We start from the raw sequence: 71,053 nt of genomic DNA on the forward strand, positions 1-71,053 counted from the left end.
CTTAGCTGGCAATTGAATCTTGGGAGTTTCCCGCTACTCCTCCGCCAATGCCATCATCTCATTGCTAAAACTCTTCCTTCTTTTTCGCCACCGTTTCAACCCTAGCTCCGCAGCTCACTCCTCTTTCCTCTTTCTCTAAGCTGCTTTCCTTTTTATTATTTCTATGTTTTCCTCATTGCTTCCCTCTCTCTCTCTCTCTACGGATTCTTAAGAGCTCCTTACGTTATTGTTGCTGCTTGATTTACAGTTACAGATCGTGGCAAGTATTTATCTCACTCTCCGCATTGATTATCACTCGCTCATGGTCTCATTGCTATGCATTTCGTCTTCGAACTGGCTGTCGGTGCCGATTGTAGCTCCATGAATTGCCATTTCTAGGTTTTGTATTGTTCTTAATCTGATTGAATTTTGCGATCAAGTAGTTGAATATTCTTCATGACTCAATCATCTGCTCTGTGATTTGTTAATTCGTGGCGCATTTGTTTGCTTTCTCACTTCCCATTCTCTTTTTGTGAGCGTCTGAGTTTGATTTGCTCTCTGTATTTCATACCAGTCTAGTGTGTAATATGTTGCATTCGTTTAAGATAATGCCGGTTTATTGTTTGGGTTTTTACTTTTTTTGTTTCCCATAAATGGCATAAGGCTGTCAAAGTAGAACCTTGATGCTTTATTGATAGCCTATCTACATGTTTCTATGGTAAAGTTCTTAGTTTTTCCTCTTTATAACTAGTACGTCACGTTCCTTCTTTTGTAAAGATTTGATGGATGTTTGTGGATGCCCTCCTGATTCTAAATGTTTTGTTAGTGAAAACTATTTTAATATTTTTTGTTGAATATTGGTAGTCTACTGACAAGGAAGTCATGATCCGAGCAAGAAAGGTAATATGTACACCAGAGTCAACAAAAGAAGTTGGATTTGCTTCATATTCATCATTTTCTGACAGCAGTTCTGATGCTGTGACTCCAAGATCTTCTTCTGATTCTGGGTAAGCATTTTTCCATTTTGTGTTACTGATGTACAGAATTTACATCATTGGCTCAAAATTATTCTTTAGTTATTACTACTTATTTGTGAATGGCAGAGAGTATTCTGCAATACGAAGGAGTATGATGATTTGAGAAGTGTCTTTTTTGTGTTCTCGTCTATGTAATTGGGTAGTTTATGGTGGGGGCAAAGATATCAGGAAGATGGTGAATGAATTTCAAAGAATGAAAACTTATGACAAGATTCTCTCTTTAATCTTTAATACGTTATATTTTGTTTCTTTGATTGTAGCTTAAGTGTCCGGGGATGTTCCCATCCAACCAAACGTTCATCCCAAGCAGGCTGGACGGATGATGAGGTAAGCATCTGCTTCATGATATGTGACTAACCCCTATTTTTGATGCGAACATAATCACCGGTTATAAAATCTTCCCTTCTTTTAACTTCTTGGTTCAGGTAAATTACATACAAATAGTAGTTTTGCCACATTACTGAATTACCTTGCTGATGTTTTGATTCAAATTGGATTGTGTCATAATTTGTTTGTTTTTCTCGGTGTGGGTTATAAATTTGTCTATATCACATCTGACAATTTGAGTAATTTTTCGCTAACTTATTGTTAGATTGTTGGAAAGATACGTATCTTTCATAAAACATATGTTTTGAATATGTTTAATTAGGGAAAGCGTTAATCTAGAATAAGGAACATTTGTGTTATTAAATGATGACTTGTTTTGAGTTATACTGGAATTTAGTGCTGACACCAGCAGAGTTCGTTTCTTATTTTTCTGAGATAATGATATATGCCTTTGCAGGATAAGAGGCTTACTGAAGTAGTGCAGAAGTTCAATGCCAAGAACTGGAAAAAAATATGTGAGTATGCAATGTAGTGTTTTTAAGCTAGTTACCTTGCAATAACTTTCTTAAACATATTTGGCCATCCTTTGATACCTCTGTACCGAATCTCGTTCTCTATTCGTTGGATTATATTGCTTTCTGGTAAACCTGTACCGTGTGAATATATCTTTGCCTTATGGACTGTCAATGTTCTCTGCTTCTTCTCCTTGTTAAGTTGTAAAGATCAATTTGGCCTGTGAAAGCTGTTATATATTCTAATAATACGACGTTATCTACTGCCTTGTCTTATCTGTTCAAGTTTAAATATGGAAACCAACAAAAAAGAGTTTTGAATCTGGTGCATGTTATGCTGCTATATTTGAGTTACAGCATCATCTCCTTATCTTTATTTAATATCATTGTCACTCCATGGTGTGCATGTGTCGTAGAGAATCTAGAGATTACAGTTTCTGATCAGCTGTCACTCTCGTATTGTTGACCAATTGATATTTTCTCGTGCAGCTGAATGCATGCCTGGAAGAACAGATGTTCAGTGCTTGCACCGTTGGCAGAAGGTTTTGAACCCAGACCTCAGAAAAAGCCCTTGGACAAAGGAGGTATGTTTTTTCCTCATTATTGCTTAACATAAATATCTAACTAAGCATCAGATTCTTAAAAAATATTGGTTTCTTTTCTCTCACTCTTCAGGAGGATGATCGTGTTACTGAGTTTGTTGTGAAGTATGGTACTAAGAAATGGTCATTTATTGCAAACTTTGTACATGGTCGAAATGGAAAGCAGTGTCGCGAAAGGTGATTTATCTGCAAATTCGTATTGATTTTTTATGGGTTATAATCTATAAACATCTTGTGTCTTATTTTTTGGGTCTATGTAAAGATTTCTTCAACTTAATAGGGTTTAAGTGTTGTACTCTTCTACAACGAAATGAACTTTTTGGAAGTATGTTTAATTAGATTGTCTTATATAAGTATAATTAGATCACTGGCATGCCTCTTCATCCTTTCTAGTCGATGCAACGGTCATCCTAAGGTTTTGGTTTGGAATAATACTTTATCTTGACAGCGATGCAGAATGAAAATTTTATGTATCGAGTTAATAGATAAGTGAACTTATGAACTTTCATATCGATAGCTGAGCTTCATGTTTTGATTTCTTAAATAGCGTCTTCAGGTCTTAGCATGTCCATTCCACACAAGCATCGGTTTTCTTCTAGGTTTTCATGGTTCTGATGTTTGATTCGACTATGTTTTTGCTAAACTTGGTCATATATGTGTATTGATGAATAGCTCGTAACAGGTTTATCCGATCAGTTAAGAATGCTTTTACTTTCTTGAAGTGTTTTTCTACAAGCATTACTGTGATCTGTTGTTTGTGTGCTTATTGTTGTAAAGGTTATTTCTTCGTCTTCTGATTTGCCCTACATAAGTATCCAGGTGGCATAATCACTTGGATCCTGCAATCAAGAAAGATGCATGGACGAAAGAGGAGGAAGAAACTTTAAGGCACTACCATCACCTACTTGGTAACAAATGGGCAGAAATCGCGAAGTTTCTCCCTGGAAGGTATCTGTTTCAAGGTTTCATATCTGCATAGTAGGAATTTAACACGTTATTGGCTCTTCATGAACTCTTAACAAATGGTTGGTACTGCAGGACTGACAATGCTATAAAAAATCACTGGAATTGCTCGGTTAAGAAGAGGCCTGATATTAATTCGCCTCCTATATTGGCAATGGAATCGCAGGGAAGTTCATATCTGAATATCTTCAATAATGAAGAAGAAAAACTGCGAGCTGAAAGTGGTACAATACCGCCTAATCCAGACCAGAAGGTCACTCAGAAGAGTGATGGTTACTGTTCTACAATCATGGCCTTTGGCGATACGAGATTTCCTGCTGATCATGTACAGGCAAAACCTGCACTGCTGGATTCATGCAGATCTTATGAGAATGTGAGTACAAACGGTGTTCATTTTGGTTCCCCGCCCACCAGTATAAGTGGCAGTTGTTTCAATGGCAGCTGCAATAAAGTCAGATCCTATAACCAGTCAACCAACTTGTTGAATAATGTTAGAGAAGATGCTCTGGATAGCCTCCCTACAAATGCAAACACGTTTACATCTACCCAGATGTCTAGAGACAGTACTTGTGTAACAGATGGCAGTTGTGATTTCTCACCTGTTGATACCGTTTTAAGTCTCTCAGTGCGTGGATACGCTGACAATAGTAAAAAGACCAGAAAAAGAAGCAGGATCTGTCAATCACCTCTATTGGCTGATGAGGGGAGTGGATTGTCATGTTATGATCTATCTCGGCCGAATGGTTCTGATATTAAAACTGAACATGCTGGTCATCAGCTCGTTAGTTCCTACCCCATTAACCTGTCACTGTCTATCTCTAGTCCAGAATCCATACTGAAGAGTTCGGCTATAAGTTACAGAAATGCGCCTTCAATCATACGGAGGAAAACATATCGAGAAGCAGCTAGTGGAATTTGCTCTAGCACTTTTAGCACTTCAATGGACGCTGCTGACTGCTCAAATTTGACGAGTGAGAGAGGTTGCTTGCCTTGTCATGACACCGGATGTGGTTCATCAGTCATAGGACAAGCTGTGGAAAGACGGCTCGAACATGCATTCGATTTAGAGTGGGATTTGAGCTCTGTTAAATGTTACACTCCAGGATCATCACAACTTAAATCTGATAAAAAGATAATCTTGGCTCCCTGAAAAAGAGTGAGTTATAAATCCAGCAATTTATTTTATTGATGCTATTGCTACATGACTTGTTGATTGTCTTAACATTACCAAAAGAGACTCAAGTTAGATCAGTAATTAGTGCTATTCTATTCTGTTAGATGTTGCAGGCTATCAGTGTACATCAAAGAAGCAATCTTGTGAGTAAGGCAGGTACAATGTGTAACCTTCTCTTGTATGCTTAATTCAAACATTATGCTCTAATACTATCAAATGGACATCTTTCTTAACAGGACCGGAACAAGACAAGTAATTCGAGGCGTGAGGTGGAAAGAATAAAGACTACACATACAATAAGTCCTATGAATTTTTTTTTTCAAATAGATCTTCTTTCAACGAACGTGTTGAAACATCTTTTCAATGATATATAACAAATTAATATGATGAATAATATAATTAATGTATTGATATGATTTAGGAGTATAAAAAAAATAATTACTAGTATTATTTTAATAGGTATAGCTCATAAAACAAATAAATTTATTGCTTGAATATATTTTGGATAAATAACAATGAATAATTAATAAATTGTATATTGATATATTATTATAATTTATATTCTGATAGATAAATATGATTTTTATAATAGCTATTGATAAATAAATTTATTCATTAAATATATTATTAAATACTAATGAATAGAAATAAACAATCAATATGATTGATAAATTCATATGATTTGTATATTGTCTTAATGTGTTCTGTTTTTGTACCAAGTGAAATCCTTTCTATCCCCTCTTAGCATCTCCAAGGAGAAAATGTATATAGAAAAGATATATCATGTATTTACCTCTTTAAAAAGTAAAATATACTCTTCTAAAAAGTAACATATTCCAAAGAGAAAAGATATATAGAAAGGTAAATTATTTTATAAAAATAAAATAATAGTACAAAATGCATTAAAAAACATAAAGTGTAATACCTTCTCAATATCTTTATCCTTGCATAATGATTTTTCATGAAAAGAAGACAAATATGGTAGTTATAAGAGCATCTCCAAGGGAAAAATGTATATTAAGAAGGTATATTTCTTATTTACCTTCTCAAAAAGATTATTATACATTCTTAAAAAGTAATGGACTCCAAGGAGAGAAGGTAAATTAAAAAGGTAAACAAAAATAACTAACTTTTTACATTTTCTATCAAGAAGAGCTAAAGATACCTTCTCAAAATGAAAGAACGTATAATACCTCCTCAAATACTCTTTTTATTGGAGCATGAAATTTTATGAAGAAGAGGTAAATATGGTAGTTATTTCTCTTTACCTCTTCATTTACCCTTTCCTTTGGAGATGCTCTAAGATTTTACCTTTCCATTGATGAGGAGGTAAAGATACCTTTTCAAAATGGAAAAAAGTATGATATTTTCTCAAATACTCCTCCCCTTGAAGAATAATTTTTCACAAAAAAAAGGTAAATTTGGTGATTATATTAGTTTGCCTCATCGTTTACCTCTCTCTCTCGTGAGGATGCTCTTATAATTCCTTCCTGACTGGATTTCTGGTTATATTTCGAGGGCAGTAGTTTTTTTATGGCTAGTATTATTATTATAATTTATAATTATATACTACTAAATGAGACGTACACCGAAATCTATTTAATTCGTATTCCTCAAATTTGGGCAACCTTATTTGGGATTGGAACAACATCCCAATCAACTATATATATACAACATAAGGTAAAAAAACAAATGAAGAACTAAAATATTAGGTAATATGATGCTAACCAATCAAAATTTAGCAAGATAGTTGCTATAGTGATACACATGATTATGTGTGTACTACCCAATTTTAATCAATTATAATATTACTTTTTAATTCATAATTATAAAATATAATGCAGGAGCTTGTCAACTTAATTAGACTATAAGAAAACCTTTTTTTTTTTATCAAAATCAACTTCATAGGCATTAATTGGCTAATACCAATAACCAGTAATATTGATTAATAAACTTATAAGTTGATTAACAATTAGCCATTAACTATTGATTAATATGCGTCTTAGATTTAAGGTGTTATAATATTCTTTAACTTGATATAAAATTATAAGTAATACAGTTGAATGAATAAAATATAAAGTCATCTGCAACGTCGTCTCTTAACCGTCCCTTAAATTACTATTCATGGGCTCCACTGTACTTTTTTACTCCATCTCTTAACAAAGGGATGAAACCTGCAACTCTCCGTCCCTTAAATTACTATTCATGGGCTCCACTGTACTTTTTTACTCCATCTCTTAACTAAGGGATGAAACCTGCAACTCTCCGTCTCTTAACCGTCCCTTAAATTACTATTCATTCAATTTCATTTTTTATTTTTATTTCCAACCAAATTAAATTAATAAAACACGCTTCATTAAATAAAATAAACTTACGACATAAAATTCGTAAAAAAACATAATTTAATAATTTCCTAAAAAATTTAAAATACATAATTTAATAATCTCCTCCGCCAAATTTTGTCCAAATGTGCTCCATTAGATCTTCTTGGAGTTAGGTGTGGGCGGAAGAGTCACGTGTCCTTGCTCGAATAGACAACCGTTCTTGTATAGACGGATGCACTCCACTGCGTGGCGGACTACTTGCGGTAGAGCTTCCGGGGGCTTCAGGGTCGAACCAATTTCCCGCCTCGGGTCCTTCGTCTTAGACAATCATGTTGTGCAAGATTATGCACGTATACATGATGTCGACCATGCTCTCCATGAACCACGTATGAGCCGGGGCTTTGATAATGTTGAAGCGCGCTTGGAGAACCCCGAACGCCCGCTCCACATCCTTCCGAGCAGCCTCCTGCTTCTGCGCAAAAAGCTTCTGCTTTGCGTTCATAGGCCTGGTGCACGTCTTTACGAAGGTTGGCCACTTCGGGTAGATGCCGTCGGCAAGATAATACCCCATTTTATAGCGCCGGTTGTTAGCGGTGAAGTTGATGGTCGGCGCTTTACCATCTAAAACTTCGGCGAAGAGGTCGGATTGGTGGAGCACGTTTATGTCGTTGTTTGAGCCGGGAACCCCGAAGTACGCATGCCAGATCCATAGCTGGTAGTCGGCAACGGCCTCAAGTATAACGGTGGGGTGGGTGCCTTTGTGGCCGCTCGTGTACGACCCACTCCACGCCACCGGGCAATTCTTACATTGCCAGTGCATGCAATCGACGCTGCCAAGCATCCCGGGGAATCCATGCACTTCTTCGTGAAGGCGGAGCAGGAACTGGCAATCTGTCGTGCTTGGCTTCCGGAGAAATTCGTCGGTGAAGGTTGTCCGGGCGCCTTTGCAGAATTGTAGCAAGCACATTCTCCCAGTGCTTTCTCCAATGTGGAGGTATTCGTCGAACACATCTGCCGTTTGTCCAGTCGCAAGCTGACGGATTGCTGCAGTACCTTTCTGCAACGTCGTGTGGCTGGGATGGCCGACAGCGTCGAACCTTTCTTGGAAGAACACTTCCCGGTCCGCCAATGTAATTGCGATGTGGAGAAATAGCGGTCGCCGCATGCGGAAACGACGACGGAAGTAGGTATCTCCCCACACCGGGTTATCGCTGAAGTAGTCGCGGACTAACCTTGCGGCGGCTTCCTCCCGGTTACTATGGATGTAAGTCCGGGAGCGTCTTTGGGGCGGCGCGGCTTCCTCCGCCTCCCGGCGTCGATCTTCTTCAAGTGGTTCTTCCATTATTCGACGCATTTGCTCATATAGATCCATTAGATCGATTAAATTTGGGGGAAGAATAAAAGAGATGATTTGAGATGAAAATTGGAGAGGAAAGAGAGAGGATTTGAGAGGTTTAGATGTGTGTTTGAGTGTGAAATGAGGATGAAATAAGAGTATTTATAGAGTAAAAAAAAAAGAAAACGGTCGAAAACGGTAATATTACCGTTTTCAAATTTGTAAATTTTTTTTATTTAATTCAATTTTTTTTTTAAAAAATGAATTATTGCGTCAGCGTGACCAAATCAATCGCGGGCCGGCGAGTGGGCGTCACGCATGGCCTGGGAGCGCGCCACGTCGCGGGAGCGCGTGGCGAGACGTCTCGCGCTGCGTCTCGGCGTGACGGGCGTTCCGGCGGGATGGTGATGGGACGGGACCCTGTAACGCGTCCCGCCACCGTTTCGTCACGGAGGAATGAAATTCGGGCCACCCGCGTAACGTGTTGCGGGTGGCCTAAGTAGTTAAATTTTTAAATTAATTTTTTTATTATGTATATTATCTTTCTTTTTTGTATTTTTACTTGTTTTCTTTCTTATTTTTGTTCCCTATTGCTTTTATTTATTTTTATATATAATTTTTTTATTTTACTTTTCATGTTATATTTTTTAAGAAATTTTAGCATATGGAGTATCGTACAATAATTTTATAATCAGAATACAATATAATTAGTATAATATGAAATTATAATTAAATCATTATAACACATTCCACCATCACATGTCGTGCTGCTTGGATAGGAAGTGGAAAGAATGAAAGTTGAACAATGGATCTTTAGCTATCAACATGACTCACATACGGACTGGCAGCTCGTCCTACCCAACGTCTGCTATTGGAGCCGGCGAGCAGGTGACGGGCATCCCAGGCGGATGAGAGGTTGCCCGTCGGACTAGCGGCTCGTCCTACCTGACGTCCTATTGCGCGGACAAGAGGTAGGACATCCCATTTTTTTTATTTTTAATTTTTTTTACTTTTTTATTTATACTCAATATTTACAACTCATTGCACTTCATTTTTTGTATATTTTATAATCACCAACAATTAAAATGATTTAATTGTATTTTTCAATTGATTTTATTAGCTAGGGCGTCGGCTAGTCCTAGTGTTTGTCCACTATTATGCAGTGGGTGTCCTAGTGATGTGGTAATGCAGTGGGATGTCTTAGGGATGTGGCAGAAGATATTTTTGGGATGTCCTAGTGGTAGTCCGTTGGGATATCCACACTATTGTGGATGCTTAATGTGTGTGAGTTGACCAAGCAGTAATGAAGTTAATAATGCTTGAGACCAAAGGTCTCAGGTTCGAGTCTTCCGTGGCGCGTCCTTTTAAATGTAACAAGTGTGTGCTAATTTGCAATAATAATGAATCTCAATCATTTATTTATATTATAAAATCGGTCTTAGTTCTGTTATAAGAGCATCCACAACGGTGGTGGGAGTGAAGGCCGCCGTCCGTGCCAGCGGCGAGGACGAGGACCGCCGGCGCTGCTCGATGCATCGAGCAGCGCCGTGCCAGCGAGCAGGCGACGTGGCGGCTTATGATTGCCGTTGCCTTTGAATTATTATTATTTTTATTTTAAAAATCGTTTTTAAATTATATAAAATGATTAAAAAAAAATTTCCAAATCCCAAAAATATGGCCATTTTTTCCCGTTTTTTCTGAATTTTTTTGAGTTTTTTTATATTTTTTTCCCCCAAAATCATCTATAAATACACACATTCATCATCCATTTATCAAATCAATTCATCTCCCATTCATCTCTCATTCTTAAAATTCTCATACAAACTATCAACACATTCATCCCTCATTCAAAACCTCAAATGGATTTCACCCATATTATGGCGGAAGCGGAACGCGAAGAACAAGAATACTACGAACAACATCGTGCCACTTACGAAGTATATGTCGCGGCGAATACCCCCGCTCCTCCTCCTCAACGAACCAGATCAAATCGGCGCTACATCCATCGTGAACGGGAGGGAGCCCACGAAAGGCTCGTTGCCGACTACTTTGCCCACCAGCCGCGGTTTCCGGCAGATTACTCCAGGCGCCGTTTTCGCATGTCAAAGCGCTTGTTCATGCGAATTGTCAACACATTGTCCGCACGTGTTGAATTCTTCCAAACAGGTCCAGATGCAGCTGGCCGGCAAAGTATCACGCCGTTGCAGAAGTGTACGTGTGCCATCCGACAACTCGCTACTGGGTAAACGGCCGACATCTTCGACGAGTATTTGCATATCGGTGAGTCCACTGGAATCCTTTGTCTAAAGAATTTTTGCGAGGGCGTTCGTTCAGCTTTCGGGGATGAATTCCTTCGGGCACCCAGCACCGATGATTGCCAACGGTTGCTGCGTCTTCCCGAATCAGTCCATGGCTTCCCCGGAATGCTTGGCAGCATTGACTGCATGCATTGGAGGTGGAAGAATTGTCCGAATGCTTGGAGGGGGCAACACTTAAGCGGTCACAAAGGCGGCGGCCCAACACTTATCCTTGAGGCGGTCGCCGACTACCGCCTATGGATTCGGCATGCATATTTCGGCGTTGCCGGAGCCAACAACGACTTGAACGTGCTCTATTCTTCACCACTCTTCAATGATGTGATGAATGGTGTAGCACCGGCGATCGACTTCACCATCAACGGAAATACATACCACATGGGTTACTATCTCGCCGATGGTATCTACCCAAGGTGGTCGACGTTCGTGAAGACGCTCCACAACTCGCACGACCCGAGGCGGGTTCTTTTTGCGCAGCGTCAAGAGTCCGCGCGGAAAGACGTTGAAAGAGCCTTCGGGGTCCTTCAAGCCCGATTTAACATTGTGAAGGCCCCGACTCGGCTGTGGTACGCGAATAATATCGCCGACATCATGTTCACGTGTATTATCTTACACAACATGATTATAGCCGACGAAGGACCAAGGGCGGCTAGCTTCTACGACGAGGATGAAGCCGGAAGCTCAACAGCGAGGTCTCCCCCACGCCGAGGTGAGCATACGACGGTTGGCCAGAGGATCGAGACAAGACACACAATGCGCGATACCCGAACCTACATTCAGCTACAAGAAGACCTAATCAAACACATGTGGGCGAAATTCGGCAACGAGTAGTGGTTTTTTTAATCTTTAGTATTTTAATTATGTAATTTTTAATTTTTAGGATTTTAATTATGTCGTTTTTTATTTTATTTGTCATTTGTAATATTATTTATGTTTTTTTAATGAATTTTAGTATTATGGAAATGTTTATGTTTAATTGAATATTAAATTAATTGTGCTCGTCCTTGCGGAAGAGCACAGTTGTGGGTGTTGTGCTCTTGCCAGAGAGCAGGCATGAATAGTACCGCCCGGGCCCACAACCGTGCCGCTGGCAAGAGCACGGTTGTGGATGCTCTAAAGGCTCTAATTTCAGCCTATTTATGTTATCGATTGAAATAACAATAAGTATTTATTTATTGTGATATATTAAATCCTCCATAAAATCGAAAATAAAGATAAAGAATAGAAAATACAATACAATATACAAATTAAAAATACATTTTGGTATATACAGCATTACCTATATACCAATAATGCGTGAAATAAATTCCTTTATTTCATGGAAATAAATGGACTATTGTTCTGAAATAAGAATTGAAAATGTTTGTTTCCTTAAATACCATGAAGACTGTATAGTAGTAGTCCATATGTTAAATAAAAATTCAATAAAAAATAAATTTATACAAATAATGCGTAATGCGTGTATCCATAATTTGGATGAAGTAAATCCACTTTCTCATTCCACAATTCGGCCGTTCCATTTTCAGCAGTCTAAAACGGTGCTTTCCATTTATCGCATATAATCGGCTACCAATCTTTCCATGTCGGTTTCAATCTCATCAATGGAAATAGCCGCGACTGTCCATGTCCATGTGCAATCTCACTCTACTGGTTTTATCTTGCTTGTTTATTTTCACACGAAACTCCCGCAACATTTCGTGTCTTTCTTGCTTCTTCTCATTTCCCTTTTCTCTTCCTCTTTTCTACTCCTATCTAAAACCATGGAAGGCCACTTCATTTTCCCATAGTTTTTCGGAATTTGCAGCTTCCCTTTCATGGCTTCAACTATGAATAGTTTTTCGCTGTCACCGCCTCATTTTGCTTCTAACTTGGAGAGAATTGCTCAATCTAGATATTCAATTAGGTGTTTATCTGTGAAAGTTAATGGTGCAGTGAAGGAGGAGAGGGGGAAGGTTGATTTGGCCAGTGTGATTGAGGGGAAGGGGAGCGAGAAGGAGGTAAAGTTGGAAGCTTTGTGGGATGATGGATATGGGACTGAAACTGTGCAAGATTACCTTGATTATGCCGGAGATATAATCAAGCCGGACGGTGGGCCGGTGCGGTGGTTCACCCCAATCTCTTGTGAGCCCCATTTGAGAGGCTCACCTCTGTTACTTTTCTTGCCTGGTAAAATCATTGATTCTTGATTGCTGTTTCATTAATTTCTGATATATTTCTCCTTAAAAAGAATATATTTTGAAGTTCGACTTTTGATGCAGGAATAGATGGTCTCGGACTCGGCCTTATCCTGCACCACAAATCCCTTGGAAAGTAAGTATTTTAGTAAGAGTTTTTGTGTTATTCAAATGCATAATTGCTATGCTTTTTGTGTCGGGAGATAGTGTATAGAGTTCATTTGACGTTCAATTTTCATGATCCTTAACATTGAAGAATTGGTGTTAGTAATTTATATGCATCTATTCCAAGCAACAGAGTCTATCTTGATTGGAAATCGGAATATAAAAGCATATGTGGTAGCAGTATGTATCTTGTTCCTTTAGTTTGTTCATTATAATGGTTTTTTTCCTTGGTCTCAGGGTCTTTGATGTTCGGTGTATGCATATCCCAGTGCAAGATCGAACCCCATTTGCAGGTATCTGTGTTTATGAGAGCGTATTCAAAGTTAAACAATGTATTATTCTTCGATTTATTGCTCTGTCATGCTTCCCGTGACCTGAAAATTTTCTTGGTTTCATATGAGTAACACAAAACTCTTATAATCGTAAATTTTCTAGAGTTGGTAGTGTGGGTTGAAGAAACTTTGAGAGCCGAGCACTCTTCATGTCCTAATAAGCCCATCTATCTGGTGGGAGATTCCTTCGGTGGATGCTTGGCTCTTGCAGTTGCAGCACGGAATCCTGATATTGACCTTGTAGTGATACTAGCTAATCCAGGTCTGTTTCAGAAACTCGTTAGTGACTTATTCAAAAAATTTCAGATACACCGGTTGACAACTGTGGCTGGCAGATAGGGAAGTTTAACTGATTATTCGTTTTTTTCAGCCACTTCATTTGGAAGGGCTCAGCTGCAGCCTTTTCTACCTTTGTTGGAAGCATTGCCTAATGAACTTCATAGTTCTTTTCCTTATTTTTTAAGCTTTGTTATGGGTATGTACTCAATACTCTTCGATATCTTATTCTACTGTTTTAAGTAGTCAATTTATCTGACGTTATGCCATTGCCATCTAAACATTAGCTATCTGGATTTCTGTGAGGATTCCATGTGATTTAGGTGTTCTAATAGCACATCTGTAGACATATTTCTAACAATTTTCTCTACGGATTTGTTAATAATAAGTTTGCTGTTATTTCTAGAAATATTCCATGTGTCTCATTTAGGCCATGTTTGGTTGACGGGAAAGTAAAGTTGACAAGGAAAATGAATCCTGGGAATATGATTCTTAATAACTTTACTTTCCTATGTTTGGAAAATGTCAAGATTTTAAATTTTATACTATTGATTTAAACACCTAACTAAAAATATACTCCTACTTATTACTATTTTTATTTATAAAAATGAATAATAATATAAAAATTTTAATAAATTATTAATTACAAATGATAATAATTATATTTATTATTAGTTTAAATATGGATTATCCATCATAATATATAATAATATAGTTGTAATTATAGTTACATGGAGTATTATAATCATAAATGATTATAATAATAAATATGATTATTATAATTATAATTATAATATTTACGGATAATATAATTGAATAAATTTTATAATTTGAAATTTCACTACGACTTCATTGATTAATTATTAATTTATAAAATAATAATTATTAATTATTATTACATAATTTATATTATATAGTTATATTTTAATTATTTAATAAATTATTAATTATTATTATGATAATTACAAATATATATAAATATTATAATAATATAGTTATAATTAGGATAATTTTAAATATAGTTATTTATTATACCGAAATTAAGTATGATTTATAATTTTATATCATTTAAATACATTGTAATAATAATAATAATAATAATAATACATTGATAATACACCTCTGATTACCATCTTGTGAACAAGATTTTATCTGGAAACATATATTTTGTTCAAACTGTCTTGATTGTAAACTGTCTACCATTCCGAAACCAGGTGATCCAGTAAAGATGGCCGCGGTGAATATTGATACAGCGGGCCCTCCTAACCAATATTTTGAACAGTTAGCTAACAACCTTCTTGCTATGCTGCCACGTCTTTCTGTAAGAACATTGGTTCCTTTTGCTTGATCATATCTGCACTTAGTTTTCAAAAGTTACTTCTAAGAAAGGAGATTGTGATTTGGTAGCTTTTTGTAACCTGCCAATAAAAGAGTGGCAGGAGAAATAAATGAAGCAAAAACGATGCTCAATGGAACTTTTTGCATCACATGTAATTGCATCAGCCACTTTACAGGGCAACACACCCACACATATATATGTACATGTCTACAGGCTTCTTGATAAATTACTAGCTACTTTTTCAATAAAATATGGATAGGGCTTGGCTGATATCATACCAAAAGAAACCCTGCTTTGGAGACTGAAGCAGTTGAAAACGGGTGCTGCTTATGCTAATTCTCGTCTTCATGCCGTTAAAGCTGAAGTACTTGTTCTTGCTAGGTTTCTTCTCAATCTTTCTCTATTGTTCAATATTATAAATTGTACAGAAAAAGGATAAAACCAATCTTCTTCTTCTTCTTTGGGAGGCAAGAAACAATAATCATCTAGGAAATTTTCTCAATAATTTACCATATGCATCTGTTCTAGACTTTTACATCCTAAAGCTTAACTAATTGTTCAATTGTGTTCTTTATATTGTTAAGATTTGTCCACATTATATTTGATGTGACTTGTTCTTGTCACACACTCACAGTGGGATACAGCGGCTATAATTTAAATTTGTAATATTAATGGTGGATCATGCATCTCAGTGGCAAGGATGGCATGCTTCCCAGTAGAGATGAAGCTTGGAGGCTCTTAAAATCACTGAAAAATTGCAATATAAGATACTTCAAAGACAATGGGCATACCATATTATTGGTAGGTGGGGATATTATTATGGTTTCTCCAGAGATGTATAAGAATGTTTCCTTGCATTAAAGGACTTTTCCTTGTTGGTTTTTGTTTCTGAAATGCCTCTTGCGAAGATTGAAGTATGCAAATCTATATTCATAAGATTAATGTTTCGAGCTGCCTACTTCTCACATATTGAACATATCAAGTTTTATTTTTTACAGGAGGATGGTATTAATCTATTGACCATTATCAAAGCTACTAACATGTACCGTCGGTCCAGAAACCATGATTATGTGATGGATTTCTTACCTCCTAGTAAATCCGAGTTCAAGCTAGCAATCGAGGGAAATGGGTAAATTACCAACAATTCTTTATCCTTGTATATTTCATTCTTACGCTAAGAACATAACTGAGAAGATTCAGTCATGTGAGTATGTCAAATTCTATTATATATGAATTTTTCCTAAGGAAATTGACTGTAATCGAATACAAATACAGACTCCTTCAGAATTTTGGAGGTCCAGTGTTCTTGTCTACTATGAAAGATGGGAAGATCGTGAGAGGCCTAGATGGAGTTCCCGAGGAAGGTCCAGTCTTGTTAGTTGGTTATCACATGCTTATGGGTTTAGAACTCTCCCCATTAGTCCAACAATTTCTGCACGAGAAGAAGATCTTGGTTCGTGGTATAGCACATCCAACTTTATTTTCAGATGTTATTGAAAGTGAAAATAAGGAGTTTCCGTTTTACGACTATACAAAATTATTCGGCGCACTACCTGTCAGCGCAAGCAATCTCTTCAAGCTGTTTAAAACAAAATCTCATGTGTTGTTGTACCCTGGTGGCGCTCGAGAGGCTCTCCACAAGAGGGTTAGTATGCATCTGTTTCGTATTTCTTCATCTCATGAAACTAGCTAAGAAGATGATCAGAAAGATGTTTGTATCAATCTCAAGATATTAGTGTTCAATGTGTAAAACTAGGATGATTACAAATTAATTATTTGAACTTGATGGGAAGTTTTTGTTGATCAGGGTGAAGAGTATAAATTATTCTGGCCAGATCAGCCGGAATTTGTGAGGATGGCTGCAAGATTTGAAGCCACTATCGTACCTTTTGGAGTTATCGGAGAGGATGACCTAGCTCAGGTATTGTTTTAACTATATTCGTGATAAGAAATATTATTTGTAAACAGGCTTGTGTATAACCATTTGCGTTTTCTTATTGGCAGTTAGTCCTGGACTATAATGACATGATGAAAATCCCATATTTGGGTGATCTAATAAGAAGCGAAAACGAAAAGGCACAAGAATTTAATTTCAGGTATAGCCACCTTACACTCAGCTTGCTGTTGTAACATTTGCTTAGAGTCGAACGCCATCTCTGCAGGGCTGGGGTGAGTGGTGAGGTTGCGAATCAGGATCTGTATGTTCCCGGAATCGTACCAAAGATTCCTGGGCGGCTGTACTACCTATTTGGGAAGCCGATTCAAATGAAGGGGAGGAAGGAGACGTTGAAGGACAGAGAAAAAGCGCGAGAGCTCTATCTGTCAATCAAGTCTGAAGTAGAGGCAAGCATGTCGTACCTGCTCAAGAAGAGAGAGCAGGATCCGTACAGGAATATCATTGATAGAGCCATGTACCGAGCTTTTCGTGCTCCCATGGATCAGGTCCCAACTTTTGAACCATAGATGACTGACTGGTTCCAAGGTAACTTCTGATTTTGCTCAAAGTTTGATCGTATTGTTCGTGGTGTCGACCTGGATCGTAGTTGACGAATTCCATATGGTACATTTGCAATTATTGAAATATTTGGGATGAAATACAAATTTGTTAGTATAATGTAGGGAACTAGTATGTAAATATAAACTTTATCTGAAATGTATCCAACACCTTCAATTCATGCCAATGCTAATAAATACTGATTACCAAAGCTCTAAATAGTTACTTGACATTTTTACTGTTACAATTGATACTAAACGAAACAACACAACACAACAAACCCATTCATAGCTAGAATACTCTCTACCTGGCTACATTAGCAATTAGTTAAAAGTTTCAAGGAAAATATGTGCCAAGTTTTAGCTCAAAATCTCTGCCAGTTACCACCACCACTGCTGAAACCATCGAAGTCGCCTCTAACAGGCATCCCGGACCTATCTAGGCGTCCGGATCCAGGGTAAGCCTTGCTGGTGAAGTTGGCGTGCAACGTAGATACTCTCTGAGCAGGCCTTGAATCGCCATACCCGTGAACCGAATACCTCTTGGTAGAGCTCGATCTCTCATAGTTAGGTCTCTGCCTCGGAGCACTGAGCGATCTCACCTTAGCTTTTGATGATTCTGTGTAGGACATGTAGTTTGGATGATCAGAGTAACCGCTCAGGCAGCTTCTCGTACCATCACTCTTGGTAGGGGTAAAGGGGCATCCTCTTTTGGACCTCGATGATGCTGAATAGAATGCCGGGCTGTTGTCAGCAGTGCAGAAGGCACTCTCGTCTGGGTCCTCCTCTGCAAACTTGAAGGGGCTCAGGGACTGAACTTCGCCTGATGACATGCTCCGTACTGACTGTCGGGCTGTGGAGTCCTTGGATGTGGTGTAGCTCGGACAGTTCTGATCGGAGCCTAGGCTAAGATGAGACGAGTAGAAGAGGGTCCTACGCTTGGAAGTGACATGATGTAGATTACCGGTGTCCACTTCAAGAATCTTGTCGCTTCTATCATCGCCTTGCTCCCACAACCTTCTGCTGTCCATCAACAACACACGGCTAGCATGTGGGTTCTCAGGATCGTGGTGGTGGGGAGTTCCGCTTGACCTCGAACCATTCCTCTGCATTTTCATTAGTAGGCATATGGTTAGAGATAGTTAGCAAACCAAACCACAACAATCAACAAACCTTTAGCATCATAGTTTGGTCATGCTTCACGCTCCTAGACCGAGTAGCATGCTCGAATTTCTCAGGTGTTACCGGCCCCTACAAAGCAACCATTTATTATTCGAACATATGCAAACTAACTCATAGTTGCTCGAGCCCCCAACCTACTAGCCCAGGGGCTAACGTCTTTTATTGAGGCTCAACTTATGCACAACGCCGTAGCATGGAACAATGAAAACAAATTTATTTGACCCCAACTAGTTTGTACAAATATGTAATAGTATAGTTAAATATAGATGGGGTAGCTAATTGTTTATGAGCATTATTTTGAAGGGTAAATATGATAGAGGGAAAGGAATGGTCCCCCCTTCTAATTAGGTAATGTTTATGTCATAGTACTACTATCTACTACCAACCAATTCAGGTTTTGAATCAATGGGAGGGAAAATGGAATAACTTTCTCACCGGATAATTGAAGTGAGAGGATTCCGACATCAGAGCCCGAACAGCCCGAGCTCGCACTTGTGCTCGGACAAGCGCCTGCAACCGGTGCATAGCATACGCAGTTTGCCGCCTCACGAGGTGACCCCTCACCAGCGCTTGCAGCTTCACCAACGCCTTGAGCGCCCGTAGAGCTCTTCTCGACTGCACATGAAATTTTGTAATTAAGCAACTGAATCATGAAAAATTTTAAAATTTGGTGGCCCTCAAGTCTATATATTTTTTTTCACTTTTGACAATATATAGGATGGTGACATGTTAGTAATAAAGTAATACAGCTTTATATCCAAACATGTACCAAACCTAGATCTAAATTGTCATTTAATACATGTTCCTAATTTCTGTCTGTAACATTTACTAGAAGAATCAAGAAACGTAGTAGTACAGTACAGTACAGTACAGAAATTAGGATGTTGCAAAAGTGAAGCAGCCCAGAAATTAGATGAGTAAACTAAAATGCAAGTCAAAGAAGTAGTACTATCACATTACATAGTGTGAAATCTTGACCAGAAGGAGAGATAGTGTGACAAATAAAGTTTTAGTGATTATTACTCCTATTGTAAAAATCTAGCACCGACCACGTACACAAATCCCATTAATGCATCACGTTATTTAAATAATCAATAAATAATGTTTCACAAAATTCTTTTTTCTTTTTTGGAATGAGGCCAGTCGCCGTCCACAGAGATTCAACTCAGCCTTTGAAGTTTGACGTCACAATAATTCTTCAAGTAGAAGAATCATAGATACAAAATCTATCAAAAAAATATTCAGTACTAGTACTCCCGCAATCCCAACTAAGTTGAGTTTTTTTTTTTTTTTGGAAAGAATAAGAAGAAATTAGCTAATCTGAGTAGATTGATTTGATTTGACAAACCAGATAGGCGCGGAAGTGAGACTGAATCGCGACGGCAGCCCACTCCTCGCGGCGCGCTGCGGAGATATTCCTGCCGCTGGTAGTGAGCTGGACAACCGCGGCGGCAGCGTGAGCGGCGGCGACAGCCACTGCGATGGCGTGCTTGCTGGCCTCAGCGTCTTGGTCGGGGACGTTCTTGTGGCGGGCGGCGAAGTTCCATTTCTTAGGCGGGTGGCGGTGGGTGGAGTCGGAGGGCTTCAGGCCGAGGAGGCCTCTGAACCATTTGGCGGCCTTGCCCATGTGATGTTATGTGATATTGTGATGTGAGGAAGAAGAGAGAGAAACAAACAGTCGAAAATGGTGGGGAGTCAACTCCAGAGTCACCCTTTTTCTTGTGAGACAGTTGCGGGATTTTATAAACTGTAAGAGCGTCTCTCCAGTCTTACTGGACGTCAAATAGCCCTCACATAGCCTTCACAGCCACATCATCAGCACTATAATTCTCCTGCCATATCAGCTGGACATCAAATAGCCCTCACATAGCCTTCACACTACCTATCCACATCACTAATAACAATTATATAATTTAATTTACAATCGTATCAACATACGAAATTTAATTTACGAGACAAATACGGAAAATTCGAATAATAATATTAAAACTTAAAAAGTACATTAATTTTTTAAAAAAATACAATAATTTAAAAAAAAGTATAAAAATTAAAAAGTACATTAATTTAAAAAAGTAAAATAAAATCACTCCTCGCCGCCGTCCTCGTCTCCGTCGTCGCCCAGCGCTTCTTCACCGTCATCGCCGCCGCCTCCATCGCCACCTACGCCGCGGCTATTCCCGCCGGTCTCCCTCCTCATCGCCTCCAATTCTTCACGCTGGCTCTGGAGCAATACACGAAGAAAATCCTTCACCTCGGGGTCCACCGCCGCTTGGAAGTCGGCTAAGGTCTTCACCATTTGAGCGCGCGTTTGTTGGCGCGCGAAGAATTTGAGCTCCTCGGTAGACCTGCCGAGGGGGGATGTCGAATGGACCCCCTGGGAACTCGGGGTGCCCCCCCTCGCAACCTGTTGCGCCCGCTTTTGGCCAACTGGGCGAGGTCGGCGACCGAACGAACGAGGAGTCGGGACCTCCTGGGCCGTCTCGGGGAGGTCTGTCGAACCACCGTTGCTGCCGCTATAATCTCCGGTATAGTTCAGTTTCTGCCATTTCGGCCAGCCAACGTCGACGCCTGCCCGAAATTTCTCCGACTCGTTGAGCACAACGTAGCAGTTCCAGTAGGTGAACTCATAGTACTTCTTCTGCGGATCGGGGTAGGCTCTCTCCGCAATCCTCCTGCAGTCTTCCTCTGTTTGGCCACCGGTGCACGGTCTCCCTTCAGGGCAAAATGCCCTGTAGGCTGCGGCTATCTTGGCCCACAAGTTGACGATCCTCTGGTTGTTCGAAACGAGAGGATCGTCGCAGACACTCACCCACGCCTTGGCAACCGCAACGTTCTCCGCATCCGTCCACTTCCTCCGGCCCCGGATTTCGGCCTCCGGCTGCGACGACTCGCCGACCTTCTTGGACTTGCCCTTCTTCTTACCCCGCCCTACTCCCTGGCTTTGAATGAGAGTTTCCAGAACCTCGTTCATATAAAAACCCAAGTCCGCTAAGGAGAAGGTCTCCGTATACTGTGCATCCGTTGGGGTCGATGTGTGTGAAGAACCGGTGGAAAAATCAAAAGTCGGCCGATAGGCGTTGTCCCCCGTGCGTCCCCTGCGCCGGGGGAATCATTTGCTGCGCCGGTGGCTGCATCCCGGGTGCCCACCCCGGCATTATCTGCTGCCACGGGTACATGTTGTAGTACCCGGTCATCGGAGGCCAACCATGATATGAGGGTACTCGTATCGGTTCCGGTAGCGCGAAGTCACCGGAGAAGGGTTAGGTTCGTTCGCGGGATCCTCCCGTCGAGCAGCCTAGGGTTCTCGGTCAATTAGGGTTTGACGAGATGAACTTGCGGAAAATAAAGTACAATAAAAGATAATGTAACGATAAATGATAAACTGAATTGATATTTCTTGAATTCATCAAAATGACTAACAATGTCCACTATTTATAATAGTGGATACTAACTTAATGAGCAAGATAAAAGATATGAAAAAGATATGCAAATCCATAATTAACTAACTAAATAATAATAATAATAATAATCGTATCAACTCCCCCACGGTTGAAATCCACCTTGTCCTCAAGGTGGGCACCATGAAGCAACGATGAGTGTCGAGGAATCCTCCTGGGTCAAACATATACCGAATAGTTGAGCGTCTCCCTGTATCAATGCGTCCACGAATGCTCAAGCATAGAGTGTCATTTTGCGGAGGAATCAACTTCTTCATATCCTCAATAGAACCATCTTCGTCCTCTTTCAACAAAAAAGAATCAATCTTGTTGCGCAACATTGTAAAATCCAACCTGTTATGCTCCACCACAAGTATAGGTTCTCGGCAAGTAAAAACAACATTACATGGATCATCTATGCCATCTTTACTACCATAAATTGGTCCACTAACATCAACACTAGAATGAATAACATTTTTTTCCTCTTTATCATAGTCAACGACAATTAATTCCATCGAGTCATACCCAAAATTGGAGTCGCACGACAGAGATATTGTGGATGGTGGAGGCGAGATAGCAACGACAACAGGCAACGAGCTTCTAGATGGATCGTGATGGAGATCACCTGGGGCGGCGGCGCTCATCTGTGGTAGGGGACACGATACCGGCTCCGTGTACTTGACACTGGCTGTAGGGTCTGGTGGAGGTCGTGTCGCGGCGTGTGGATCGCCCAGGCAGCGTTTGTTTGCATCCATCAGAGACGTCAGTTGCTTGACAGTAGCAGTCAAACGCTCGAGCTGTGAAGCTAAGGCAACCACTGTTAGGTTCGGTTCAGATTCCGGCGTCACTAGATCACGTGGCATGTTGAGAGGCTCCATATGGCCGACATCGTTGGTCGTTGGGAGACATTGCCAATCCGGTTGATAGGGAGGTTGCGGATATAACAATGGCGAGTCTGGATAGGAGTATCCAAATTCCACGTTCTGGCTCTGGAGGTACCAACACGATGTGGGGCTCGGCATGGGCAGTGGCGAGAGGAACGGTCTATTGAACTGGCGATGGACGTAGTCAGTGTAGGTGTATGACATGATGGCGGAAATACGGAGGATGAGCTCTCAATGAAAGCACCAGATGATACGAGGGTACTCGTATCGGTTCCGGCAGCGCGAAGTCGCCGGAGAAGGGTTAGGTTCGTTCGCGGGATCCTCCCGTCGAGCAGCCTAGGGTTCTCGGTCAATTAGGGTTTGACGAGATGAACTTGCGGAAAATAAAGTACAATAAAAGATAATGTAACGATAAATGATAAACTGAATTGATATTTCTTGAATTCATCAAAATGACTAACAATGTCCACTATTTATAATAGTGGATACTAACTCCCCCAGGAGCCGGGGAAGTATGGGACCCTACCCCAGGAGTCGGGGGCATCTGAGACCCTACACCGGGAGGCGGGGGAGTCTGAGACCTTCCCCCGGGAGTCGCTGGAGTACCTTCGTAGTTGTTCTCCATTGCTCGTTATTGATCTTGAACAGAAAGTAAGGTAGAGAGAGTACTCGTTAAAACAAATGGTGCAAATGAAAATGACGTTCAAAGCGCGTATATATAGTGCTTTCAAAAGAAAAAAAAAATAAAAAATAAAATCTGACGCCGGTTTGACGCCGATCCGGGACCCACAATGGCGCCGTGAGGATCGGCGTCGGAACCGGCGTCATCGCGCGAATCGGCATGGCCACGCCGATTTTGACGCCGATTTCGCCGACGCCGGTTCCAATGGTTCGGCGTCAGAACCGGCGTCGGCGAAAAATCGGCGTCGCGATTTTGACACCGGCATTGGAGATGCTCTAAATGATCAGGGAATCACTCCTTTTTTATTTTAATCCCACGGACCCTAATAATTCATCACCATTTGACTCAGCACGAATTTTAAGAAATGTAATAGAAAGTGGGTTGCTAAGGTTGGTTTTAAGAAATGTAATAGAAATGGACAAAGTTGATGTCATGTAAGTTCAATTTTTATATATTAATTTTATAATAAAATGTGGGTGTGAATGAGTAATTGGAACGTAGGAGGGAGTATTAATTACTAGTACTCCATTACTCTATTATCCTAAGAGTAAACGAATAATTTAATGCAGCGTTTATCAATACAATTCACACGCTTTGGATCCAAATGTCATATACTCTTGTGGATGGTGGGGTTGGCCGACCCAATAATAAGAAAGTATTTAATCCAATTTATCGTTACTTTCATAGAGCATCTCCAATAGCAAATAGCCCAGTCATAGCCCAATTACAAACTCCTCTGCCACATCATCAGCACTAAAATCTCTCCTGCCACATCATCAGGACAAGCAACTGGACAAGCAATAACCCAACCATAGCCTAGCCACATCATCAACACTAAAAATAAATAATTAACAATCACACTAAATACAGAATTCCACTTACGACACAGATACAAGAAAATACAATAATAATATTAAAATTTAAAAAAGTACATAAATTAAAAAAAAAGTCCATTAAAAAAATTACATTACAAAAAAAAACTCTAAAATCACGCACGAGCCCCCCGCCTCCGCCTCACTCCTCGCCGTCATCGTCGTCATCGCCGCTATCCGGGACCCCCAAATCTGCGGCATCTAAGCCCGCGTCAGAGCCCCCCAACTGTGCCGCGGCGGGATTCAAATCCTCTCGCATACTCACGAGCACTGCGTGGAAAAAACTCTTCTCCTCGGGGTCAGTTGCATTCTTCCATTGATCTATGATCTGGATCATCTGAGCCCGCGCTTGTTGACGCGCCAAGAAGACGAGTTTATCTGTTGAGCTGTCAACAGGGGGGATGCCGACTGGACCTCCTGGGACCTCAGGCGAGCCCGTTGCGCCCGCCTTTGACCAACCAGGCGAGTGCGGCGAGTAAACGCGGGAGGGGACGGGGTCTCCTGAGCATCTTCGGGGAGGTCGTGGGAACCGCCGCTACTGACGCCGGCGTAATCACCGATATAGTTCAGGCGTTGCTTCTTCGGCCAGCCAGCATCGACACCTGCCCGAAACTTCTCGGAGTCCATTAACACCTCGTAGCAGTTCCAGTAGGTGAAGTCCTTGTAAAGGCCGGGCTGGGGGAACTGTTTCTCTGCCAGACTCCTGCAGTCCTCGTCAGTTTGGCCGTTGGACTTCATTCGGAGGGCGTTGGTGTACAAGCCCAAAAATCGGGAGACCCCAGCCCGGATTCGGTCCCACCCCTTCCGGCACTCCTCCCCGCTGCGTGGCCTCCCCTCCGAACAAAATGCCTTGTAGGCTGCTGCTATTTTAGCCCACAAGTTGAGGATCCTCTGATTGTTCGAGGTGAGGGGGTCATCGCAAACACTGACCCACGCCTTGGACAGCGCGACGTTCTCCGCGTGACCGCGTCTGTCCACTTCCTCCGTACCTCCGGCTGCGACGACTCGCCGACCACCTTCTTTCCCTTCTTCTTATTGGGCGCGCCCCGACCCCGCCCCCACGAGAGTGTCCGGTGCCCCGAGATCTATACCCAACTCCTCTAAGGAAAAGGTCTCAATCCCCTGGAACTGCGTCTCCGCTGGGGTCGATGTGTGCGAAGAAGCAGTACCAAAATCAAAGCTGGGGCGATAGACGTCAGAGCCCCCCGGCGTCCCCTGCATCCCCGCCCCCCGGCGTCCCATGCATCCCCAGGTACCCCGGCGTCATCTGCATCCCGGGTGCCCACCCCGGCATCATCGGCATCCCGGGTTGCATCCCCGGTACCCCCTGCATCGCAGGACCCCCCGGCATCCCCTGCCATCCCGGCATACCACCCCCAGATGCCATCACGGGCATCATCTGCTGCCAAGGGTACATGTTGTTGTAGTACCCGGGCATCTGACTCCATCCACCTCCCACGGGGACCATGGGAGTTTGAGACCCGCTCGTCCCTGAAGTTGGCTCGTTGTTGAGATCCATTTCCCGTTGTTGCTATTGTACATAAATTAAGATAGAGAAAGTACTCGTTAAAACAAGTGGTGCGAATGAAAATGACTTGCAAATCGCGTATATATAGAGTCCCGAAAATAAAAAAATCAAAAATCCGCTCGCCGGTCGCTCGCCGATCGGGAGGCTGCAATAGAGGTGAGTGGATCGGCGAGCGCTCGGGAATCGGCATGCGCTGGCCGAAATTCTCGCCGATTTGGCGTTCGCCGGCTGCAATAGTTCGGCGAGCGCCAAAAATCGGCGAGCCGGTCGCTCGCCTATTATTGGAGATGCTCTTAGTCCCTACAAATATCAACTATTTCTTTTATATTCTATATCTGAAAAATATAAATTTCTAGTTTTAGAAACTTTATTCTTTTAATAAAGTATAACTCATTCTCCACTAAAAATACGTGAATTACTACTCTATTTTTCTTTCTATATCTTTCTTACTTCACTAATTATGCATTAAAACTCGTGCTGAACCAAATGTCCATACTTTTCAGGAATGGAGGGTGTATCATACTAATAACACATACACGTGGTCATTTAGAATAATGAAGTGATTTTAGATCTTAGATTGATATTGATGTGAGATTTTGGATCTATCTAATTGTGTTTAATCCAAGTAATTGTGAATGATCATATGATTGTGAGTGGCCCAAGTCTTTAGCGGCTCGTTAACTAACATCATGTGACGGATGGCCGCAACGTGGAACTCAACATGGATCGTGGCTCTTAGCCATCTAATTGAGGCGTGTTTCTTTTGTGAGACTTAAGTCTTTTGCGATAGTTTGAGTCATTCATTCACTCTCTCTATTTGTCTCTCTCACTCCGTCTATGATTAGGGTTTTCTCTCCACATTCTCTCTAGATCTCTTCGACCTTCGTCTTCGATCATCTTCCTTGAGTGTTCTATCTCTTGTGTTGGCCAGTTGAACGTCGATTTCTCTAGCAGACGTAACTTCTATGTTGCCTTGCAAAGTCCGACGCTTGTTTGAACTCTCTGGTTCGATCTGCTAAGTCTGTGGGGATCTCGACAATTATTCGTGAGTTTTGAGAGTTTCTATGTTCTCCAAGTCTTGTGGAGACAATGCAAAGAGTTGTGAACAATAGTGTGTTGAATGGGCTTCGTTGTGCGGTAATTAGTGAGACCTAGGGTTTGTGTGACTGGCACTTTGGGCGTCATTCCACGATTGCTCACCTTGTGGTTTTTGGTGAGATAGCATAGGGTTTGGTCGGTGCAGTTGCGTTGCAATTTGAGCCAACTTCTTGTTTTACTGTTTTGTCATTTTTTTCTATTCTTCTATAGAACTAGTTATATTTGTGGTTTCTGTTACTACTAATTCCTCTATTTAGTGTGCTGGTAATATTATCTGATAGCTTGGACTTGAATCGGTTGAGATTCATGTATAACTAGGGTTCAAATTGTATCTTGCACTAGTTGAATTGCGCTTTGTATCTTGGTCTGTTTTCTGAGATATTTTTTACCATCTCTCACCTATCGGCCGAAAAGAGGTCTCGGTAATAGTGAATCTGCATTGATCTAGTCCCTACAATGGTATCATAGCCCTGGTTCGAGGCTGACCTGTGTGGTCGGGGGTTCGGTCGATTGCTTGCACGCTCTCCGATGTTTCTATGTGAGCTCGACCGAGATGGAGTTGGATCCCCTGCTGTGCTCCAACCACAGCAGGGGCTGCTACACACACAAACATATATTTTATTAATAATTTTTTTTTAAAAAAAGTAATAAAATTTAATATTAAAATAATGGGGATGGGTGAGGCACATCAGCTCCTGCTGTGGTTGGAGCACAGCAGGGGATCCAACTTCAACTGAGACATGTGTGGTCTTCATTTGTGGGGAAGTTTGTTGGGATGCAAACCACATTCCGCATCGCATAATGAGTAGAGTTACAAGCAATATATATGGGCTATCCCAATTCCATTAGTACGAGGCTTTTTGGAGAGTGTTTCAAAAACAAAACCGTTAGGGTTCTGTCCAAAGCGGACAATATTTTTGTATGATGTTCAGGTATGGACTGATGAACCTTACAATTGCAATTATTAAAATAGATTATCCACGTCTATTTATTTGTGAATTTTAATTTTCTTCTATTAGGAACCGATTGAAAAAAATACTCTATAACCCTTAAGACTATCATTCAATCTACAATTTTGAAGGAAGATATATTTGCTCAACTTATATTATTTCCATGAATATAATTATTAATACTTAATAATAAGATAAATAAATTCTTCTCACGTATTTATAAAATACAAATCACAAAACAGACAAATTATATGATAAATAATTTTTTTATAAGGATTACAAAACAAATCGTCAAAAATATGATTTTCAATATACTAGTATATTATTAACATTTTCTTTTTTCTTAAACTTTGCAATTAGCCCTACAATCTACATCGATTACAGAGAGTATGAGGAGAGAAAAAATATTTATAATTCTGCTACAAATCATGCTTGAGTGACTAAATGTTGGACTAATTTAGGTTAGATGAGTCTACTGATTATCCAAACTAAAAGATTAAATGTCGAAAATCACATCATGATTCATACTAAATATCATGTGGGAATCGAAATTCCACAAAGATTGCATACCTCTCCAAAATTTTCTAAATTGTAATATAATATCGGTGGAAGGCTTTGTTCTGAATCAAAATACCCTCCATACTACAAGAGTTATTTAAATGTTTTTTTTTATTTTAGAGAACCATCATTTTAGTTTATTCATTTTCCTTCAAGCGTGTGTCGTAATGAGTAATTATTAGTCATATACTACATTCGTCAGCAAAATATTGTTCATATTTGACTAAGCGTGGATTTTAAAAATATGAAGAAAAGTGAGTGGAAAAAGTTAGTGGAATGTGAGTTCCAGATTTATATAGTATTAGTTTTATACTAATAGAATATGAGTATAATGAGTTAGTGAAAAATGAGTTCCATTTACCAAAAATGGAAAAAAAAAAGCAAAGTAGACAATATTACGCGGACGAACTGAACTGACAAAAGTGGACAATATTAAATGGATGAAGGGAGTACTTTCTTTGGGGGAATACAACAAAATTGAATGAACCAAGTTCAACCAAAGTGGTGATTCTATCTCTCATGAGTAAAGCATAAATAAATAGCTCTAGTAGCCTAGGGGTATTTTGGTCCAAAGAAAGTCTTTAACTATATACTCCTACAAATTTTTCAAATGATATTATATCAATGTCCAAGGACGTCCTCTCTTGATATTTTTTTAAGTACGGAGACTACGAATGGTATTAGTGCAATTTCTATGGACTGAGTATGTAGTTCTTTCTTTTCACCTAATCAAAATAAGACTTTAAATCATTGACAAAGAAAATAATATTAACTGCGAAATGCTGGAGTAATAAATTGTGTTCTTGCAATCATAAAAATTAAATACAGGGTGTGAACTTTCTTAAGCAATAGCGGAAAAGAATATTAATTATGGGATACTATATTTAATTCATTACATTAGTGGTAATACTATACTTCATCCGTCTCATAAGAGTATGCACTTTTAGTTAGGTACGAGTTTTAATGCACAATTGATAAAGTAAGAGAGAGATAAGTATTGTTAATGGAGAATAGATCTCATCTTTTAGAGAAAAAATAATTTTCAAAATTAGAAAATATTACTCTTGTGGGACGGACTAAAAAGGAAAGAGTGCATGCTCTTGTTGGACGGATGGGGTATGATTTTAACATTATTATACCACAAGTGATGCCTAAAAAAGACTAAAAGCATACTCTATGGTGGTGTTTTATTTCCTAGATAAAATTGTAACAAGATATGATCTATGATTAAGTGGTGAGATTATTTAGTAGGAGTGGATTGACTATGACTAATTATCACATGACTATCAATGTAGGATTAAGCATTAAATTCAATCTCATCAACCAAACATAATTCAAATTTAATCATAGGATATAATCTTGCAAATCGAAAATCTCATACACATAATGTTTGGGAGAATATCTATGAACCATAATGTTAATATAAATTGTACTCCAACAGTAGTCGTTTAGAACATTAGCAATGGGGTCGATCACAAGGGCCGAGCGATCGCGCCCCTCCATCAGCTCCCACCGGCTCCCATTGTACAGAGGGAGCCGATGGTCACTCCATTCCGCCTCCACCCCAAGGCCGATAAATCGGCCAAGCCGATCTCCCCATTTAAAAAAAAATTAATTCATCTTTTATCCACTATATATACCTTATTCCCTATCAATTCACATTCATCACTTTTCAATCTCAATCTCAATTTTACTTCTCTCTTATTTTTTTTTAATGTAGGATGTTTTATTTTATTTTATTTTTTGTTGAAATTTGCTTTTTGTTGTAATCTTTTTCCCAATATTGTTAAACAACGAAGAATTAATTTATTATGTATATTTTAATTTAAAATATTTAGACATTGATATTAAAAATAAAATAAAATAGTGATGACGTGGAAATAATATGAGCTCTGAAATAGGCTCTGGGATTAGGCATGCACACGGGTTGGAAACCGCCGGTTCCGGTTCATGAACCGGTGATTAACGGTTCATTATTCCCATGAATCGGAACCGGCCCGCCAAGGGTCCTGGCGGTTCCGGTTCAAAAAACTGCCGATTTACGGGGCGGTTCAAAACCGCTGGTTTTTGGCCTGAAATGCCGGTTCCGGGCCGGTTCGGCGGTTCGTCAATTTTTTTTTGCATTTTTTTTATTTGTTTATCTATGAAATGTGCGTAAATAAAATTCAAAAAAACACGATGAAAGTTGCAATTTTATTGAGATTACAAGTTACAACAATTACAAATCACAAAAACCTTGAGGTCTTGAAGTCTTAAACAAAAATTTAAATACAACAAGACTTCTAGTCAACAATGAAGCTAATTACAAATTACAAAAAAGACTTAGAAGTTCTGAACAATAATATTATAAGTATATATACTCTTAGTCGGCGAAGGAGATCTTTATACATAACTAAATTGAGGACACCTTTAGCAATTCAACTTTAAATGTTGAGTTTAGTCTAACAATCAACAACTATAGTAGAATTGTCAAAAGTTTCCCGGATTTAGCCTTATAGAGAAATCTATTTCATCGATTAGAGTATATACAAATACAATTATTTAATTGTATTTGCATATTTTTAAAGTAGAAACAAATGGGAAAAAAAGAAATAAAGGAAAAAGGACTTGAGCTCAACTTAAATTTAAAATTTAAGTTGAGGTGCCTACGTATCCCCAATGCTCATTGCATTAGAGAATCAAAGCCCACGTAGTTCTCATACCTTACTTACCTGTTTGGCTTGGCCGGCGGTTGACGGTTGGCCTACGATTCATCCCCGGTGAATTCTTCTTGTGATCCCTCCTGACGATCATCCCAATCATTTTCTTGTTCTCTGACGTCAGCTTTGGCCCAATCATCAAGTAACATCACGACTTTCATATTTTTCGCGGAGAGCTTACTTTTTTATTCATCCAACACACGCGAGCCAACACTAAAATCAGACTCGACGGCGACAGTGGAAGTCGGAACAGAAAAAATCTCATTGGCCATTGATGCAAGTATGGGAAAATCTTTCTCGTGTGTTCCCCACCAATCGAGGACGTCGATTTAGGCGGGAGGAGTAGGACCTTCATCACCAAAGAAAAAGAGTGAATCGAAATATAAATCTAACTCACTTACCTTACCTGAGGACCTTCCGCCGATGTTGTAGCTGTATAGGTCTGCTAATTGGGATTGCGCATCGGGGTCATCATAATCGGCTTGAAATGCGAAGCCAAAGTTATGTTGTTGAGAGGGGGAGGTCTTCTGACTTGGTGAGTACTGTTATACTTGGTTCCATATTCGGTGTAGAGAGCACGCAAGTTAAACTCGCAGGTTTGTTGGATAATTGACCGGTTCAGGAGGTTTATTTGAAATGTTTCTGAGAGGTCTACTCCGAATTCGTCACGGGTATCCGATTGCAATGCTTTAAGTGGACCAAGATCAATAGAACTCAAATTGTTATAATAAAAATCTAAAGTCTTGGAGGTACCGGCTAATTTCCATTTTGGATCCAAGACCTTTGCAATCAAAAACACCTTTGGAATCTCACTGAAATACTTAAGCCATTTCTCAATCATATAATATAAAACACACATCAATTCAAGTGAAGAGTAAGCATTTTTTATCGCAGTTTTAAAACAAAGTGATATATACATGCAATGCTCTAAAACACGAACAACAGTGCAATAATAAACACCCGATAATTCAACAGTTGCATTTTTGAAATATTTGAACAATTTAAATAAAGCCACGCTATGATCCCAACAACTATGCGAAAGATATAAATCATGAACGGGATAGGTTCTAAAAAAATCACATAAAGAATCTTTATGAGTCAAAGTAGAATTCAGACAATCATATGTCGAATTTCATCTATGAGACACATCCATAGTAAAATTAGTATATCTTACATTCTTTTGATGGCAATATTTCTTCCAAGCTTTGCCAATAGCTAGCTTTTGATGGATTAATCTAACTGCAGTTCTAATAGGACTAACATGCTTTTGCCATAATTCAAGCGCATCTTGTACACATAAATTTAAAATATGACATATGCATCTTTGATGAAAATACTTACCTCCAATAACCGGAGCACAAGCCGCAATCAAATCACTAATACTTGCAGTGTTAGCAGTTGCATTATCAAAACCAACAGAAAATATCTTATTGCATATTGAAACTCATTCAAAACTTGAATAATTAAAGAAGCAATTTTTGGTGCAGTGTGTGGTTCTCAAATTCTCTAAAACCAATAAAACGCTTGTTCAAAGTCCAACTATTGTCCACAAAGTGAACCGTAATGTCCATGTATGAATGCCGGTTAAAACAATCAGTCCATACATCTGAGCAAATGTTCACTTTGTGGCCCAAGTTAAGTAAATAACGTGATAATTTAACTTTTTTCTCTAAACATTGTCTAACGGTAGATCGTTGAACGGTCATTCGACCTACTCTTTTGATAGTTACGTTTAAACCACTTTTCATAGTAACCTCAAATTTTTTATCATCATAAACATTAAAAGGAAAATGCTTCATTGCAGCCCATCTAGTCATAACGTCAGCAAAAATTTTTTGATCATATTTAAAAAGAGGTTTACCTAACGAACCTGAGCCACCGGGTTGGAAGTTTAGTTGGGTTTGGGTAGAGGTAGTGCCACATTCTACCGGATGCTTTGTCACCAAATGACGACGGAGGGTGTCATATCCCCCACCACTCGCAAATTTGTAGACTTTATCACAATAGTTAAAATATGCATGAAACACAGATGTCTCTTCTTGAGAGTGCGGATCATGAGGACTTGGAATCACCACCGGGACCTTCTTGTAGCGTTTAACAAAAATATCAGATTTCAAAGCTTTTGTAGTGTTAGTGGGTGGAGGGGGGAGGCATCTCCTCATTTCCCCCGGTGCTAGACGGAATACGAGAATGAGATCTATCATCATTGTTGTCCGAGTCCGACGATATAGACACGTCGTACTCGTCATCTTGTTGTTGGGAACTACCACCGCCCCTCCCCCCACCTTGATGCATTTCTGCACACCTCGCCTGCAACCCTACGCCCTAGCCGGAATATGCCCATTGGGACCGTTGAACCGTCGGTTCAAACCTGCGAACCATCGGTTTTGAACCGCCGATTACGGTTCGTCATATTCCCGAACCTGAACCGGCCCGCTTGAACCGCCGAACTGCCGGTGCCGGTTCCGGTTCATGAACCGGCGGTTCCGAACCGCCAGGCCGGTTCGGTTTGTGCATGCTTATCTGGGATGAGCTCTTATTGTAGGGAGAGAGGTTCTGAAATGGGTCTGCTGACGTGGCAAGAGATAATGGAGATAGGCTTTGAGATGGTTTCGGATATAAGCCTCCATTGTGAGTGCCCTTATGTATTAGTAGCATAGAGCACTTTTGCCCGCACGGGCTTAACTCAGTTGGTTCCTGGGTGGTAGATTGTCCCTAAGCAGACATGATCGAATGCTGGCAGCCGCAGTGTGGGAGTTTCACCACTGTGGTGGCTCCTTGTGTGCTGGTTACCAGTGTAAGTTCCTCCCACCTAATGGGCCGCTGAGGTACCGTGTTTGAACCCCTCCATAGCGATGTCGGGCCGGGTTATGGGGGCGCCTGGGGTGAGCGAATCACCTTTTGTCCCTAAGCATAGAGCACTTAAATTTGGGATTAGCGTAGCATTTAATATATTCCAGTCTGAAGCCTGCAGCAACTCAGGTGGAATAATGAGGTCCAACATATACTATATTCTTTTACTGTTTTTCCTGTGTATGAAACTTAAATTTTTAAGTACTACTACTATGTTTTACTGCCTCCCTCCGTCCCACTCAAGATGTCCTTATTCATTCTTGATTGGCATGAGATTTTACAAAGTATTGTTAGATAGAATAAAGTAGAGAAGAAAAACATAGTTGAATATTTTAATGATGAGAAAGGAGAGAAGAAGTTATTTACAAATTTAGAAAATGGTCATCTTGATTGGAATGAACAAAAAATGAAAGGTGGTCATCTTTAATGAGATGAAGGGAGTATCTTTTTTGGATAACATAAAATATAATACTCCATGTTTTAATTATTTTGGACAATGTTGTTGTTTTGAAAATTTTACCTTAACATATAAACTTCACCCATGTTTTAACTGCAACATTTGATGTCATAAATTTCAGCTGTAAACTCATCTACTCCATTTTTGGGATTTTTCCCATTCCACTTAACAAATTAATGATTTTAAAGGATAGTTGTTGGTTTCTTGAAGTCGAATCAAATGTAGTTATTCATGTGTTATGGCTCTAACAATATTGTGTGAGTACTTATAACATGATATTGTATTTAGTATATTTATTTTGCAACTTAAATAGTATTTTATAAAAAAAATACATGCTATCAATTTTTTAAGAATAATTAATCAAAAAGAAAACAAAGAATTAACAAGTAAAAATGAAAAGTGGATTTTTAAATACCAAACTGAACAAGGCAAATAAAATAATTTAAAGAAATAAAGTAAACAAAAATAAAGGACCCCCAAACAAAAGAAACAATTTGCTATTTCTTCCAATTTGCAATATTGAATTGATGAGATTGGAGAGTGTATTTAATGTCTATTTTTGGAAAGATTTCAATTGAGATAAATTTTGTGAGATATACGAAATTGGTTAAATGAGACTAACTTTGTGAGATGGATGGAGTATTATTTAAGGAGGATTTATGTGTAAAACTGTAAATCATTGGTATGAATTTAAGAAAGTAGCAAATTATTTCTTACAGTCAATTTTTAGCAAAAATATACAAGTATTATGCTCGTTTGACTCATTGAGTCATTTCATAATACGGCTGATCAAACGAATAAATTTTTACCAACTTTATTATTTTGACAGAACTTTTAAAAAAATATCAAAGTTTTTGCAAAATTAACATACCTAATGATTTTGCTCTCTAAAACTAGCATTCCATGTGACGTTTATATACTAGACTGCACCCACCCATAACCAAAAGATGGGAAATATTATTATAGGTTGGCCTCGATTTAGATTTAGATTAAAAGAATTAAATAATAGATGCATGGACTTTAGGTCGACATTATAAAATATTATGGATACGGAGTAATTAAGAATAATATTATAGATTGAGATATCTCACAGGACCCCTTACTGTGCAGAGCAGGGGTTGTGTTTCAAAACACAACACTTTATGAATGAAATGCATGTATGCTTTCTTTTATTCTATTTCTTTTTCATTTTCTTTTATTCAATTGTGCGTCTTGAAATGGCACAGCCCTTCTGTGCACATGAGATCTGTTTTCCACTCTCTATTTTTTCCATCTATCTTACTCCATCCGTTCCAACTAAGTTGAGTCAAAATTTTGGGCATAAAGATTAAGAAATTGTGTTGAAAAGCAGGAAAGATAAAGAGGGAGTAAAGTAGGTGATATAATAAAGTAAGAGTGATTGAATGATTTATTTTTTGTCAAAAATAAAATGACTCAACTTAGTTGGGACATCAAAAAATGAATACAACTCAACTTAGTTGTGACATCCCAAAAAGAAATACGACTCAACTTAGTTGGGACAGAGGGAATACTTTATTCTCTTCATTTAACTCACAAAATAACACTATATAAAATCTCGCATCGAAAAAGAAATGTTCCACTTACAGTGGGACGGAGGGAGTATATGATTTATATCTCATATATACTTTCTTCGTCCGCCAATTAAAGGTGGATTTTGTCTTCGTGCGAATTTTAAAAATTATTTAACTTTATTAAAAAAGAAGTAAAAAAGTTATTGGATCGTGAGTTTTATTTATATATAAGTACTCTATTAATTTTATAGTAGAATGAGTTAGAAGAGTATGAAACTTACTAAAAATAAAAAAGAGGTAAATATGTATTTAAATAATTGATATCTAAAAATTACAAAATGAGATTTTGGTGACAGATGGAAAATATAAGTAATTTTCATACTAGTACCAAATTACAAAAAAAGAGAATATAATGAGTAATTGCTATACTACATTTGTCGAATGGTAAGGCCATCCACAACGCTGTTCCTATACCATTCCTAAACCGTTCCTTAACCTACTATTTGCGGGCCCCACTGTACTTTTTTACTCCATTCCTTAACTAAGGAACGGAACCTGCAACCATCCGTTCCTTAACCGTTCCTTAAATTACTATTTATTCAATTTCATTTTTTATTTTTATTTCCAACTCAATTCAATTAAAACAACACACTTTAATAAAAAACAAAACACTTTATTAAAAAACACACAACATTAAAACAAAGTTACAACTTAAACTTAAAAAAAATAAAAAGCACACAATTAAAATCCTAAAAAAAATAAAATTACACAATTTTAATAATTTCATCCGCCAAAGTTTGCCCAAATGTGCTCAATTAGATCCTGTTGGAGTTGGGTGTGGGGGCTAGAGTCGCGTGTCCTTGCACGAAGAGATAACCGTTCTTGTATAGACGGATGCGCTCCACTTCGAGGCGGACTACTTGCGGTTGAGCTTCCGGGGGGATTCGGGGTCGAACCAATTTCCCGCCTCGGGTCCTTCGTCTTGGACAATCATGTTGTGCAAGATTATGCACGTATACATGATGTCGACCATGTTCTCCATGAACCACGTACGAGCCGGAGCTTTGATGATGTTGAAGCGCGCTTGGAGAACCCCGAACGCCCTCTCCACATCCTTGCGAGCAGCCTCCTGCTTCTGCGCAAAAAGAGCCTGCTTTGGGTTCGCAGACCCACTGCACGTCTTCACGAAGGTAGGCCACTTCGGGTAGATGCCATCGACGAGATAGTACCCCATTTTATAAAGCCGGTTGTTGGCGACGAAGTTGATGGCCGACGCTTTACCATCCAAAACTTCGGTAAAGAGGTCGGACTGGTGGAGCACGTTTACGTCGTTGTTCGACTCGGGGACCCCGAAGTACGCGTGCCAGATCCAAAGGCGGTAGTCGGCAACGGCCTCAAGTATAACGGTTGGGTGGGTGCCTTTGTGGCCGCTCGTGTAGGACCCCTTCCACGCCACCGGGCAATTCTTCCATTGCCAGTGCATGCAATCGACGCTGCCGAGCATCCCGGGGAATCCGTGCACTGTTTCGTGAAGGTCGAGCAGGAACTGACAATCGGTCGTGCTTGGCCTCCGGAGAAATTCGTCGGTGAAGGCTGTCCGGACGCCTTTGCAGAATTTGAGCAAACACATTCGCCAAGTGCTGTCTCCGATGTGGAGGTATTCGTCGAACATGTCGGCCGTTTGTCCAGTCACAAGCTGGCGGATTGCTGCAGTACATTTCTGCAGCGTCGTGTGGCTGGGACGGCCGACCGCGTCGAACCCTTCTTGGAAGAACTCTTCCCGGGCTGCCAAAGTATTCGCGATGTGGAGAAATAACGGTTTCCCCATGCGGAAACGGCGACGGAAGTACGTATCTCCCCAAACCGGGTTATCGCAGAAGTAGCCGTGTACTAACCTTGCGGCGGCTTCCTCCCGGTTACGATGGATGTACGTACGGGAGCGTCGTTGGGGCGGCCCGGCTTCTTCCGCCTCCCGTTGTCGATCTTCTTCAAGTGATTGTTCCAATATTTGACGCATTTGTTCAAAAGGATCCATTAATTTGATTAAATTTGGGAGAAGAAAAACAGAGTTGATTTGAGATGAAAATTGTGGTGGAAATAGAGAGGATTTGAGGGGAATAGATGTGTGTTTGTGAGTGAAATGAATATGAAATAGGAGTATTTATAGAGTAAATAAATTATAAAAAATTAAAAAATTACAAAACGGCTAAAAAAACGGTAACAATACCGTTGCAATTTTTTTTAATTAAATTTGAATTTTTTTTAAAAAAAATGAATTATTGCGTCACGTGACGAAACCCAATCGCGGAGCAGCGAGTGACCGTCACACGTCGGTGCGTGGCGGAACGTGTCGTGCCGCGGGCCGCGGCAACGACACCCGGCACGGCATGGGCACGGTTTGGCGACGACACGGCGGCTGCAACGCGTGCCACCGCGGAACCGTTCCTCTGGAACGGCTGCGGGTGCTCTAAAAGTTGCCGTTGCGGGTGCTCTAAAAGATGTGATCCGTGAAGCTATTGCGTGATGGTTATAACCCTACTATCCAACTGCTACAGTGGGCTATGGACTGTCACATGCGTATAAAATATAGTGCTACGATAAATTAAAAATTTTATTTATCTCAAATGATTTTGAATTGTCATATCGAGAGAATGATAAAGCCAATTAGCAAGTAGGTAAGCTTTTATTGGATTTTTATGAAAAATTGTTGGTAGAAAGAAAAAAATAATTGTTGGCTTCACCATATTCATGTCCCTCACACTCACCATCTAAAATAAGAAATGTAAAAGTACAACAGTTTCACTGATACTACTATTTTGGTTGTATCAAAGATCACATGCATCTGTTTACTTTTCTTATTTTGTTCATAATCATTTTTTTGTACGTTTATATCATATAGGATAGATAGCAGTATCACACTAACACTTGCATAGGCGTATTATTTCTTGCAAAAGGGTTTTAAATGGATATTAATGAATATTATCCTTTCACACACTAACACTCGCATAGGCGTATTATTTCTGGTATTTTCAATAAATTTAAAAACTGGATTAAATCATAAACTTTTAACATAGTACTACTACTACTACTTACTATTATCCCAAATTCACGTTTTTTTTATTCATTAGTTAAATTTCGAAGTATTTTTAGAAAAAAGGGAAAAGTAAAAGTGTACAGACTGGAACCCTCGTCACTAGCTCTGCGTCAACTCAGTTCTCTACAGACGTAGACCACTCTCCATCTCACATACACAGACACAGACACACGTATACATACATGTTTTAGTTTTATTTCGCCGTTAAAAGTTTATTTATTCTGTACCACAAAAATATGCAATTTAGATTGGACAAGAGTTTTAATGTTTTAATGCAAAAATGATAAAGTAAGAGAGATATAGAAAGAAAAAGTAATTAAACATTGTTAGTGAAAAATGAAAATGAATCTCAACTCAATAGAGAGAAAAAAGTTTCCAATATTAGAAAGTGCATATTCTCGTGGGACAGACTAAAAAGGAAAGAATACATATTCATGTGGGACAGATGGAGTATATATTCTCTCCATCCTAAATTAGTTTGAGAATTTATTTTGGACATGGAATTTAAGTAGGGGTGGGCAAAAAAACCGAAAACTGAATATCTGAACCGATCCAAACCGAAATTTTGAAATTTGGTTCGGTTTTTTTGGTTTTTCGGTTCAGTTCGGTTTTAAAAATACAAAATTTCTGTTTTTCGGTTCGGGCGAAAAAATAGAAAAACCGAATTATATTTTAAATATAATATTATATAAATTTATTCTATTAATTTAATATATTATATAATATGTATTCTTTTAATATATTTTATATAATATGTACTCCCTCTGTCCCATTAGAAATGAAACGTTTTCCTTTTTGGTCTGTCCCATTAAAAATGAAACGTTTCTAAAAATGTAAACAATACTCTCTCTATTTTTTCTTCTCTCTTCTTTTACTCTCTCTCATTAACTCACAAAATAACATTACATAAAATCTCGTGCCGAAAAACAAATGTTGCATATTTAATGGGACGGAGGGAGTATTATATATATTCTATTAATTTTATATTATATAGAATATTTATATTCTATTAGTATATATAAATAAAATATATTATATATAGGGTCCTATTAGGTTAAGATTTTTTAGCTTAATTGATAATTGATATGCATTTTCAGCCACTCATCCACAACATTTTTGAAATGTCAACTGCAAGTAAATTATGTCAACTCGGGGGTATTATTGTCAATAGCCTGCACATCAAATGTCAATAGCCTACACATCAAATGTCAACAACTTATAGTTGACATTATATGTGTATAGTTGACATGAAATGTATATGTAGTTGACATTATATGTGTGTAGTTGACATAAATTGTATATATAGTTGGCATGGACTGTACACAAAGTTGACATTATATGTGTAGTTGACATGAATTGTATATATAGTTGACATTATACGTGTGTAGTTGACATGAATTGTATATGTGGTTGACATAGATTATATATGTAGTTGACATTATATGTGTGTAGTTGATATAAATTGTATATATATAGTTGGCATGGACTGTACACAAAGTTGACATTATATGTGTAGTTGACATGAATTGTATATATAATGTTGACATTATATGTGTAGTTGACATGAATTATATATGTGGTTGAAATAGATTATATATGTAGTTGACATTATACGTGCATAATTAACATTAAAAAAGGATATAGCTAAATCTTGAATCTAACGGTTCACTATTCGCAACCGCCATCTTCTCACTCTTCCCCCTCACATACTCCTTCCTCTTCGGTTTTGTTCCCCTTCCTCCGGCGGATTGATCCGTAGGGGCTGCGGCGGAAGATTGATCGAGGAATGGAGAAAACGTTGAAGATCGTCGCCGGATTCGTCGAGAAACGGAGGAGGGAAACGAAATTAAACCCTAGCTCTAGAAAGGATTTTCTCGAAGTGCTTCTAGAATATCGTGGAAACAACGACGACGAGTGCGATCAGATCTCCGATCATCAACTCCACATTATCACCATGGTAATTGATCGAATTAAACGATGAATTAAACTCCTAATTCATTGAATTTGAGATTCAATTTACCGCAGGAGGTTTTCCTCGCCGGATTGGAAACGCCGAGCAACACGATCGAGTGGGCGATGGTGGAGCTCCTCCGCCACCCGGCGGCGAAGGAAGAGCTCCGCCGCGTAGTCGGAGAAGGCAACAGATTTGAGGAAGCGCAGATCGACGATCTGCCATACCTGCAGGCGGTGGTGAAGGAGACGCTGCGGCGGAGAAGGAGCCAGCCTCAGTTTCATCTTCGGAAGAATCTGGATTGGAAGATTGGGGATTCGGCGGCGAAACGTAGTCGTGCTGCGGCTGTGCAGAGTAGAAGCGGCGGAGGAAGGCAGAAGCGGCGGAGGAAGGCAGAATCGGCAGTGATTGAGCGGAATCGTCTCAGTGCCATTACTGCTTTCATTTCAAGCTCTGATTAATGGCGATTTGACGAATGTGTATAGCTATTAAAACCCCGCCTTTATTCATATGCATGATTCAGCATCGATTGAGAGCACCCGCAACGCGTGCCGAAACCGTTCCGCGTGCCGTTCCGCCGGAACGGTTTCGCCGCGGAACGCGTTGCGGCGCTGCATTCCGCTCCCGTCCCGTTCCCATTCCGTGCCGGGTGCCGACGGCACGTAACGCGGCACGGAACAAGCCGCCACGCGCCTGGGCGACGTGGCCGATCCCCGTGCGTGCGTGCTTCCCACTCGCCGGCCCGCGAGTGGGACACGTCAGCAATGACGCAATAATTATTTTTTTTTTTTATAAAAATCGAATTTTTAAAAAAAATTTTTTTTTTTTAAACGGTAACATTACCGTTTTTTTTAACTTTTTCTTAATTTTTTAATTTTTATTTTTATTTTCTTATTCTATAAATACACCTAATTCATTCATTTATACACAACTACACATCTATTCTTCCTACATCAACATCAATTTCTCTCCAATTTTCATATTCTATCTCTTCAAAAAATGTCCGGCGACGGCAATTACGGTGGTGGCGGCGCCGGAGGGTGGGATCTCAACGCGTTCGGCGATTGGGAGACCATGTACAACACACTTGGTGGTTCTGGGTCATCGACGCCGGGCACGCAGGGGTCGGCGACGCCGGGTGGGTACCAACCACCCACTTTCGATGTGGATGCCTACGCTCGAGGCTCCGGCTCGCGGCTTTCCCAGGGTTTGTCCCAGATTCGGGAGGATATCCCCGTTGAACCCACTCAGGGAGGAGGCCGAGGCGGTGGAAGCTACAGGGCTGCGTCTGAGGCACCCGAGGAGGATGAGGAGGAGGAGCCGGAGGATCTGGGCCGGCATCCCTACACAACGAAGAAACAAAGGCGGTGTACACCGCCTGGCTCACCGTCTCATATGATCCCATCGTCGGCAACCAACAAGCCGCCAAGTGCTTCTGGGAAAAGGTCCGTGATGTCTACCACGAGACTAAGCCGAAAGGGGCCCGGAAGCGCAAATATACAATGCTTCGTGCTCACTTTGGCCGAGTCGATTTACAGGTCAAAAAATTCTGCGGGATCTACTCCACCGAAGCGGCGCACTACCAAAGCGGAGCTTCGGGCGCCGACATACTGAGGGCGGCTATGCGCGCCTTCCACCAGGACACCGGTGTACAGTTCAAATATGTTGATATTTGGCAGCTCGTCAAGGACGAGGAAAGGTGGGCCGGTGGTGTCCGCTCCAGCTCGGGATCAACCTCAAAGCGGACGAAGCACACGACGAGCGGCCAGTACTCGTCTGGTGACACCGATGCGCCCAGTGATCGTGGCACGCAGGAGGTTGGGGTTACGGCCGCCGAGTACGAGGGATCTAGCCGTGGGCGCCGTCGTCCGCAAGGGACGAAGGCGGCGAAAGCGGCTAGAGCGAGGAAGGGCCGAGGAGAATCAAGCCAGTCGGCCTCGGGATCGGGCTCACAAGGAGGCTCGAACACACTTATGGTGGCGTACATAACCGCCACAATGGCGGACACTTCCCGCTTCTCGTACGCCCAATACACGGCCTGGTGGAACGGAATTGTGCATATGGCAGGACTACTTGGTCTTCCCCCTCCCCCTAAACCTCGACCGCCTCCGGAGGATGATTCGCCGGCGTAGTAGTTTTTTTATTTTCCCACGTTTAATTGTGTGTTTTTTATTGTGTGTTTTTTATTTTTTTAGGATTTGAATTGTGTGTTTTTTTTAATTTTTTTAAGTTTAAGTTGTAATTTTTTTAATATTGTGTGTTTTTTAATAAAGTATGTTTGTTTTTTAATAAAGTATGTTTGTTTTTTAATAAAGTGTGTTTATTTAATTTAATTTAGTTGGAAATAAAATAAAAATTGAAATAGAATGAATAGTAATTTAAGGAACGGTTAAGGAACGGTTAAGGAACGGAGGGTTGCAGGTTCCGTTCCTTAGTTAAGGAATGGAGTAAAAAAGTACAGTGGGGCCCTCAAATAGTGGTTTAAGGAACGGTATAGGAACGGTATAGGAACAGCGTTGTGGATGGCCTGATGGATATGAGTGTGCATAAACTGCAGCTGGGAGGAAGGATCGATTGGTTTGGACAAATTTGCGAAGCTCTAGAGAGTAAATTAAAACATAAAATTACCATTCTACCATTTTATAATTAATTAATTTAAAAATATTTTCTATGTGGCAAATTCTAGACCACTCATTTAAAAAAAATGAGTGATTGATAATGCATCTCAATTCTCAATTAGGCTAAAAAATCTCAATGTATCACAACGCTCTCTCTCTCTATATATATATGATTGTATTCAAATCCTTTTTCCACTATTAATCCAATCTCCTTTTTAATCTCAGCCGTGGATTTGTTGTGATCGGATGGTTAAAACATTGACAGATAATTAGTTAATTTCTTAAATTTTAAACGTTTAAAGGGCATAATAGAGATTAACATTTGTAGTTAGTTATGGAATGCTCCATAATTTTAGCCGTATTATTTTATGCAGATTTCCCACTAAGTATTTGTGCAGATTTTCATATTATTTTATGCAGATTTCGTTTAATTTTTAATCTCAGCCATATTTAGCTTCGAAGGAGGCATGTTGACATATAAAAACAGAAATGAACATAATGCAGGCACATAGGCAAATAATGTAAGCACATCAACTAATAATGAAGAGCTTATACCGAGTAATGAACAAACAAATATTCGATCAACTCCTTGACAATATAAAAAAACTTTGACATGATGCATGATACATGACATATAATAAATACAAATATACACATTAATGAACATAATCATTTACTTAATGAGCATAAGCTATTTCAACAATGACCAACGGCAATTCATGCATATATGAAAATAATTCATTAACATATGAACGTAATGCAGAGATTATATGAGGTAATGAATAAACAAATATTCCATTTGGCTGTTGACAATTAAAAACAGAAATGAACATAATGCATGCACATAGGCAAATAATGTAATCACATCGCCTAATAATGAACAGCTTATACCAAGTAATGAACAAACAAATATTCGATCAACTCCTTGACAATATTATAATTTAAGTTGTGCCGTGTGTCGTTGTTTGGCGAACGTTTCTTGTTTGCCCTAAGGGTTTGACAAGCCTAGGGGCTAGGGTGTAGCATGTTCTAAGTCTAAAAAACGTTATCCAAATACACGAGCTGGAGTAATTCGTCTGGGGTTGCACATGCATAACGCGTGGGTATATTTTAAAACAGATATACATAATGTACATATTGTGTAGTATAATGCGTAGTTTAGTTTCTGTAACGCATTGTTTGTGGTATGTAATGAACATTTATCCTTACCCGTTTAGTTTAGGTTCTATAATGAACATTGTTTGTGGTATGTAATGAACATTTATCCTAGCCCCTAGTTTAGGTTGTGCCGTAATTCGATGTTTTACCCACGTTTCTTGTTTTCCCTAAGGGTTTAACAAGCCTAGGGGCTAGGGTGTAGTATGTTCTAAGTCTAAAAAACGTTGTCCAAATACATGAGCTGCAGTAATTGCTCGGGGTTGCACATGCATAGCGCGTAGGCATTTTTTAAAACAGATATACATAATGTACATATTATGTAGTGTAATGCGTGGTTTTAGTTTCTGTAATGCATTATTTGTGATATGTAATGAACATTTATCCAGCCCCGTTTCATTTAAGGTGTGTCGTGTTTCGATGTTTGGTGCACGTTCCTTGTTTTCCCTAAGGGTTTAACAAGCCTAGGGGCTAGGGTCTAGTACGTACAACAGCAACCACGTGATGCATAAAACAAGATAAATAATGCATTCAAATAGCCAAATAATGTTCAGAATCAGTCAAGTAATGAACATACAAATAATGCTCTGAATGTTAACGAACAATGGATATTATTGGCTATATAATGGACCATATGTGAACTGCAATGTATACGAATAAGATGTGCCGTGTTTCGATGTTTGGCACACGTTTCTTGTTTCCCCTTAGGGTTTAATAAGTTTAGGGGCTAGGGTATAGTACGTACACATAAATAACAACGTTTAAACTGATACTAATAATGCATCGAATGGTTACGAATAATGGATATTATTGATTATATAATGCATCATATATGAACTGCAATGTATACAATTAAGATGTGTCGTGTTTCGATGATTGACACACGTTTCTTGTTTCCCCTAAGGGTTTTAATAAGCCTAGGGGCTAGGGTATAGTACGTACTCATTAATAACAATGTTTAAACATAAACGTATAATGCACCGAATGGTAACGAGTAATGGATATTGTGGACTATATAATGCACCATTTGTGAACTGCAATGTATACGTATAAGATGTGTCGTGTTTCGATATTTGGCACACGTTTCTTGTTTCCCCTTAGGGTTTAATAAGCCTAGGGGCTAGGGTATAGTACGTACTCATTAATAACAACGTTTAAACCGATACGAATAATGCACCGAATGGAAACGAACTGATACAAATAATGCACCGAATGTTAACGAGTAATTGATTTTATTGACTATATAATGCACCATATTTGAACTACAATGTATACGAATAAGATGTGGTGTGTTTCGATGTTTGCCACACGTTTCTTGTTACCCCTAAGGGTTTAATAAGTGTAGGGGTTAGGGTGTAGTACGCACTCAATAATAACAACGTTTAAACTGATACATGCACCGAATTTTTGTTCGTTATTGGATTCTATAACACTGAATTACTCTAATAACTGTGCGGTTAACTCATTGAAGTACTCATCAGCCCGTTGATAGTTCGTATTTCCTACAACAATCAAAATAATGACAACTACTATCTGGTGCCTTCAGCTTCTCCATGTTATTCAAGTAAGAGCACCAAGTGTCTATAATGACCGGGCTGACAGCTTTGAACGGTTCCAACGAAAGGAACTCACTCTGCACCGTTTGTTTTTAGTTGTCCTCATACACAATTGCATCTCTGCATATCAAAATCAAACGTAATGTAAAAAAACAGGCTACATAATGCACTATCAAATCCAAATAATGAAATAATATACCATAATGCATTCACATATTCAAATAATGTAGTCATATTGGCAAATAATGAAGAAATTTTAACAAGTAATGAACAAGCAGATTTTCAATGTACTCGTTCACAATCTATAACCACACCAACAACTTTAATAATGTAATCATATAGGAAAATAATGCATTGATATACAGTTTTAATACACAGAATCTAACACTAAATACCCTTCCGCTTTTACTGTATAACACAGAATTACACATAATTCAAGGATATATGAAAATAATGCATTCACATATGAACATAATGCAGAGATTATATGAATTAATGAATATATTAATTTTAGATTTGTTATTTGACAATATAAAACAGAAATGACCATAATTCATTCACATTTTAAAATAATGTAGACACATTGGCAAATAATGAAGAGATTTTAAAATTAATGAACAAGCAGATTTTCAATTTACTCTTCCGCAATCTATACCCACACCAACAACATTCATAATGTAATCATATATGTAAATAATGCATTGATATACAGTTTTAATACACAGAATGTAACACTAAATACATTTCCTCTTTTACTGTATAAAACAGCATTACACATAATTCAAGTATATAGTAAAATAATGCAATCACATTTGAACATAATGCAGAGATTATATGAATTAATGAGTATACTAATATTACATTTGTTATCTGACAATTTAAAACAGAAATGACCATAATGCATTCACATATTCAAATAATGTAGTAACATTGGCAAATAATGAAGAGATTTTAACAAGTACAGAACAAGCAGATATTTTACAAATAAAATATCAATTCGAATTGCAAAATTATGTTAAACCATGTCGGAGTAAAATCCAAAAATAAACATCAATTCGAATTGCAAATGAAAAACAAAGGCTCACCCTCTTGCTGGGATTGTTGTGAATTTGTTGGTCGTCCTCTTTTTGTCATTTTAAGAACTGCGAAGGAATCCAACAAAACAAAGGGGAATTAGACTGTATTAACAAATACGGCCGGTCGGTGGTATGCAGTTGAATTGTGGTGTGTTACAGGCGAAACTTGGAGAAAGGGTTGTTGCAACTCGAAAATTAACTAGTACATACACATTCGAAAACCCTACCTCTTCTTATTGGCGAAAACGGTGATGGTGGCGGTGGAGTATTGTTCAGAACAGAACGGATGACTGAAAATCGAAGGTAACAGCGGATGAATTTAAGCTTGTATCGGCGAAAACGGTGGTGGAGGCGGCTAGGGTTTGGCTGGAATTTGAGAAGTCAAAAATGGAGAGAGAAGCTGGAGTAATTAAGGATGATGATGAATGAGGCGTGGAGTACATGGAAAGTAGTGGGTGTATCCCGCTAAAATCTCGGCTCCTCGGTTTCTCCAGATCTGAGCACATATAATTACTAATTCACCCTCATAATGCACGAAATAAACTAAATAATGAACTACGGAATGCTACTATAAGAATTAAATCTAGATCGTTCATCCTCAAGATCCAACGATCCCAATAAAAACGGAACTTAAATCTAAGTGGTATATAGGATTTTAACACTACCATATATATATATATATAGGTCCATGATCAATTGAGATTTTTTAAGTTAATTGAGAAATGAGATGCAATCTCAGCCACTCATTTTTATTATATGAGTGGTCCAGATTTTGCCACATGGAAAATATTTTCAGATTTATTAATTATGGGAGGGTAGAATGGTAATTTTTATGTTTAAATTAGGTTCCGCTTGTGTTCTCTTCTCCTTCCCAAATCCCTGCAGCTGATTTCCATCCCAGCCCATCTACTTCTCCGCCGCCCCAAAAATCTCCGCCACAATCTCTGTCGGGGACAAGCTCCTCTACGCCACCCTATCCTACCCTCGATGCCTCCGACGAGCTCCAGACCGTCTCAATCGCCGACCTCTGCAGCAGCAGTAGCAGCCGGAGCGAGAGCGGGAGAAGTACCTCCTCCGGCAGCGGCGGAGGTAGCAGTTCGTGGCGGTGGAAGTTGAAGAGCTCCGCCGCATTGCGGTGGAAGAAGAAGTTTAATCTGCACATCTGGTTTATAGATGACGTCCTTTTCAAATTCATCTCCACCTTCGAGGTCGTGTGTTTGGTCTCCGTGCTATGCTTCTTCTACCTCTGCTGCGAATGCCATATCAATGGAGCTCTCCGTCTCCTATCTCGCGGTAATTTTGCGATTAATCAGTTTTCAATTCATCAGCATTTTCGATTTTCACCTTCCTCGCGATGAATTGTAGGATAATGATGTAGGTTTGATCTTCAATTTCACGACGATCGAGAGAATGGAAATGCTGATCCTCGGAGCTCTGAAATGGTGGATGCGCTCCGTTAATCCTTTCTCGTTCCTCAATTATTTCGTCTCGCTCTTCGATTCTGGCGACGACGAGTGATCGATTCAGGCTTTTGAAGAATAGAGGAGCTCAGATTATCTTCAAATCTCAGCACGGTTCACATTAATCGATCAATCAGTTTACTCATATTTTATTTTATTTTTTAATTATTTGATTAACAGAGAAATCAAATGAGTGCAGCAACAAGAGGTGGCTGGGCAATTGCGGCCAGCATCGACGCGGTGGAGGCTTCTATAGTAATATTGATTAATATATCTCAATTTCATCAGCAACAACTGTTCACAATTTCAGATTTGTCTCACTGATTTTGATTTGTGAAGATATCCTATGTTTTCAATTGAATACTTCTAAAGTAATGAGAGGTTTTGTTTCTGCATAAATTTCCTAGATCTGATGCTTCTTTACCAGTTGTTGTCTTTGATCTTTCTGCAAATTCCTTCTTTGTTTATTAATTTTTGTTTGGCTGAATTGAATTTCTTATACAATTGCTCGGATTTCGAGAACTCTTGTTGCGTTTGCCTATGAGTGAAGGTTTAATTCGTACGAGAAATCATTAGTTTATTGTTTATCTCTTTAGAAATTTCGTTTCCTGTGCTGTATTAATCGTCAGCATCTGCTGATTCAGCTCAATTTCATTCAATTTGTTGATCGAGAAATCATTGATTGCACACTAATGGGAGTCGTCGTCGGTGAGAGCCATTGACATTTTGCTATAAGTTGTTGACATTTGATATTCTGGCTATTGATATGCGAATTATAAGTGTTATTTTTAGTTGTTGACATTTTAACACGAGTTGTTGACATTTGATATTCTGGCTATTGATACGTGATTTATAAGTATTATTGATTGCAGCTCAGCTGTTTTTGAGATGGGGAACACGAAAGTCATTGCTGTTGTTTATTGTTTTCTTGAACAATAGATATTTTTTTATTGTTTTTTCATATAAATGTGCTGTAATGAACACCAAAGTCATTGCTGCTGTTTTTGGGATTATTTTTAATAATCAGAGTTGTGCAAAAAGAAGATATCATTGTTATTTTTTAGTAATAAGAGTTGTTTTTTAGTTGTTGATATACATTACAAGTTATTGGCATTTTCTTCTTCATTGTTGATATTTGATTTTGCTCTCTATTGACATGTATTGACAAGCTGTTGACATTTCGCTATAAATTGTTGACATTTGATATGCAAGCTATTGACATGTATTGTATGATCAAGATGCCAGAATTTGTATCAAATAAAAAAATCAAGATAAAATAGTTGTTATATTTTAATTACAAGAATTGTTTTTGAGTTGTTGACACTATATACAAGTGGTTGGCAAACTGTTGACATTTGATATAAATGCTATTGACATGTATTATATGATCATGATACCAGAACTTATTTCAAACAAAAAAAAATAAAGACGAAATCCACTTTCTGCTAAGTTCAAAACTCAGAAACCACAATGGTAGTTGTTTTGAAACCCATCCAATAAAAAAGTTAACATCAAATATTAAATCCATTTTCTGTTCACTTCTTGTTTCTACGATTAAACAACTCCTGGTACTTGTTGTTTAGGTCAAACAATCTGTCCATGTTTGCTTCAAACCATGCATCAACCAGTTGTAACATTGGCAACCTCTGGTTGCTACAACCCGATGCAATCAAGTTGTAGCAATACCTTCCACTTGAATCTGGTCACTCCAATTAAAATCTAGTCTTCTTTGAATCTTATTATCTACTTGAGCAATGAAATTGTTCTTTGCTTTCAAAGCATCCCAACTATCCAGCCGATTTGTTATATTGAAATTCTGCATTTAACATGTTTGGTTAAGGAGACGTCTAATTCAAACAGTTTACATAAAATTTAGATTACTTACAGATGGAGATGTTGTCATAAACAAGCGTGAAAGTGATGTAGTTGGCCTTTCTTTTTCTGCATTGTTCAGGTGTGAAGCCCATGTGTCAATTGCACCAGCTTTTATTTCTCCATGGGGATTCAGTGACAAAAACAATTCATTGGTCGCCCAAACAAAATCACCATCATAAACGCATGCATTACAGAAATGAAGTTATACAAACGACATTTGAACAACATTCATAAATCACGTCAACTGCATAGAAAACTAAAAATATTTTTTAGATCATGAATATAATTAAATTATGCATACTCGTTCGTTCCTTCTATTTCTACTATGTAGTAGTAGAGATCTCTTTCATTAACTTCCCGGAACGGTAGTGTATGTACAACTCTTACTTCAACATGAGATGTTTTCATTCTAGCTTCTGGCATTGGAATCTCAGATAATGGAATAATATTCTGTTGTCAGTGCACATACAAGCCATGTCAACAACAATTATAAGTCATGTCAACTACACTTTCAAACCATGTCAACTACACGTACAAGCCATGTCAACTACACTTTCAAACCATGTCAACTACACGTACAAGCCATGTCAACAACACTTATAAGCCATGTCAACTACACTTTCAAGCCATGTCAACTACACATACAAGCCATGTCAACTACACTTTCAAACCACGTCAACTATACGTACAAGTCATGTCAACAACAATTATAAACCATGTCAACTACACTTTCAAACCATGTCCACTACACGTACAAGCCATGTCAACTACACGTACAAGTAATGTCAACTACACTTTCAAGCCAAGTCAACAACAATTATAAGTCATGTCAACTACACTTTTAAACCATGTCAACTACACGTACAAGCCATGTCAACAACAATTATAAGCCATGTCAATAACAATTCGGTCATTTTATAAAAATAATATATTATTTAATGTTAGTTTTATTTATTTTACCTGAACGATATTCTTCTGTCTCTTTGTTTTCAATTATTTTTTCTTTTTCAAGATCCATCTTCTCTTTCCCTTTATCTTTTTGTTTTTCTTTGTTCATTTCAACGTGTGTGTCATCCATCGAGGCTACAGCTGCATTCTTCGTATCTTCATGTGTTTTTGTTATATTCTACAATGTTTATTACATATATAGTACATGTTGACAACAGAAACTGCACATTATGTCAACTATGAGATGCAAAATGTCAATTAATTATATAAAAACTCTAAAATTTATATACAGAACTCTGAGAGTTTAAGATAGTTATTATAAATTGTACCTATTCAATATCTTTCTGAATTTCTGACACGTACAAGCCATGTCAACAGCTGTACATACTTTGTGAACTACGTATATAACCTATATCAACTACAAATACAACAAAATTTAATCATGTTAACTACATATATACAAGTCATTTCAATAAGTAATGTAATAATGTCAACTAGTTAACAATTTATAATGAAAAATGTAAAACATACCAAAAGGAAGGGAAGTGGTCCTGCAAAAGCATTCTTCTCTCTCTTTGACCAGTTTTCCATTGCAAACTTGAGAACAGACATTGTGTACGAACACCAGTTGACATTTTTCACATTGTCCAGATCTTCAATTAAATGGCCAATCTTACTTTTGATCATACCACATGTTGGCGTTTCAATCTGAGTTGATTCTATGAGAACCATGAACATTCTCTTGAACCATAGTCCTTCTTCACTATCTGCTAGCGTAAGTTCTTAAAAAATTTTATGGTTGACATTTCCTGGTTTCATGTCACCACGTTCTTCTATCTCTCTCATGAAAGGTGCATTAGATTTGCACTTATCTCTGGTGTAAAGTATGTCACATCTGGGAAAACCATATACTAGGTCAACATCATCTTCCGTGATATGAATTTTCTTTCCATTATACAACTTTAACTTGAACTTTTTTTCATTAAAACTCTTCAATAATGAGAATGCCAATCTGCTGGGAATGTAATCCATGCTAAAATGTAGAACATTTTCAAAACCTAACTCCTTAACAACATTAATTTGTGTCTCATTCAGCTTCCTCATGGCATTAACAAAACACCGTGGCTTTCTTTTAACTAGAAGCCTTTGAGATAAATTTTCCACAACTCGAGTCTGTTCTTTATTCGTATTTTGCTCTGCATTGTGCATCTCTTCATCTTCACTGTTTATTCGTATTTCCTCTACATTGCTAATCTCAATAACACTCCTAGTTTTCTTTGATATTTTTCTTTTCTCCAGTTTAAAATCAAACATAATAAATCAATATCAATTATACAAAATATCATGTCAATAACAAGTATACCCTATCAATAGCAAGTGCATGTATATCATTAAAATTATGTCAATGGATAACGTACATAATAAATCAATGTCAATAACAAGTATACCTTGTTGACAGTAAGTGCATGTATATTCTTAAAATTATGCCAATAGATAAAGTACATAATAAATCAATGTCAATAACAAGTATACCCTGTTGACAACAAGTGCATGTATATTCTTAAAATTATGTCAATAGATAAAGTACATAATAAATCAATGTCAATAACAAGTATACCTTGTTGACAGCAAGTGCATGTATATTCTTAAAATTATGTCAATAGATAAAGTACATAATAAATCAATGTCAATAACAAGTATATAGCATATATAGCAAGCACAATTATCTGGTTAGTATTATGTCAATTTAACTATGTCAACAACGATTCTAATAAGTATACACTATGTCAATAACAATATATCCTGTTTAAAGCAAGCACAATTACCTTATTACTATTATATCATGTTAAAGTTTTTAATGTCAACAGCAATCCAAACAAGAATACACTATGTCAACAGTATACCATATCATTTCAATGACAAGTATATGCCGTTTATAGAAAACGCAAGTATATTATCATAACTATGTCAATAGCTATTGTATGAAATGTCAATAATCTAAAAATTTAAACAAATCCTTAACTGGAAGCAGATGCTCGTTATCTTCCGTTTTTTCCAGCAACATTGCTGCTTTCCATCTCTTCCGATTCTACCATCGCTAATCAACAAAAAAAAAATCAACAGGAAACGAATTCATAAGAAAACAAATCCAGATGTGTTTTAATACACTAAAATCGAAGCAATATACTTAAAATTTGAACCAATTTCTTAACCTGAAGAAGTCGCTTCAACGACCGCCGATTTGGAATGCCTTTTTCTGGATGCAATCGGCGCTTCAGCTTCAACTATTTCTTCGATCTTCATTTTTGGAAATTAATGAATGTAGAAAACTGAACGAAGTCTAAGATTAAGAGATGAATCACGACGAAGAGAAGAGAAGATGCAGAAACTTGGGAGAGAACTCAGAGAAACGTTGGAGAGTTTTACAGAGTATTTTGAATATAATTTAAACATTTAGAACTGAAATGACAAAAATACCCCCTGTTGACATAAACTACATGCTGTTGACATTGCGTGAAAATTGTGAAATGAGTGGCTGTGATTGCATCTCAATTCTCAATTAGGCTAAAAAATCTCAACCTAACAAGACCCTATATATATATATATATAGGGTCTTGTTAGGTTGAGATTTTTTAGCTTAATTGAGAATTGAGATGCATTTTCAGCCACTCATTTTGAAATGTCAACTACAAGTAGATTATATCAACTAAGGGTATTATCGTCATTTCATTTCAATAGCCAGAATATCAAATGTCAACAACTCGTATTAAAATGTCAACAACTAAAAAAATATTATTTTTTAATTTTTTTAAAATTTTTTTAAAATTTTTTTAATTTTTTTTTTAATTTTTTTAATTTTCACGCGATGTCAACTACGATGTGTAGCCTGCACATCAAATGTCAATAGCCCTGCACATCAAATGTCAATAGCCTGCACATCAAATGTCAACAGCTTATAGTTGACATTATATGTGTATAGGTGATATGAATCATATATGTAGTTGACATTATATATGTGCAGTTGACATGAATTGTATATGTAGTTGACATTATATGTGTGTAGTTGACATGAATTGTATATGTAGTTGACAAAAAAATAAAAATAATAAAAAAATAAAAAATCGAAAAAAAAATTTAATTTTTTTTAAAAAATAAAAAAATATTTATTAAATAAAATGTATGATGAAATTACCATTCTGCCCTTTCACAATTAATTAATGTAAAAATATTTTCCATGTGGTAAATTCTGGACCACCCATTTAATAAAAATGAGTGGCTAATAATGCATCTCAATTCTCAATTAGGCTCAAAAATCTCAATTGATCACAACCCTATATATATATATATATATATTAAAGGGTGTGTTATATTGCTAACTCAATACTTAACTGCTAACTACAATTAAATAATAGCCCTTAGATATTCAAATAAAGGGCCTAGATCATAAGTCCCGAAATGTCAATACGATTAACAAAAAACGTCAATAAAGGTATTAAGGTCAATTTACAACCAATTAGTTGTAACTAACTTATAAAAAATATCACATAACTTTAAAACGCATATAAATTTCTCGATTTAAATTTTTTTTCGCACAACATATATCAAATTAAAGATAATTTCATAAGGATTATAACGAGATCTCACTTGCATATGTTCCGATATCAAAATTTGAATTTTTTTTTGAAAATTTCAATTTTTTTCGAAAATTTTCAATTTTTTCGTACAGCAACAAATGTCAACATAGTATATAAAATATGTCAATATAATACATGTATAATGTCATTCTTAAAGCAATGGGTTGACATTCTCAAAGCATTGTGTTGATATTTTCAAAACACTATATTGACATTTTCATCAAAAACCCTAATTTGGTAGTTTTTTTATCTTTTTTTTATTTAATTAATAAAACGAAAATTAAATGTGGCAAATTTTAGACCACTAGATTTCTAAAATCCTATGGTTTTAAATTAGTTGTAGTTAGCAACTAGAGAGTGAGTTAGCAATTGATCACTCCCCTATATATTAATATATACTCTATATTTTTTTCAGTTTTTTTTTTAAATTTCAGTTTTGTTCGGTTTTTGAAGTTCGGTTTTCAGTTTTTCGATTTCGGTTTTTCGGGTTCGGTTCGGTTTGAGTTTTGAACTAAATTCGATTTTTCAGTTTTGGTTCGGTTTAGGCAAAAAACCGAACTAAAACTCGAATGCCCACCCCTAAATTTAAGTGATGTGGTAAAATGTTATAGTGGAGAAAGTAAAGTAAGAGTGGGGATAAAGTAAAGTAAGAGAGATTTTTTGCCAAAAATAAAAAAATGACTCAACTACCTTGAGACAATCCTATAAGAAATACGACACAACTACCTTGAGATGGATGGAGTGTTAGTTTTAAATGAAATATGAGTAGAATGAATTAGTGGAATATAGACCTTATTACCATTTAGAGTAAAAATAAACCGGGACTCCTATTCGCGATTGTGTAACTTATTGCACTGAAATGCGATTTTTCTAGTAGTTTATTTTTTGAAGCATTGTGCAATCTAATAAAGGTAGAATAGTCACTCTCTATCTACGAATAGGAGTCCTAATATTTTAATTCGATCCGTCTGTTAATAAGAGTCTGATTTATTTTTATCATAAGTGGTAACAAGACCTCATATTCCACTAACTCTTTTTACTTACTAACTCCGTTCCACAATAAGAGTCATATTTTGCTATTTTGGTCTGCCCATAATAAGAGTCACATCTCACTTTTACCATAAATGTTAAGTAGACCCCACATTCCACCAACCAATTTCATTCACATTTTATTATAAAATTAATATATATAAGAGGGACCCTTATACCACTAACTCATTCAGCTAACTTTTATTTGCGTTTCTTAAAATCCACACCCACACTAAATGTGACTCCTAATGTGGGACGAGGTAATACATTTTATATAATTAACGGAGTATAAACAAATGTGATTCATATACACTAACACTTTTTTAACATTTCTTAAAACACATGCGAAAAATAAAATTCCTATTCAATGACAAAGAAATATCGTATTAAATTTATATTTTGTCCTGATCTTTATTTTCTCACTTATCCTTGCTATGCTTGAGAGTTCCATTTGTTTTTAAAGGGATAAATAATATATACGCTGCAAGAACATAATTTCTTGCTTGGATTGAATGAGTATCCGAATAAACAAGGTTATTAACTGAGTCAATTAATTGACTATGTGATAAAATGTGATGTTATAAGCTATTTTTGTCTATTTCTTATAGTATAATAAATACACAAGGATAGATAATTAGAAATAGTTTTCATTTTATTCCGAAAATATTAATTCTATACTTGAACAACTTATCTTTTACCAGACCACTAAGCTAACAAGGAACGAGAAGAAAAGCCCACAACATGACCACACGACCCAAAGCATCCAAAAGATTTTTTTTAATTAAAACCACATCATATTACATACTCCCTCCGTCCCAAGTAAATCTTTTAATTAAAACCACATCATATTACATACTCCCTCCGTCCCAAGTTATTTGAGCCGTATTTCTTTTTGAGTTGTCGTAAGTTACTTGAATCATTTCTCTTTTTTGCTTAAAACAAAACATCTAATCACACATACTTTATTCTTTCTTTTACTTTATTATCTTCTTTCTATTACTTTATTCTCTCCTCTACTTTATTTCACTCACTAAACACAACTTTCTTAAATCCCGTGCTGAAAGAAACGTCTCAAGTAACATGGGACGGATGGAGTATTCCGCAATCCTCCCGTTGCTGAGGATAAAAGCCCAGTATATCTTTATTAGCCTCATTCATAAGAACTCATAAACATAATTTCAATAATGTACAGTTGGAGGTATTTATATATAAACGTGGTTATCAAACTACAAGAGAAGGAAAAGCAGCATCTAAAACCAAAAACACAGCACATTCAAATTCCTTTTCCTTTCATGTTAGAGCAAGTGCTGCTCTGGCCAGCCGGTGACACGGCAACATCAACAAATTTAAGTCTGGGAACCTGCTCTATTCAAACCTCCACCACTTGCTTGTACTAATAAGTCTGCCAGTTTTGGGATCATGTCTTTGAACGACGGCCGATCTTCCGAGTTGCTGCAGAAAGTTCAACAGTAATCATCAATTTTTTATATTTGGCATGTTGATAGCCACATGTTACAGCTTGATTACCTTGTCCAACATTCCGATATGATGGATGCTATTTGGGGATCGATACTACTTGGAATATCTAGTCTGCTATTCATGAAGCCAACAACTCCAACGACCTTTATAAAGCATAAACAAGAAAATATTTGATGGGAAAGAAACAGAATGGCATGCCATGAAAATACATCATTCTCGCAAGTGGTAGGGGTTGCTTAGAGCTAAGTTACCTGCAGTGCATTCAGGTCGCTCCATGGAATCCGTTCGGTCATGAGTTCTGATGGGATACGAACTAAACAACTAAACCCTAATTGCGAGCCCAATAGCAGTGACGGCCCATCAGCCCAAAACCCAAGAAAAAGTATCAGTTCGGCACAACCAAAGAGTTCGGTCGCAGCCTATAGCTCGGTAAAAGCCGACCAATCGAGTTCTACTCTCAGATCGGCAAAAGCTGATCGGCAAAGTCCAGCAGTTCGGTCTCAGTATTCGACCGAACAAGGAGATAGTGGACCCCTGCAGGATCTCCACGACCTACATCGTCACCCACGATCTCCACGACCTCCATTACACCCACGATCTATTTAGTGGTATTAAGCAGTTATCAACCCCCCTACCAGGGCTGTAAACCACGATCTTAGTTCGAATTGTATAAATAGAACTGAGATCAGATAGACAAGGGTTAAGCTCTCTAGATCCTGAATCTTATAGCAAATCAGTATTGTAATCTGTAAGCGAGACCAAGCAATACAAATTTGCCCTCTCTTCTTCCCGTGGACGTAGATTTACCTCAGTAAATCGAACCACGTAATTTTCCGTGTTGTGATCGTTTATTACTTGCATTTATTCCCATCAAAAATTCGCCACATCATCACTGGCGCCGTCTGTGGGAAACAGAGAACCAAAACTGTGATAAAAGCGAGTTTTTGATCCTTTTCCACCAAAAAAAAATGCGTACCAGATCACATAATACCCATACTTCCGTCCGTGATGAACGTGAGGAAGCTAGTCCAGCCCGTAGGTCTGGAAAACAGCCTCGGGAGAAATCTGCCTCCAGTTCTCTTCGCACCGAGCCTCCCCAGCAGCTCGATTTGAATGAGGCTGTCAAGTTGTTCTTGGCTGAGAAGCAGGATGAGTTCTTAACATTCCTGCAAAAGAGCCAAAAGCCGGAGAAGAAAACGGCGGATTCTCCCTCCCCCTCCAGACATGAAAGCCACTACCGCAGTAGTGTCGTATCTTCCAGGAGAAAGAATCCTCACCACCGACATGTTCCTTTTCCTCCTTGTTACCGAAATCACAGGAGAACTCCATCTCCACCATACCGGAGAGATGTCGGATTCGCTATGTATGGAGCGCTGAAGACTCCATTTTCGGATGATATCACCAGAACTCCGTTGCCACAGAATTACCGAACTCCGTCAGTGACTTATGACGGGTTAGTGGATCCTCATGATTTCCTGGGACGCTATCAGTATAATATGGCGAACCAAGGTCTCAATGAGGTTCATATGTGTAAGCTGTTTCCCGAGCTGCTCATCGGGAACGCAAGAAGGTGGTTCGATAGCCTCCCTCAAGGCAGCATTAGATCTTACAGAGATCTAATGGATGCTTTTCATAGGAGGTTCTTCCAGAAAGCGGAAACCCGAATCACTTCGGCTCAGCTGCTTTCTATACGTCAAGGTCGCGATGAAAAGATTAGCGACTTCATGACAAGATTCCACAAGGAATGCCTACAAGTAGATGATCTCAATGATCTACTTGTCATTTCGGCATTCCAAAATGGAATTCTGCCAGGAGCTCTCTACAGAAAGCTCGTTGAATGCAGTCCGCAAACAGCTCAAGAGATGTGGGACATTGCGGACCAGTTTTCTCGGGCTGATGAGGCAGACCGTCGAAAACGGTCTTTAGACAGCTCTTCCAGAGGAGACAAGAGGAAGCCCGATCATAGCGATCAGGGGCATCCTCGTCGAACTCCTTTTGAAAGAATTCGAAGGGCACCGGTACAAGACAGGTTGGGACCACGTCTCAATCTTGAGAAACCCCCCGCTCAGTTCGTACCATTGAACAAGTCGAGAGCGGAAATTTTCGAACTGCATTCTGATATGTTCGAAAAACCAAAGCAGATGACGAAATCGGCCACGCGCCGAAGTCAGGATAAATATTGCTCCTCCATCAAGACCACGGTCACGATACCGAGGAGTGCCGAAATTTGGCAGCAGGTATTGATGTTCTTGTGAAAGCAGGGACGTTAAAAAAATACCAAAGCAAGCCGCCGAAAAAGAATAAGAAACAGAGAAGTGCGAACTGCGCTCCTCAGGATCCTAAAAGGCAACAGGATCCCGAAGACGATGACGAGCCGCAATATGATGGAGTAATCCAGACTATTGACGCTCTCCCAGCCGGGAAGACTAAATCGTCTCTAAAATCAGAGCGCAGAGGCTTCAACCGAGAGGAGCCAACACATAAAAGGCTGAAGAAGGAGGAAGTGATTACATTTTCAGATGCAGATCCCGTCCCGGCCATCTCTCCTCATCAAGACGCTATTGTCATTCAAGCTGGAGTGGCAAACAAACTGATCCACAGAGTGTTTGTGGATACAGGAGCGTCGGTTAGCATTCTTTTTAAAGAATGTTTTGATAAACTGGAAGTGGATCCAGCTCGGCTCAGTCCGGCCCCACTTCCTCTGAAAAGTTTCGCCCAGGAGGACACCTGCCCTGAAGGTATTATCAGCCTTCCGATTACGGTAGGAAGAGCGCCTACTAGCTCCAGTACGATGATCGAGTTTTTTGTGGTAAAAGCTCGATCCCCGTATAACATTATACTGGGAAGAGACTGGCTCAACACAGTTCGGGCCATTTGCTCTACTTATCACCTCACGATCAAGATCCCCACTAAAGGAGGGATAGCAGTCATCCGAGGTGATCAAAAGAGAGCAAAAGAATGTCTGCAGATTGCGCTTAAAAGTGCCGAACAATCAGATCGGCACCATCAAGCATAGCAATCACAGCAGCCGGAGTCAGAGGCAGGCGAAATGAACGAAGTCACACCGGAGCCGAACTCACGACTAGTTCAGTTATACGAAGACGATCCATCCAGAACGGTCAAGATCGGTTTCGCGGGAACACCTCTACTCCGGGAAAAGACCATCCAGCTCCTCAAAGAGTACAAAGATGTCTTTGCGTGGTCTCCGTTGGACATGACTGGAGTGTCTCCCGAGGTAATTACACATCGGTTAAATATTGATCCTTCAGTCCGGCCTATAAAACAGAAGCAAAGACTCTTTGCGGCAGAAAGAAATCAAGTCATCCATGACGAAGTCCGCCAATTACTGAAAGCGGATGTATTATTTGAAGTAAAATATCCTTCTTGGGTGGCCAATCCTGTGATGATCAAGAAAAAAGGAGGAGGATGGCGGATGTGCATAGATTTTACGGATCTAAATAAGCACTGTCCTAAAGATTGCTACCCCCTTCCCAACATAGATAAAAAAGTAGAAGCTTTGATAGGCTTCGAAATTTTCTGTTTTCTTGATTTGTATAAAGGATACCACCAAGTTTTAATGGATGAGAATGATGCTTCAAAAACGGCTTTCATTACTGACTTCGGTATTTTTGCTTATAAAAAGATGCCATTTGGTTTAAAGAATGCCGGAGCCACATATCAAAGGATGGTAGATAAGCTATTTCGGCACTTGATCGGAAAAGAGGTTGAAGTATATGTTGACGACATAGTTGTTAAAAGCAGAAGCACTTCGGAGTACGAAAACAATCTCAAATCCACTCTCGACGTGCTCAAAAAAGCCAACCTCAAACTCAATCCCCAAAAATGTACCTTTTTGGTAGATTCGGGAAAATTTCTGGGTTGTTGGGTTTCAAAGGAAGGACTCAAGGCAAATCCCCTAAAGGTTCAAGTTGTTCAGAACATGGTAATGCCGAAGTCAATACATGATGTGCAAAGGCTAACTGGATGTCTAGCCGCACTGAATAGATTCCTTTCCCAAGCAGCCGAGAAGCAAATGCCGTTCTTCAATGTTTTGAAGAAGGCACCAAAGTTTGAGTGGGGAGCCAAACAGAAGAAGGCTTTTGACGAACTCAAATGTTATTTAACCGAACTTCCTATTCTCTCTGCTCCAACAGATGCCGAAGTGATATTCTTATATTTAGCAGCATCAGATCAAACCATTAGCGCGGTGCTTGTACGAGAAGAAGGCCTAAAACAGCGTCCTATCTACTTTACAAGCCGAGCATTAAGAGGTCCCGAAACAAGGTATCAACCTCTGGAAAAAATTGCTCTGGCATTAGTAAATACAGCAAGGAGACTGTGGCCATATTTCTATGCTCACAAAGTGTGCGTCTTAACCGATCTTCCACTTCGGCAAGTTTTGACTAAGCCCGAAGCATCGGGCAGAATTGCCAAGTGGGCCATAGAGTTGGGAGAACATTCAATAGAATATCTACCTCGGAAAGCCATCAAGGGACAAGCCTTGGCAGATTTTCTTGTAGAGGTAAAGTTCGATCAGGCAATCCCTACTATTGCCGAACAGAAAAATCCTACCAATGATGAACTAACACTGCCCCAGAAACCCGAAGTAGAGCCGCCGGACTGTTGGATTGGATTCGTGGATGGAGCTTCGAATAAGACAGGAAGTGGAGCTGGTATTCTACTTATCGCTCCCGACGGACACGAAGTAACTTATTCACTTCGGTTCTTATTCCCAACCACTAATAACGAAGCCGAATACGAAGCCCTTCTTGCCGGACTTCAGTTAGCGCAACGTCTACTTGTCAAATCTCTCAAAATTCATTGTGATTCACAAGTCATAGTGAATCACATGCTGGGTACAAGTGAAGCCCGTGGTGAAAGGATGAAAAAATACTTGGACAAAGCGCAAAGTATTAGCCGAAATTTCTCTTATTTTCGGATAATCCACATTCCCAGAGCGGGAAATAGCCGAGCAGATACTTTAGGTAAGTTGGCCTCATATCCGAGCTCAAGGGTGGAGGAATTACCGCACAGAAGCATTGATGAAGCTGAAGTACACTCAGTAACCAGTTCACCAAACTGGATGACGCCAATATTAAAGTATCTAGATCAAGGACAACTGCCCGAGGATAAGAGAGAAGCAAGGAAAATCACATGCCGAGCACGTCGGTATGAACTTCATGAAGGAGTCCTATATAGAAAGTCCTACCTTCAACCGTTATTGCGATGTGTAGGACCAGAGGAGACGGATTACATCCTTAGAGAAGTTCATGAAGGATCTTGTGGTAGCCACATCGGAGCTAGAGCATTAGCTAAAAAAGTTCTGAGATGGGGATATTATTGGCCAACTTTGGTACAAGAAGCAGTACGGCTAGTTAAGAAATGTACGAAATGCCAAATCCATGCAAATATCCCAAGGATGCCGCAGACTGATCTATGTGCTATGCAAAGCCCTTGGCCTTTTATGCAATGGGGCATAGACAGTAGGACCACTACCACAAGCTCCCCGGCAAATGAAATTCTTGATCGTTGCCGTGGATTACTTCACAAAGTGGGTGGAGGCTGAACCATTAGCTACGATAACGAGCTCAAAGGCATTAGATTTTGTCTGGAAGAACATAGTTTGCCGATTTGGCATACCCCATATCCTCATTTCGGATAATGGGACTCAGTTTACTGACAAAACATTCAAGAATTGGTGCCAAGAGTTGAATATTCAACAGCGGTTCACTTCGGTCTCTCACCCACAAGCAAACGGACAAACGGAAGTAACAAACCGTATTTTGGTGAAAGGATTAAAAGCTCGGTTAGAACAAGCCAAAGGACAATGGGTAGAAAATCTTCCTCAAGTCCTATGGTCTTACCGAACTACACCAAAAACCTCCAACGGTGAAACTCCGTACAGTCTAGTGTACGGCACTGAAGCCGTAATTCCGGTTGAGATCGGCATACCCAGCCCCCGAACCCTCAATTTCTCAACAGAACTGAATGATGACGGACTGAGAGCCGAACTAGATCTTGCCGAAGAAAGAAGAGAATTGGCCTGCATAAAAGCAGCCAAGTACAAGGAGCAAGTAACCCGGTATTATAACCAAAGGGTGAAAAAGCTGCAGTTTCAAGTGGGAGATCTCGTATTGAGAAACAATGAAGTAAGCCGAGCAGAAAAGCTGGGCAAACTTGAACCCACATGGGAAGGTCCGTATCGGGTGTCAGAAGTACTGGGAAAAGGGTCTTATAAATTGACTCACATGTCAGGAGAACAAGTACCCCGAACATGGCACATTTCCAACCTCAAGAAGTTCTATTTGTAAGAGACAAGGTTCGGTCAGTCTCGTGTCTAGTTCGGTCCTAGGGGTATGTGCTTTCATATTTGTATTGTTCTTTATACTTGTCGTTTTTTAAAAGATTAAAATCTTTTTCGTCCTTTTTATTTGTCTCTCTATGTGCGTTTTGTCTCTCTATGTGCGTTTTGTCTCTTATAAATGTTACTGAGGTATATTGTTCTTTAAAGGCTGATCCCCTTTTTAGATCAATTATTAAAGACAATTGTGAGTCCAAGCTTCTAAGGAAGATACAAGACTCCACAATTCAGCTTAAGAAACAAGCAATTCGTCTGAAACGAACTGCAATAAGCCGAAAACCACTTCGGTTAACTAGGGAAAGTCCAATCCAAGCGATAAAACTCGCCAAATAAGGACACAAACTAAGTCCGGTCAAAGAAGAGTTTACTTCATAAGACCAAGGACGAGTACACAAACTAAGTCCGGTCAAAGAAGAGTTTACTTCATAAGACCAAGGACGAGTACACAAACTAAGTCCGGTCAAAGAAGAGTTTACTTCATAAGACCGAGGACGAGTACAATAAATGAAATAAAAAATCGCTGAACTGTAAATACGCAGTGATAGAAGCGAAATGAAAAAATTTCATTTACTAAGTCTTGTTGGGCATACAATTCCGCTGCCCTACGAGAATGCGTTACACCATTACAAAGGACTACTCTACTGTCTACGGTTGCTAAAGTTGAGCCACCTATCCAAAAAGTCCTCATGATGCTGAGTTCGGGCGTTCCGAGCAGTTGAAGAATCAGTAGGTGGACGAGATGCTCTGATCGACCTACCGCCTCTTCTCTGAGTCCGGGAAGTTCTAGCACCTCGGCGGCGAAGAGTCTCTTCACGAAGCATTCGCTGATCTTGCTCACTCATATTCACCACTCCTCTACGAACTTCAGGGCGTTCTTGTCTTGACGTTTCCGGTTGCTCCTGAGTCCGTTGCTGACTTGGAGTAGGTTCTTGTCTTGACGTTTCCGGTTGCTCCTGAGTCCGTTGCTGACTTGGAGTACGTTCTTGCCTTGACGTTTCCGGTTGCTCCTGAGTCCGGTGCTGATTTGGAGTAGAAGTTTGAGTAAGTGGATCCGAGGTTTGAGTTGGAGCGTGAGCGTCTGTTAGCGGGAAACGGCTAAGGAATCTCTCGATCGCGGGACGCCGGGAAAGAATGATGTCGTACAGAGAAGCCAAGCGCCGCAATGATTTCACAACTTGTTGGCAAGCCGAGCTCTCCAGCACATTGTTCTTCCGGAGTACATGAAGCTTCTCCCACAGTTCATCAACTTGATTCTGAACTTCGGATATAGTCATTCCCCCGCGCCCGCTGATGAAGTCTTCATATGCAGTCCTCTCAGCGATGACAGTATTCAGCTCGGCCTCTAGATCTCTCCTTATGGACTCTAAGTCCTTATTGTTGGACTCCAGCTCCACTAAACGAGCCAAGAGTTCATCATACTTCATCTGGTCATCTATAGCTTTTTTCTCAGCTTCATTTAAAGCCGAAGAGTATAGCCGCTTCCAGTGAAGTACCTCCAGCTCCTTAGAGTAAAGAATACGAAGCAGCTATGTCAGTTCGGCATTTCAGTTTACCGAGCAGGCAGTAAACCACAATAGGAGTAAAAGAGATTAAGAAAAGCTATAAAGAAGACACGAGTGTAGAAAGGAGAATTTTTTCATTCAAAGAAAAAATTTACACAAGGAGGGCTTCAAGGCCATTTTACAAATAGAAAGAAACTAAACTAAGAGAAGGGAGACGAAATCATACTCCGCCAGTTTCGTCTCCGGCTTCTCTGTGGGTTTCAGCTTCTTTCTCCTTGTCTACCTCGGTCTCAGCCTCGGCCTCCCTACTCCCTCCCTCCTGCTCGGCGCCCTCATCGCCGGTCTGCTGATCCTCCTGCTCGGTCTCCCGGCCGGCCTCATTTTCCTGCTCACCCTCTTTGAAAATTGAAGCGGGTGAAACAGGCCCCAAGGAGGCAAAGATGGCCTCCATGTTCTCGTCACGGTTAGCACGGCAATTACGGACTCGTTCAGCAGAAAGCAGGACCGATGAAGACGCAAGCTCCTCAAGGAGCGGCAGACTCTGGAGGCGCGCTGCAATCTCTCGGCCATACAGCGGCAAAACGACTTCGGGTTCCTGCTCAGCGTTATCGGTCATCAATTTCAGCAGATCGCCGATAAGGGCCGAAAATTGATTGCTCAAAAAGAGTTTCTCCGTGTAAACACGGAGAGCCTCCCCCTGAGCAACCACGGCAGCAGCCTCCCTCTGTTTCGACTGCTCTCTCTGGATGATGAGCTGGTTTTTGGCACGCTGGGCTTCATCCTGAGCCGAGATCCTAGCGGCCCTTGCCTCCTCAAAGTCTGCCCGAGCCTGTTCGGCCTGGTGACGAGCAGCATTCAAATTCCTCTGCATCTCATCATAATCGCTGGACGCTTTAGAGAGTTCAACTGTGACGAGCTTGCAGAGCATATTGTTCCTCTGAAAATGGAAAAAGGAAAAAAAGTCAACAGAGGGGCCACAAAAAATATAGGAAAGAAGCAAAACCAGAAAATCAAGAAGGAAATTCACCTCCACAAAGTCCTTTGGCCATAAAAAGGGCTCAGAGATATGTTCCGAAGTGGCCGCAACCGCTCCGGATCCACAACCCCCCAGGACAATGTCTCTCTGTGGCGCTTTTGGGGGTTTCTGAGTCTTCGCCTTCCCCTTTGCCGAAGTCGATTCCGGCTTTTTTGGATCCGAAGACTGACTCGAAGAGGTCTTCTGCCTCTTCGGATTCTTCTCGGCATCAGACGCCGAGCTGGTGGCTCTCTGTTTCTCCGGCTCCTTGGATTCGGAGGATTTGCGACCTAGCCTGCTTAGCATGTTCACTGCCAAAAAGCGAGAAAACAAAGTTAGTTTTCGCCGCTAAAGCAGTAAAGCATAAAAAAGAAATCCTCACCCTCAGTCTCTTCGTCCGAAGACGAGGAATCGAACACGAAGTCACCCTTGACGAGCTCAGATTCCGAATACTGTTTCCTAATCATGGGAATCTTATTGAGCTCGCCCTCGAGCTCGTCCAACGGTTATACCCGAGGATGAGGAATTACGGACTTCGGCCCTCTCCAGGAAAAGTCCGGAGCCGCTGTCCTATTGTAAAAAAAGAAACGATTTTGCCACTTCGGCCATTTGGTTTTACAGAATGCTCTGAAGGGCTGTAAAGGGATCAAGTAAAACCAGGATCCCTTTCTCTTAAACTGAAAGAAATTAAGGATTGCCCTCAGAGACAGATCCTTTTCTAGTCTACGCAGCTCGGCAGCAAAGGCCGATAAGTGCCTCCAAGAATTTGGAGTCACCTGACCTAAAGGAAGTTGAAAAAAATCAAGAAGCTCTACAAAGGCAGGGGGAAGAGGGAAACGAAGCCCGCATTCTAAGCAGGCTTCGTAAACGGTGGCATAACCCTCCGGCGGCGAGTTAGCCCTATGAATGTCGTCGGGAATCACCACTAACCCCCCAGGAAGAAAATATTTTCCGTGTAAGGATATCACAGTATCCTTACTCAAAATGCTGTGAAAATATTCTACCGTCTTCTCCCCGGACCTTTTCCGGCCAGAAGACCCCTTACCCCCCTTCCTACCACTACCTGATTCAGAAACAGATTCAGAAGAAGAAGACATGATTCTTACTCTTTGATGGTCGAAAGTCTCTGAAGAAATTCTTGAAGAAGCGGAAGAAAATTTTACGAAAAAGAGAGAGAATACAGAAGAAATAATCACAAAAGTATTCCAATGATGAAGAGAGGAAATATTTATCAGATTCGCAAAGGCATTTCAAATTCGTCGCACCGTTTCAAATCCCACTTTTTCTGGATTCTCTGGCCGGATTTGCTGTCACATTTAATGCAGACACGTGCAGAGCACGCCTCCTGACCCCCTTACAAAATGCCGAAGTGATTCACTTCGCTTTTCGGGGGGGGTGGTGATGGGATACGAACTAAACAACTAAACCCTAATTGCGAGCCCAATAGCAGTGACGGCCCATCAGCCCAAAACCCAAGAAAAAGTATCAGTTCGGCACAACCAAAGAGTTCGGTCGCAGCCTATAGCTCGGTAAAAGCCGACCAATCGAGTTCTACTCTCAGATCGGCAAAAGCTGATCGGCAAAGTCCAGCAGTTCGGTCTCAGTATTCGACCGAACAAGGAGATAGTGGACCCCTGCAGGATCTCCACGACCTACATCGTCACCCACGATCTCCACGACCTCTATTACACCCACGATCTATTTAGTGGTATTAAGCAGTTATCAACCCCCCTACCAGGGCTGCAAACCACGATCTTAGTTCGAATTGTATAAATAGAACTGAGATCAGATAGACAAGGGTTAAGCTCTCTAGATCCTGAATCTTATAGCAAATCAGTATTGTAATCTGTAAGCGAGACCAAGCAATACAAATTTGCCCTCTCTTCTTCCCGTGGACGTAGATTTACCTCAGTAAATCGAACCACGTAATTTTCCGTGTTGTGATCGTTTATTACTTGCATTTATTCCCATCAAAAATTCGCCACATCATCACTCATCATCAAGTTCCCACAGGACAACACCAAAGCTATAGACATCCGACCTGTTAAAAAAGGTCAAAATCATATTATTCAAAGAAATAAGTCCCCTTTTATGCTAAGATCCCCTAGTATGATATAATGCCTACAATTTGCTTATTTGGTCGTGTACGGTTTACTAGTATTTGCGGCTGCGGATCCTCTTATCCAATATTTCATTTACTAGAGTGTGTTCGGCTGAGCTTATAAACTCCATAAAACTCTAGAAATTTGTCTGCCAAATAAGTTCATTAACAACTTATAAGATCTAAAGCATAAACTCCAATAACTAATAAGGTACCTGACCAATAAGTTCATCAACCTCGTTCCATTTCTCATGATTTAGCAAGCAACAATCATCTGGGAAAAATAGCACTACTATGTTTAGTTTTTGCCATCCTATACCCTTCCCATTTCATTATTCATGGTTCTCTTTTTCTCTCTAACACAATTCTCCCTCTAATAATAAGCTCAAATTATCCGACCAATTTAACAACTTATAAGCTCTTGAAATATATTATAAGATGTTAGAGCGTAATGTTTGATTCATGTCACCCTCTTAAACCCCACCCTTTATGTCCGACTCAATTAATACCAGAGATTAAGTATATTCAAATACAAAAATTACAAATCATTAGTTGTCATGGATTACTTTTCTGTTGAAAGTTCATTCCGGAGGACTTCAGGGGCCATCTACTGAGGCTGCAGTAATTCATGAAACTCATATCAGATAGTGCGAAGAAAAGACTCAAGCAAGATAGAGAAATGTGGCATAAGAGGGGGCACAGGCAATGATCTTAACTGTGCCTCTTCCAGATCTTGCTGTTAAGAAAGTTTAATGTTTCAGCTTTGATAAGCCGAAGTCGCCAACCTGGAAAGAAGTACTTTTGATTTTTCTAAATACTTGGATGCAGTAAAATGATGTGATCCAGTGAAATATTCCTACAAAATACCTTGACGTTCCAGCTTTTGTCAACTAGAAGGTTTGAAGATTTCAGGTCTCTATGCACTATTGGTGGATTTCTGTGATGCAAATAGTTCATCCCTCTAGCCTGTACACATGATCAAAGAGAGTGAATAACTTCAACCAGCTATGCACATGGCTGTCCCACAAACACAGAGAAGTTGATGGTAAATCATCGACTTGAGAACATACATACCACGTCAAGAGCAATCCTTAGACGACGCCTGATGTCCAGCGATTGGTTGCTCCTATGTAATGTTTTAAAGAGACTCCCCCTGATCATATTCATTAGACTTGTGCAGCTATAAATGCTGCATAGTTGACAGGGAACAACTCAAAAGCAAATTGCACTGTTAGATCGACTTACCTGGTCATGTATTCGGTGGCAATGGCAATTTTTTCCTCCGTGCACGATGCTCCCATGAACAGCAATACATTTGGATGTCTCAATCTTCTCATAATATCAATCTAAACAACATGGTGAACTTCAAAGTCAGTATTGCATGAGTTACTTGAAACAACTACATCATGATGTATAATGTAGATACACCTCTTTTTTGTAGTCGAGCAATGTCTCATCATACTGACTACCAGTGTAAACCTTGACTGCAACGTCCTGAAAAGTATAAAGAAAATAGAATAATAAGTTTCAGAGACGAGAAAGCTCTCTGCTGTTCGAGTAATTAGGCTACTAATGTATACGGCTACATACCGATCCATTCCAGATTCCACGATACAAAACTGCAAAAGAACCTGAAAGGAGACACTGTTCATCAAAATCAATAATACACTAATCAAGAAATCAGACATGCATCACTCCAATTCTGGCCTGCTGAATGTATCTCAATGTTGCATTGAACACATAACTTCTAACACAATTTCCTTAAACTTTACCTTTCCCAATTTCCTCTTTCAGCTGTAGATCCTCCCATTGAATCGCAGAACTACCGACCAGAGGGAGATCATTTTCACCTTTGCTCGACGAGCTTCCATGTCCACTGCCATAACTCTCTGCCGAACCTGGATTCTTTTGAGGATCCAATTGCTCATGATCAACATCTTCCGTATTTAGTAACTTTGTATTTGGAGGGTTGGCCACGAACTTGTTTCCATCAGTTTGGAAGCTTGTTCCAGGAAACTGATCGGCATGTCTTTGAACTTCAAAATATTCATGATATGCACCTGAAAACGCTTCTCCCGAGGGCCTCTCATTTATCAAAGAATGGATTCCTATGCATAT

At 39.3% G+C, this 71,053-nt stretch overlaps 5 protein-coding genes and 2 long non-coding RNA genes across 10 annotated transcripts in view; 3 read left to right on the forward strand and 4 right to left on the reverse strand.

Annotated features, from left to right (window-relative positions):
• LOC121790531 (myb-related protein B-like) overlaps positions 1-4,988 on the forward strand; it is a 5,000-nt gene extending 12 nt beyond the window's left edge. The window contains exons 1-10 of one of the 2 annotated variants that reach the window (XR_006048291.1): positions 1-378; positions 844-986; positions 1,277-1,343; positions 1,801-1,858; positions 2,345-2,439; positions 2,531-2,634; positions 3,277-3,405; positions 3,496-4,576; positions 4,699-4,750; positions 4,831-4,988. The exon at positions 1-378 is cut by the window's left edge and continues 11 nt beyond it. Coding sequence is in view for 1 of the 2 variants with exons in the window: in XM_042188725.1 (XP_042044659.1) it covers positions 862-986; positions 1,277-1,343; positions 1,801-1,858; positions 2,345-2,439; positions 2,531-2,634; positions 3,277-3,405; positions 3,496-4,570 (1,653 nt within the window). In the remaining variant the exon portion in view is untranslated. The remainder of the gene's footprint in view (positions 379-843; positions 987-1,276; positions 1,344-1,800; positions 1,859-2,344; positions 2,440-2,530; positions 2,635-3,276; positions 3,406-3,495; positions 4,577-4,698; positions 4,751-4,830) is intronic. The other variant, XM_042188725.1, reaches the window with a different exon arrangement.
• Positions 4,989-12,103: 7,115 nt separating this feature from the next.
• LOC121790536 (acyltransferase-like protein At1g54570, chloroplastic) lies at positions 12,104-17,568 on the forward strand. 2 transcript variants are annotated; one of them, XM_042188729.1, is made up of 13 exons: positions 12,104-12,735; positions 12,828-12,879; positions 13,146-13,201; positions 13,344-13,502; positions 13,611-13,715; positions 14,731-14,837; positions 15,115-15,236; positions 15,548-15,656; positions 15,854-15,984; positions 16,131-16,500; positions 16,663-16,776; positions 16,860-16,951; positions 17,018-17,568. In XM_042188729.1, exons 1-13 carry the CDS (start codon positions 12,384-12,386, stop codon positions 17,316-17,318), a joined length of 2,070 nt encoding a protein of 689 aa, XP_042044663.1. In that variant the 5' UTR covers positions 12,104-12,383; the 3' UTR covers positions 17,319-17,568. The 2 variants fall into 2 exon arrangements, with proteins under 2 accessions (XP_042044663.1, XP_042044664.1); XM_042188730.1 differs by lacking the exons at positions 15,115-15,236; positions 15,548-15,656.
• LOC121790537 (protein IQ-DOMAIN 25-like) lies at positions 17,527-20,229 on the reverse strand. Its single transcript, XM_042188731.1, has 4 exons — positions 19,879-20,229; positions 18,966-19,145; positions 18,522-18,599; positions 17,527-18,454 (listed from the first exon to the last, which is right to left on the reverse strand). The coding sequence occupies exons 1-4, from the start codon at positions 20,155-20,157 to the stop codon at positions 17,714-17,716; spliced, it is 1,278 nt and encodes a 425-aa protein (XP_042044665.1). The 5' UTR covers positions 20,158-20,229; the 3' UTR covers positions 17,527-17,713.
• Positions 20,230-40,960: 20,731 nt separating this feature from the next.
• On the forward strand, positions 40,961-41,618 carry LOC121790534 (cytochrome P450 76A2-like). The gene is made up of 2 exons (XM_042188728.1): positions 40,961-41,131; positions 41,200-41,618. The coding sequence occupies exons 1-2, from the start codon at positions 40,961-40,963 to the stop codon at positions 41,584-41,586; spliced, it is 558 nt and encodes a 185-aa protein (XP_042044662.1). The 3' UTR covers positions 41,587-41,618.
• A 4,720-nt stretch (positions 41,619-46,338) lies between these two features.
• LOC121790535 lies at positions 46,339-47,991 on the reverse strand. The gene is made up of 3 exons (XR_006048292.1): positions 47,758-47,991; positions 47,540-47,596; positions 46,339-46,574 (listed from the first exon to the last, which is right to left on the reverse strand). It is a non-coding gene; the product is annotated as an uncharacterized LOC121790535 (long non-coding RNA).
• Positions 47,992-57,613: 9,622 nt separating this feature from the next.
• On the reverse strand, positions 57,614-58,083 carry LOC121790543. Its single transcript, XR_006048293.1, has 2 exons — positions 58,005-58,083; positions 57,614-57,929 (listed from the first exon to the last, which is right to left on the reverse strand). It is a non-coding gene; the product is annotated as an uncharacterized LOC121790543 (long non-coding RNA).
• An 11,576-nt stretch (positions 58,084-69,659) lies between these two features.
• Positions 69,660-71,053, reverse strand: part of LOC121790542 (serine/threonine-protein kinase CTR1-like) — a 1,536-nt gene continuing 142 nt past the window's right edge. Inside the window, exons 1-7 of one of the 2 annotated variants that reach the window (XM_042188738.1) lie at positions 70,708-71,053; positions 70,526-70,566; positions 70,364-70,429; positions 70,181-70,281; positions 70,010-70,088; positions 69,803-69,901; positions 69,660-69,720 (exon numbers count right to left, since the gene is read on the reverse strand). The exon at positions 70,708-71,053 is cut by the window's right edge and continues 142 nt beyond it. In XM_042188738.1, coding sequence (XP_042044672.1) covers positions 69,685-69,720; positions 69,803-69,901; positions 70,010-70,088; positions 70,181-70,281; positions 70,364-70,429; positions 70,526-70,566; positions 70,708-71,053 — 768 coding nt within the window. In that variant the 3' untranslated portion in view covers positions 69,660-69,684. The other variant, XM_042188737.1, reaches the window with a different exon arrangement.

Source organism: Salvia splendens, unplaced genomic scaffold (assembly GCF_004379255.2).
Source record: "Salvia splendens isolate huo1 unplaced genomic scaffold, SspV2 ctg540, whole genome shotgun sequence".
NCBI lineage: Eukaryota > Viridiplantae > Streptophyta > Magnoliopsida > Lamiales > Lamiaceae > Salvia > Salvia splendens.

What these genes read in the sequence shown, in the direction of transcription:
- LOC121790536 (XM_042188729.1), top strand. Translation starts at nt 12,384, where the DNA reads ATGGCTTCAACTATGAATAGTTTTTCGCTGTCACCGCCTCATTTTGCT. An exon ending in GAAGTACTTGTTCTTGCTAG is followed by an intron (nt 15,237 to 15,547) that starts GTTTCTTCTCAA and finishes CATGCATCTCAG; the next exon opens with TGGCAAGGATGGCATGCTTC. An exon ending in ATGGGCATACCATATTATTG is followed by an intron (nt 15,657 to 15,853) that starts GTAGGTGGGGAT and finishes TATTTTTTACAG; the next exon opens with GAGGATGGTATTAATCTATT.
- LOC121790537 (XM_042188731.1), bottom strand. Translation starts at nt 20,157, where the DNA reads ATGGGCAAGGCCGCCAAATGGTTCAGAGGCCTCCTCGGCCTGAAGCCC. An exon ending in CTCACTTCCGCGCCTATCTG is followed by an intron (nt 19,146 to 19,878) that starts GTTTGTCAAATC and finishes TTTCATGTGCAG; the next exon opens with TCGAGAAGAGCTCTACGGGC. An exon ending in ACCAAACTATGATGCTAAAG is followed by an intron (nt 18,455 to 18,521) that starts GTTTGTTGATTG and finishes ATGAAAATGCAG; the next exon opens with AGGAATGGTTCGAGGTCAAG.
- LOC121790534 (XM_042188728.1), top strand. Translation starts at nt 40,961, where the DNA reads ATGGAGAAAACGTTGAAGATCGTCGCCGGATTCGTCGAGAAACGGAGG. An exon ending in AACTCCACATTATCACCATG is followed by an intron (nt 41,132 to 41,199) that starts GTAATTGATCGA and finishes AATTTACCGCAG; the next exon opens with GAGGTTTTCCTCGCCGGATT.